The 69203-nt window shown below is 32.3% G+C and overlaps 11 protein-coding genes and 1 pseudogene across 20 annotated transcripts; 7 read left to right on the top strand and 5 right to left on the bottom strand.

Annotated features, from left to right (window-relative positions):
* The first annotated feature begins 903 nt into the window (after nucleotides 1–903).
* LOC109810839 (uncharacterized) lies at nucleotides 904–10050 on the top strand. Of its 2 annotated transcripts, none has more exons than XM_029273877.2 (8): nucleotides 904–1264; nucleotides 1644–1981; nucleotides 2150–2230; nucleotides 3328–3513; nucleotides 3619–3720; nucleotides 3837–3911; nucleotides 6063–6179; nucleotides 8608–10050. In XM_029273877.2, exons 1-8 carry the CDS (start codon nucleotides 1045–1047, stop codon nucleotides 9901–9903), a joined length of 2415 nt encoding a protein of 804 aa, XP_029129710.2. In that variant the 5' UTR covers nucleotides 904–1044; the 3' UTR covers nucleotides 9904–10050. The 2 variants fall into 2 exon arrangements, with proteins under 2 accessions (XP_029129710.2, XP_082922284.1); XM_083066158.1 differs by having other exon boundaries at nucleotides 3837–3908.
* A 456-nt stretch (nucleotides 10051–10506) lies between these two features.
* LOC109810965 (LYR family of Fe/S cluster biogenesis protein) lies at nucleotides 10507–11335 on the bottom strand. Of its 2 annotated transcripts, none has more exons than XM_020374583.3 (2): nucleotides 11189–11335; nucleotides 10507–11038 (listed from the first exon to the last, which is right to left on the bottom strand). In XM_020374583.3, the coding sequence occupies exon 2, from the start codon at nucleotides 10986–10988 to the stop codon at nucleotides 10695–10697; it is 294 nt and encodes a 97-aa protein (XP_020230172.1). In that variant the 5' UTR covers nucleotides 10989–11038; nucleotides 11189–11335; the 3' UTR covers nucleotides 10507–10694. The 2 variants fall into 2 exon arrangements, with proteins under 2 accessions (XP_020230172.1, XP_029129711.1); XM_029273878.2 differs by having other exon boundaries at nucleotides 11185–11264.
* An 828-nt stretch (nucleotides 11336–12163) lies between these two features.
* On the bottom strand, nucleotides 12164–18376 carry EMB1270 (Pentatricopeptide repeat (PPR) superfamily protein). The gene is made up of 4 exons (XM_020374523.3): nucleotides 14618–18376; nucleotides 14299–14499; nucleotides 14090–14180; nucleotides 12164–13092 (listed from the first exon to the last, which is right to left on the bottom strand). The coding sequence occupies exons 1-4, from the start codon at nucleotides 18166–18168 to the stop codon at nucleotides 12505–12507; spliced, it is 4431 nt and encodes a 1476-aa protein (XP_020230112.2). The 5' UTR covers nucleotides 18169–18376; the 3' UTR covers nucleotides 12164–12504.
* A 4153-nt stretch (nucleotides 18377–22529) lies between these two features.
* On the top strand, nucleotides 22530–25907 carry LOC109810905 (Tetratricopeptide repeat (TPR)-like superfamily protein). 3 transcript variants are annotated; one of them, XM_083066160.1, is made up of 6 exons: nucleotides 22530–23158; nucleotides 23258–23959; nucleotides 24391–24543; nucleotides 24640–24711; nucleotides 24870–24967; nucleotides 25476–25907. In XM_083066160.1, exons 1-6 carry the CDS (start codon nucleotides 22733–22735, stop codon nucleotides 25786–25788), a joined length of 1764 nt encoding a protein of 587 aa, XP_082922286.1. In that variant the 5' UTR covers nucleotides 22530–22732; the 3' UTR covers nucleotides 25789–25907. The 3 variants fall into 3 exon arrangements, with proteins under 3 accessions (XP_082922286.1, XP_082922285.1, XP_029129700.1); XM_083066159.1 differs by having other exon boundaries at nucleotides 22531–23959; XM_029273867.2 differs by having other exon boundaries at nucleotides 22531–23959; nucleotides 25471–25651.
* Nucleotides 25908–26039: 132 nt separating this feature from the next.
* Nucleotides 26040–29344, top strand: LOC109810951 (Tetratricopeptide repeat (TPR)-like superfamily protein). Its single transcript, XM_020374566.3, has one exon. It carries the CDS (start codon nucleotides 26494–26496, stop codon nucleotides 28795–28797), a length of 2304 nt encoding a protein of 767 aa, XP_020230155.1. The 5' UTR covers nucleotides 26040–26493; the 3' UTR covers nucleotides 28798–29344.
* A 1089-nt stretch (nucleotides 29345–30433) lies between these two features.
* Nucleotides 30434–37988, bottom strand: LOC109810975 (PLAC8 family protein). 3 transcript variants are annotated; one of them, XM_020374593.3, is made up of 5 exons: nucleotides 37855–37988; nucleotides 33663–33840; nucleotides 33111–33304; nucleotides 31667–31893; nucleotides 30434–30829 (listed from the first exon to the last, which is right to left on the bottom strand). In XM_020374593.3, exons 3-5 carry the CDS (start codon nucleotides 33295–33297, stop codon nucleotides 30674–30676), a joined length of 570 nt encoding a protein of 189 aa, XP_020230182.1. In that variant the 5' UTR covers nucleotides 33298–33304; nucleotides 33663–33840; nucleotides 37855–37988; the 3' UTR covers nucleotides 30434–30673. The 3 variants fall into 3 exon arrangements, with proteins under 3 accessions (XP_020230182.1, XP_082922289.1, XP_029129714.1); XM_029273881.2 differs by having other exon boundaries at nucleotides 30686–31074; XM_083066163.1 differs by lacking the exon at nucleotides 33663–33840 and having other exon boundaries at nucleotides 37855–37987.
* LOC109810935 (zinc finger matrin-type protein) lies at nucleotides 34118–36348 on the top strand. Of its 2 annotated transcripts, none has more exons than XM_083066161.1 (5): nucleotides 34118–34527; nucleotides 34608–34687; nucleotides 35416–35491; nucleotides 35740–35865; nucleotides 35969–36348. In XM_083066161.1, the coding sequence occupies exons 1-5, from the start codon at nucleotides 34222–34224 to the stop codon at nucleotides 36071–36073; spliced, it is 693 nt and encodes a 230-aa protein (XP_082922287.1). In that variant the 5' UTR covers nucleotides 34118–34221; the 3' UTR covers nucleotides 36074–36348. The 2 variants fall into 2 exon arrangements, with proteins under 2 accessions (XP_082922287.1, XP_020230138.1); XM_020374549.3 differs by having other exon boundaries at nucleotides 34122–34527; nucleotides 35964–36348.
* A 45-nt stretch (nucleotides 37989–38033) lies between the features above and the next one.
* LOC109810879 (late embryogenesis abundant protein At5g17165) lies at nucleotides 38034–42057 on the bottom strand. Its single transcript, XM_020374470.3, has 2 exons — nucleotides 41807–42057; nucleotides 38034–38560 (listed from the first exon to the last, which is right to left on the bottom strand). The coding sequence occupies exons 1-2, from the start codon at nucleotides 41905–41907 to the stop codon at nucleotides 38269–38271; spliced, it is 393 nt and encodes a 130-aa protein (XP_020230059.1). The 5' UTR covers nucleotides 41908–42057; the 3' UTR covers nucleotides 38034–38268.
* Nucleotides 42058–50828: 8771 nt separating this feature from the next.
* LOC109810956 (aspartic proteinase CDR1) lies at nucleotides 50829–52253 on the top strand. Its single transcript, XM_020374573.3, has one exon. It carries the CDS (start codon nucleotides 50851–50853, stop codon nucleotides 52084–52086), a length of 1236 nt encoding a protein of 411 aa, XP_020230162.1. The 5' UTR covers nucleotides 50829–50850; the 3' UTR covers nucleotides 52087–52253.
* Nucleotides 52254–55494: 3241 nt separating this feature from the next.
* Nucleotides 55495–56962, top strand: LOC145953141 (aspartic proteinase CDR1 pseudogene; annotated as a pseudogene).
* Nucleotides 56963–58917: 1955 nt separating this feature from the next.
* Nucleotides 58918–61174, top strand: LOC109810962 (aspartic proteinase CDR1). The gene has a single exon (XM_083066697.1). It carries the CDS (start codon nucleotides 59265–59267, stop codon nucleotides 60549–60551), a length of 1287 nt encoding a protein of 428 aa, XP_082922823.1. The 5' UTR covers nucleotides 58918–59264; the 3' UTR covers nucleotides 60552–61174.
* A 183-nt stretch (nucleotides 61175–61357) lies between these two features.
* On the bottom strand, nucleotides 61358–65426 carry LOC109810930 (beta-1,3-n-acetylglucosaminyltransferase radical fringe protein, putative (DUF604)). Of its 3 annotated transcripts, none has more exons than XM_020374540.3 (4): nucleotides 65028–65426; nucleotides 62421–63412; nucleotides 61687–62238; nucleotides 61358–61593 (listed from the first exon to the last, which is right to left on the bottom strand). In XM_020374540.3, the coding sequence occupies exons 2-4, from the start codon at nucleotides 63402–63404 to the stop codon at nucleotides 61513–61515; spliced, it is 1617 nt and encodes a 538-aa protein (XP_020230129.1). In that variant the 5' UTR covers nucleotides 63405–63412; nucleotides 65028–65426; the 3' UTR covers nucleotides 61358–61512. The 3 variants fall into 3 exon arrangements, with proteins under 3 accessions (XP_020230129.1, XP_020230127.1, XP_020230128.1); XM_020374538.3 differs by having other exon boundaries at nucleotides 62421–63503; nucleotides 65028–65425; XM_020374539.3 differs by lacking the exon at nucleotides 65028–65426 and adding an exon at nucleotides 64872–65003 and having other exon boundaries at nucleotides 62421–63503.
* Between the last annotated feature and the right edge of the window lie 3777 nt (nucleotides 65427–69203).

Raw genomic sequence — 69203 nt, forward strand, 5'->3', positions numbered from 1 at the left:
GACAAAATATAATAAAACTATAATATATTTATACTGTATTTAGTAACAACAGAACATAATGAAATTATGTGTTCTATTATACGTTTGATACTTATTGAACAAAACAAAATATCATGTTTATATATATATATATATATAATGCATAGGGAGATGAAGGGGGAAAAGTTACCTTATCATATTGATTCATAACACAAATTTCACATGGCATAAAAAAATACACTAACTTGTTAGAATATAAAAGACAGTCATATATTATTAGCGTAACAAACAACAAATAGAATAATTATTTTATTATGTTATGTTTTGACCATCAAATGAATTCTTAGTGGAAAGAGTTCAACTTATTTAGTTAAGTCCTAATCCCCTAAGATCTTAAGAAAAGAAACTTCGCCTTAAACTTAAGGATCATAAGAATATTATTATAATAAAATTTAATACAAAAGTGCTTAAGAAAGGAACTTGGATTAAACATAAGGATCATAAAAATATTATTTAAATAACACAATAAGAACTTGTCTTAAATTTAAGGATTATAAGAATATTATTAGAACAAAATTTAACACACAATAATTTAAATAGAAACTTGTCTTAAGCTTTGATTATAAAAATATTTATTACTATAAAGAAGCTCAAGAAAGAAACTTGCTTAAACTTAATGATCATAAATATTTGCCAAAATGAAATTTAATACAAAGAAACTCAAGAAAGGAAGTTGCCTTAAACTTAAATACTAAAAAAAAAATATATATATTACTGGAATGATTTTATACATATAAAAAAGAAAAAAGTGCTAAATGCAACCCTGGAATTGTTGCATTTTTGGACACTCCGTTAATGCAAAAAGCCCAATAGCCCACGATACGTTGATAGCACAGTAGATAGACACTACTTAAGCCAATGGTGCGAGAGGCGTGCGTGCGTGCGAGCATAGGTCGTAACCCTAAAAAATCAGAAGCAGTGGCAGTGTCACCAAAATATCTGTTCCTCTCTGATTGAACTCGCGCCTCATTTCCCTCTCATCACTCCCGCGCTTAATTCTCTCTCATGGCGGAGGAACAAATTGTTGCACCCGCTGCCAGCCCCGTTCCCTCTGATCACAAGCGCAAACTCGAAGATCTGCAACCTGAAACCACCCAACCACAGCCACTCGAATCCAGTGTCAACTCCGACGCCGATGCAGTGCTTTCCGACGAGACCGAGACCGAGACCGAGACCGAGACCGAGACCAAACGTCCACGCCTCGACGACCAGCGGGATGAAATCGGTACTGTTATTGACATTTTTGTTTTCCAACTCAATTATTCATGTGTTTTCGCAATGGCTGTAATGATCTATTTCTTTTACTAGTATAATGTTAGTGTATTGGCCTTTGAGGACGATGTATGATTTACGTGGGAAAGATAAAGAATCAGAGGAAATGAGAGAAGTATAGAGGGGGAAAAGGGAAGAAAAAACATAAAGGGCTTGTTTATGTGGGTTGCACTCCCTTTTTAATGAATCTCAATCATAATATGTTTGCGGCTCTTTATGTTGTCTTTTCTTGCAAGGGATTTTGTGTTCTTTTTCTACATTTCGGTCTATAGAAGGTGTGCGAAAGAAATAGGAACTTTGTGTTACTAATGTGTTGGTTTTGTTGTTAACAGCTAATGCAAATGGGCATCAAGATGAGCAGGTTGTTGAGCCAGTGAAAGAAGCAGGAGAAGGATCCACCCTGGAGAATGCCACTCCCGAGCGCGATCAAACTGTATCCGAAGATCGCCCAGAGGCAACTGCTATTGAACAAAATGCTAGTGAGATTAGCGAGCCAGCTGATGCCAAAGAACACCCTGTTGAGGACTCTGCGCAGGAAAATGCAGAGGAGCCAACTGAAGAAACTCAACAACCGTCTAAGGACTCAACTGAGCAAGATGCTTCTTCTGGAGACAAGCAACCCAGTTCTGTTGACACTGCTCCGGAAAATATGGAAGTTCCCCATGATAAGGTGTTGATTATGATGCTGAGTTTTTGCTGATCTAATAATGTGTTATTGTGTGAAGAATATTTTTTTGTATATTCCTAGATATTTGAACAGAATATTTGTTCTTACATATTTGTATTTTGCTCCAATATATTGCCCGTCATTATGTGATTTTCTTTTACTTGCCTTCAGCAAGATGATTCTTCTGGACAAAAGCAGCTTGCATCTGGGGCTGAAGTAACGACAAGGAAAATTGAGGTTCCTAACAACAAGGTATTTCAATTCTCTTAGATGCATATTATTGGTTCAATCATTTTACATGTTCATGTCAATATTAGATTTTGTGGGTACCAGTACTGCTGAACCATTACCTTTGTGTACTAAAAGGCTATTGAGAAAATTTCCTCTTTGTATGGTCTGTAGTTTTACTTCATCTTTTTGTATACAGCTAGTATCGGTTATGTGTTGGAAACATGTTTGTATGTTGTATTGGTTCTAATGTGTTTTTAGAATTGAACTCAGTTTGACAAAGTTTGCCTAAATGTGTGTTGGTGTTTGAGCACTATGGGTTGTTTCTTCTTGAAGTTTAATCAATCATGTTTGTATTAGTTTGAGTGTGTTTTGGCTCATTAATGGCCAATGAGCAAGGTTGGGTTGGGATAGAATAGGAAAGAGGGGAACCCTGGTAAATTGAGTTGTCTCCTGCTTAGTGGCACAGCTTGCAGTTTCGTGCAAAATCTAGAAGTTTAAATGGTTAGGTGCTGTTTTGTAATTTGAGTTGGGAGATTTTGGTTGTTGTTTTGGGTTTGTATTTTGTGTTCTGTGCTATTAATTTGAATGTAAAAAAAACCATGTATGGTCTCTAGTATTTTAGGTGACATGGGTTTGAATTCCTTTATTTAGTTGGTTGGTCCAGTTGGCTAATGCTATGTGGTATCTCACAGAAATTTCCTTTTTTCGCCTTTATTTATGGCATGTTTGAATCACATTTCAATTATGTTGAATGTAAAAGCTTTGTAGCTTTGTTGTCAGAATTCGGGATTCAACTAAAACAAGCACACACTTGGTCTGTCCAGTTGACGATTTGAATAAGGAATTATTGCCATTGATTTAGATGTATTCTTTGTGTGTAGAGGTTTGAATGCAAAATTAGTTCCTTTTTAAAGTCCTCCTCTTCTTTCTAATTTTCATGGGACATAGGTTGTGTTTTTTTGGTCATATCACTAGTCCAATGCTTTATGTGGGATTTCCAACACAGTGATGAAGTCAGTTGCATGCGTATATGTTTCATCCACTCCAGTTTTCTAATCTATAATTTAATTACTAAGCTGGATAGGGAACAGTCTTTTTAACGTATTTCTTATGCTCAGGTTGGAGTACTTATTGGCAAAGCTGGTGATACTATACGATACCTGCAGTATAATTCAGGTGCAAAGATTCAGATCACAAGGGATGCTGATGCTGATCCTCACTGTGCAACAAGGTCTGTTGAATTGATTGGAAGTTTGGAAAGTATTGAGAAGGCAGAAAAATTAATGAATGCTGTAATTGCAGAGGTATGATATCATCACCAATCTTTATCTCACTCCTGCTGATATCCTTTTTGTTTTTTTGCATTTATTCTAACACTTTTTTTGATGGTTTGTTTTGAGATTCTACAGGCTGATGCTGGGGGTTCTCCTTCACTTGTAGCTCGAGGCCTCTCCCCTGCTGAAGTTACTGTGGGCTCCGAACAAATTCAGATTCAAGTTCCAAATGAAAAGGTCATTATTCATGTTTTATGTTAATGAGTATCTCTATCTTGTTTTTATTAAAGGTCATTATTCATGTTTTATGTAAATGTATATAACCTCAAGTCACATGGGTTTCTTTTATGTAGGTTGGGTTAATCATAGGGAGAGGTGGGGAAACTATTAAAGGCCTGCAGACCAAATCTGGGGCACGCATCCAGGTAGTTGTTATCGTTTGTCTTGAACCTTTTTGTCATGTATGGTTCAGATGGGATCTAAACTGGAATTATTCTGCTAATATTGAGCTTTATGTTGACGATTAAAAATTTAACAATAATGACAATAATTTGATTCATAGAGACGGTTAATTTAGAACTAAATAACTAGTGTTTCCTTATTTCCTCTGCATCTCAAATCATTCTTATTTTAGAAATTTAAGGTAGTTGTGACTTTTATTTGAAATACATCACTCACTATAAACTGATGAATAGATCTGGAAAATATGAATTGTTAAGTATTTTATGCAGAAGAGAGCAATGGTGACAATACCGATGGGCATATCAATTTGAGTTAGTTATCTGTTATCAGTTCAGAGAAGAAATTGCTTATCACACTTTTTTAAAGTTAAATTATTCAATGCTATCATATTTTTTTTTAATCTATATAACAGTCCTGTACTTGTAAGCAATTGCGGTTTTTCATGCCGGGAACATTACGTTTCTTGCCTAAACATAGATCAATTAATATCAAGGATTGTGTGAGTTGCTTAAATGTCATCAGAATTAGGCATAATAGCAAGCACATGACTTTATAGATTTAATATAATGTTTTTCTCTAAAAATAAAAGTGAATCTGTGTTAAGATCATACATTGTCTAAGAATAAGATCAAGGTACTCCAAATAAGACTTTGGAAATCCTCCCCCTTTGAATTTAACTTATTGGGTTGAGATAGGCATTAGTCTATTTTCAATCTGGTAGAAAAGCCTATCTAGTTTTTATGCTGGGCCATATGCGGATGTCCAATCTTACAAGCTTCTCTATCCAAATGTCTAAACTTGAGTGTGAAGGGCTTATGCTAAGATCCAACATTGACCAAGAATATAGCCAAGCTACAGAGGTACTCCCAGAGACTTGGGCAATCCTCCCCCTTGTGCTAGCTTTTGGGGTTGAATTAGGCTTTAGTCCATTCCTAACAGAATCAACTTCATATTCAATAGTTTGATTTGGGCTTCTATCTGTTTGTGTTTGTGATTGTATAGGTACAAGATCGTAGCCAAAGGGAACTGGACAAAGCATATTTATTAATAATGCTCAATAGTAATGCTATTGAAGCCTTAAAATTCTGTTGCAGAGTCTTGAGCCTGCCATTGTGACTATTGCAGCCAAGACTGTGAACAGGGGCTAAAAAAATTATCCCTGCCACCTATTTTTTGTAGTGTGGTCTGTTTTTTTGGGGTTTTTTATTTTCCAATTTGTTTATCATAATAAAGGGTTTGAATACCCTTGTTCAAATATTCTTTCATGCAAACATCCACAGCCTTTGTTTTGGTGCAACACCTTTGATCCACTGCTCACTGGCATAGTTTTGGTCAAGCCTGGTGTGTTCTGGCCAAACCATGCAACCAATTGTTCTGTTCTGCATTTCCTCTGTAGCCCATCTCAGTTTTCACACAGGTCTTTCCATCAGTTATTTGTTCTGTCACAATGTTGCTAGCAATTTTTGTCATGTGTATCGAGTTTATTTTCTGCTCAGAGGCTTAAACTTATGTTATTGCATGATGTTTCTTGCTATTGATTTGGGTGTTTAGCTTGACACTGACTTTTGAATAGTAATTATGAATGTCCTTAATGTTAGGTGATTTTCCCTCTATTTTTAACATTAATGTATATGTATAACGGACTATTTAACTTGAGTTAAAATCTGTGCTATATTGACCACCTTGCTATCCTAGGGGTTTTGGGTGTCGCTGCTGTATCAAAATCGTGGATTGATAACCGAGGAACTGGCAGTTCTGCTATTCCGATCAACATCAAATAGTCTTGATTTTGTTGCTATGCATAATGTAATTGTAGTTTTTTGTTGAGAATGATATATCATTTGGTGCTCAAACACCATTAAGAAATTCAGCATCTTAGAGTTTGTTCAATTTATAATTATTTGTTGATAGTTGTCCCCTCTAGTAAGATAGTTTTATAATTTTATAATCTCTTTTCTTTAATGCATAATAATGTAATTGTAGTCTTTACAATAAGGGTTTGACACTTTTGAGAGGGAGAGATTTGATTGATGAGATTCTCGTAAGATTCTCCCTTTTATTTTTCTGTTTTGAATTTAGCTTGTGGATTCTGACCAGCTTCTCTTTTCATGTTTTAGTTGATACCTCAACATCTTCCAGAAGGGGATGATTCTAAAGAAAGAACTGTACAAGTTACTGGTGATAAGAGGCAAATTGAACTTGCTCAAGAATTGATTAAGGAAGTCATGAGTCAGGTTTGTTTGACTTTATGTGGCTTTTGCTGAGAAAGTTTACAATTTTAATGTTCAGATGCTATTTGTGCTTAATTTTTTATTATTATATTATATTAATGTTGATGCTTCTGCATTGTTGATGATTTATTGATATCTTTTTTTATATTGTGATTTTATATTGAGATATATGCATGTGTTGAATTTGGCTGAACCAATTGCAGTAATTTTTTATTTTATATATATATATATATTTTTATGACTTGTGGGTAGTCTTTATTAATTTGTATTACTGCATCCAAAACCATATTTGTGCCAACTTCCATTATCTGTTCTTTTCTTTGAATGGGAATCTGAGGTTTATATGCTGTGGTTTCATTGGGTATTACAACCGTTGCTTGCAAAATTTTGGTTCTGGACTGGTACTTGTGGAGTTCTGGTGTTGGTGAGATAAAGTACTATGTGGGGGGATGCCATGTAATGCTCTTGAAAGTATGTATCGCAAGTTTGTGACTGATGTTGAATTTATTCCTTATAATTATGAGGTTTATTTATCACTTCATTTGAAACTTAATGCAAAAAGTATCCATTTTAAATCGGGATCTAGACATTTTCCATGTAGTTTTGCATGTATAAAATATAGGTCTACACCAAAACTTAATATTTTTATGTTTAGTTCTATTTGGGTTCAGTGCCGCTCCACAATTGTATTTGTGAAAGCAATAGAAATCTTGATTGTGTTCAAGGAAGTGTCCCTTGTATTCAATGCCTGTATGATCCATTTATGGAAGTATTGTATCAATTGCTGCCAATAGAAGTGAGATTGATCACCTGAAAGTGTTCGTGAGTTTGGAAATTGATTGGGTAATACATGCCAAGGTCAATTAAATCTTCTAGGAAGATCGTATATGTAAACCAAGATGTCAGTTGCACTGATTTATTTATCTTGAAGGTGCCAATTTCGAATTGGTTGGCTTTAAAAATGCAGATTTGGCTATTGCCTTTTCCCTGGGGTCAGCATTGCTTTCTTGATGTAGCATAGACAACATATTCACTTTCATCCACTGAAGAGAGGTGGCTGGCATTTAAACCTCACATTGCAGGATGTTTAATGGTTGGTAAGAATGCTTCAAGACTTAAAAATCATGATTCAGTAAGACTATGTTGTGCTGGCCTTGGTGCTCAAATAGAGCTGCTGTGTGATTTGCATGAGACCTTTTGGAAGGAGAGTCATACCTGGTGAAGTAATGGAGTCTGATGAATTTAACTGTGTTGGGGTTGTATTCCTTTATATGCTCATCTAGTTCTATACTGAGAAATATTATAATACGCAATTCATGTTATCGTGTGTATTGAGGTTGGGGAAATTGCAATATGTAGTCATATGATCAGGGGTCAGTGCCAGTATTCATTTTACATGCTCTCTATAACATATTTAGCTTGATGATAGTCATGGTTTAAAGTACTAGCGTGTTAGATGAATGTTACATTGGTTTTGTATAGATAAAAGGACAAGGAAACCTTGTTGATCATGTTAATTAAAACATTAATTTTGAATATCGAAAACTTCAGTGTGCTTTTGTGGATCTTCATAACATAGTGGAACTCCTGTCGTGTTTGATCCTCAGCCTTTAATTAACATGCATTTAAATTTAAATTTTCTTTTTGCTGTTCTTATCATTACCTTTCATGACTGGGTTAATGGTTATAGGCAACATTGACATATTTAATATTGGTCCCTTCTATGTCAACCTGATGTTTCTAAGTATCAAGTTTTCACCTTATTCTGCTTTAAACATTTTTCATAGAACATGTTGATATGTTAAGGAGCAGAAGTTAAACTTCAATTGTAAGATTGGCTAGCCTTGGCTAGTCATTGAATTTATAGATTGAAATATAGCTTGTAGAGCATTTTGAGTTTTGCTTTGTCATTCTCAGGCTCCTTCCTTTACCCTTCCTTGTTTGCTGAGGTGAGATCTTTTTACCTTGTGATAACATCAAACATATGGTTATTGTCTACTTGATTAACCTACTGTGGTCGAGCTACTGATGATGTGCAATATAGATGATAGTCTGCTGCACATGCTACTGTTTCCATCCAGTTTCAGTTACATCTTTATAAAATTCTGATGACTTAGTTTGTGTACCCCGTTGATGACATTTACCTGATTATGCAATTATAGATGTATTTCCGTTGACATTACACCAAACAAATTTTTCATTTCTTTTACTTTATAACTTCTTTTGGTTGGGAACATCCTTTCACTATGATTTTGACTAATCATGGCTATTTTTTTCTTCTCAAAATGTGATTTTGACTAATCATGGCTATTTTATGTTTTCTCCAAATGGGTATGAAAAGTTGTTTGTCTGAGCTCTATGTATACTGATATTATTCTGATTAAGCAAATGTTCCTATTTACTTACTTTATCTTGTGTTTTGCTTAAATAGCCAATCAGACCATCATCTGGTGGCTTTGGCCAGCAGGCCTATCGCCCACCCCGTGGTTCGGGTGGCCCACCCCAATGGGGCCAGCGGGGTTCTCATTTTGGCCACCCAACAGCATATGATTACCAGCATCGCGGGCCATACCCTTCTCACAATCAACCATATGCTCCTCCACCATATGGAAACTATCCTCAACATATGGCTCCAAGAAGCAATTTTGGTACTGGTTGGGAGCAAAGGCCTCACCACAGTTTTCAGGGGCCACCCCCACACAATGGTGGTTATGACTATTATGGAGGACAAGGGGGTCATTTATCCGATGCACCACCATCCACACAGCATCCCAGTTCAGCGCCCCCTCACGGTGCTGGTCCTTCCCCTCTACCTTCTATGGGCCCAACCCCAGCTCAGGTGAGTTACAATTATGGACAGCCCCAAGGCCAGGATTATGGTCATCAGGCACCTTATTCTCAGGCAGGACTTCCTCAACAAGGTTATGGACAGGGATATGACGAGTCTTCCAAGTATGAAAATCGTGCTCCCACTCAACATTCCTATGGAGGACATGTAAATACTCAACCGACCTACCCTCAGGCTGGTGCTCAACCTAATTACCCTGCACAACAGCAGTATGGCAAGCCACCATTATATGGCATGCCATCACAGGGACAGCCTCCACAATCTTATGGTCACCCTAGAGCTGCTCAACCAGTGGATATGCCGTATCAAGGTTCCACTCCTGCCCAACAGTATGGCACCAATATCCCAACACAACAACCATACCCATATGCATCACAAACAGCATATACAAGTTATGGGTCTGCACCAGCACCAACTGCAGATGGCTACAGTCACCCACCGCCTGCATCTGTCCCATCTTATACCCAGCCCGGTGTGCAAACTGGTTATGGACAGCCAGCTGCCCAGCCTGCAGCCAGTTATGCTCAGGTTGGTCATACTGGTTATGGATCATACCCAACATCACAACCAACTTACCCTGAACAACCAGCTCCCAACAATGCTGTGTATGGCTACCAAGCGCCCCAAGACCCTGCTAGTTATAGCAGTGGTGGTGCACCAGCAGCATATAGTGCAGCCCAACCAAGTGGGCAACCAGGGTACGTTCAACCGGCACCGACTCAAACTGGTTATGAGCAGGCTAACGCACAATCAGCAGCAGCAGCAGCTTATGCGGCTGTACCAGCAAGTGCTCCTGCTGCATATGGCAAGACATTGTCGCCCCAGCCCGCTGCTTATCCCCAATACGATGCCACCCAAGTTTATGGTGCTCCTCGATGATGTTTTTCATGTTAACCAAATCCCTAGTATTAGCATATGTTATAATTCGATGGCTCCTTTCCGTGTAACTTGCTTTTCATTCTCGTGTAATCTGTACCGCTTTAAATTATGAACACGAAAATATAATTTTTCTCCATTGTTCTCCGATGTTATGATTTCTTGAAAATAGTTAACACGGGCTGTTGTTTAAGTTAATCGAGATTACGATTTACGAGGCATTACATAATATGCTTTGCTTTGCGTCAAGCGGTGATTTTCACTAAATGAGTTCGGATCTGCTTTTATTTTCAGTGGTTCCAGTCAAATATTTGCCAGTTATTTTCAACACTTGTACTAGCCTATTGTATACCATATATTAGCATGCAAGTGTCTTTAAAATTTGGCATAAATTCAGGTAAAATGATTATAAAATTCATTATCTTGCACTCCATTAAATATCCAGTTGATAAAACGGATATTGCTATAGACGTAGAGGATATTCTTGAAAAATTGGAATTGGAAATCGTAGATACTCTAGATAGTTAGACATCAGAAACGGATCCGTTGTAATGAGTTGGATGTGAGCCTGTGTCTACTTAGGCGATGATAAAGCAGTATGTAGGATTAACAAGCAAGAAATTTAAATAAATCGCGTAACATGTATTTGATCATGTATCAACAAAATTTTATTCATACATAAACACTCATTTTATATGCAGTCAAGTTCATAATGAATCGTAAGGTAATAAGTATCTGAACTATGAATTACAATATTTTGAATAAATAAATTGAGAGAATCTGGCGCATGATAACTAACCAGCCTGATCAGTTTTGGAGAAATGAAGTTGCAAGGAAGATATGGCAGTGGTACCAGGGTTGCGAAGCTGATCAAGCTGTTTGTTGCCGCGGCGAAGCAAGTACTCAATGTAGAGAAAATTTTTGCGATCCACATCTTTCGCATTACGCCGAAACTCTTGCGACACTACTGACTCTATGTTGCGCCGTTCTTCCTGCGATTTGGAACGTGCTGCACGCAGAAACCCTCTGTAGAGGCTAAGTACTTGTTTCTGCATTCCAGAAAGCCTTTGACCTCTCGAGCTTCCCATTGCACCGTGTTCGTCTTGTGTCCACCAATATCTACGTTTTCAGGTAAACTCTGTCCATAACAGATACTAATTAGTTCATTTACATTAGATTACAAACACTCTGAACAATCGCACTCCTTTGAGAATCGGATTCAAATCCTTATTAGGCATTTCATCAAATAATTTATGGACTCTATTAGATAACATCATCACTTACTTACCTCAAACTCCAAGGCGATGAACGAACCAAAGAATCGGTGCGGTGCGGTGGCCTGATTCTTGGAAAGGGCAAGTTTGGTAAATGGAGCTCTCAAATGGGCTCCACAGAAATAAAAGAATTTGGGCTTCTTGGGTTTGGTTTTGGGCCCCCAACCAGAAGCCTTAATTTTTTTTTTTTTAATTTAAACAACCTTCTTCGCCCCGAAATTAAAATTATATTAAATTTTAATCCCTGCAAATATGTAGGGTAAATTTTTCTACATAGAATTATTTAATTATGCAAATTAAACGATTTATTATATTTTCTATTGAACATAACATTTTATTTGATTTAGATTTCAAAATAATGATGTAATTACAATACATAATGTTTTAAAGATAACAGAATTTACAACAATTTAAAATAAAATAAGATTTAATTTAAAAGTAGTAACATACTCATAATAATAATAATTTAAGTTAAAAACATTAGAAAATCTAAATTAATCCACTTTCTCAAGCTGTATATGAATATCGATATGTAACAAGAAACATTTTTTCTTACCAAACAAAAAATCGATATGTAATAAGAGAAGAAAGAACATAAAAAGTAAATTAGTATGCGAAATGAATAGGATACAATTTTATTTTATATAATATAAAATTAAAATAAATATTTTTTTGAATATAAAAATCATATTATAATTAAAATTTGTAATAAAAAAATATTTATAATCATATAGATTATATTTTAATTATGATAAATAATTTATATTGTAATACAAAATTATTTTTAACTATTTAAAATTTCTTTAAAATATAAAAAATTGAGAATTTAAAAGTCTAGAAAATTTAAAAAAATGCTTTCATTAAAGAATAAAAATAACACCACAAAATACGATATTCATTATTTCAAAATAAGTTAGCATGACATTTGAGAATCATTCCCTTCACATGATCCCCTTTTCACATTGAGTGATTCATCACATCTTAATAAGTTCCATTTATACGGCTTGCATCCTGATCTTAAAATCAAATTGATAACACCTTAAATCTAAATAACAAGAATAATATCTTTATCTTTATCTAAACAACACCCTAATCTGGTAACAAATCTAATCCTTACCCTAAACATTTAATTATTCTCCCAACATAAATATAGGGAAATCCCCAATCTGGTAACACTCATCTTATCATGAAAATCTTGTCTAATCTGGGTAATGCAATGAACATCTGGGTATTGGATCAGAAATGGCAGGTCACAACAATTTTCTGTTTACAGTTCATCTTTTTGTCACTGCTATCTGTACAATGTAAGATTGTAGAGTTTGTCATTACATCACGTTCCTCGTTCAGTGCCAATTGGTTTGAAAGTTCTTTGTTTCCCAATTGCATTTGGAATGGACGCTTCTCGAAAATGTTTCCTTCTCTTGAGCTTCTTGTTCCTCCTGATCTTCTTCAGAAGTTTGGGGTCAACAATTTTCTTGCGTTTTTCCAATTTCTCTTTCCTTCCCTCAGTATAAGCTTGAATGGTTTTATTTCTATGATCATCACGTAATAAAGCCAATCTGGAAAATTTCTTGGGACTCACGATTTCCAGTTTTTCAGTAATTTCCTTGAATGCTGGAACAAGGCCACGCCTTATAAAGCATCCTTCAATAAGCTGCATTGAATTTGATTCAGGGAGATTTGGAGCATTTTTTAACTCCAGATCCAAGCAAAATGGGGAGTCTTTTAACCACATCCTGAGGGAGTGAGCCTTGGCTACAAGGACACCGTGACGTGTCTTACAAGGAAGGAAAGGCGATCCCATTTCCCAAAGGCATGCCTTCAACGTGCTATCAAGGGATACCATGTTATACTCTGCTGTTCCTGTTATAAGTACAACTGATTTTGGTGACTCTGGATTGCCTTGCAAGGAGGCATCCTGCCACGAAACCACAAAGTCCCAATGTTAAGCCAAATAGAGAGAAGTGGAACTAATTAAATGATGAACATTATATTTGTCATCCATGATGACAATGTTTACAATTAAAGCTCATAATGCAATGCCTTTTAATATATAAAAACTATAACAAAATTAAACACATGGGAAGAAGTACGCAACAAGATTAGGTCAGTAACGGGTCAAAATTGCATACCTTAGTCTAGCGGTAGTATAATAATGCTTTTGATTTCATATAGCATGCAATTTTAATGACAACTACCAGGAAAGACATCCTAAACAACAAAGCAAATGAAGCCTAATTACAGTGGTATGTTCTAATTATTTTAAACCCAAATACTCGTGTGTGATAAAGTGCGACAGTCAAAGGAGGACTGGTAATAAGATCAACCCGAGCTGCAAATAGTAAATATGACATGGGACGCCCAATAAAGTATTTGAATAGAGTTATGGTGGCAAAAAGAAAAAATTCTAAAACCTCTTATATTTGTCTGTATCTTTCAAAGCACTAAGAAAACAGTAGGATTATTGGATCAGCTTCACTCAAGTTATGGATTACTTCCTTAAACCTTAATATTGAATACCTTTAATCTTAAAACACTAAAACCTAGTCCATTTACTAGTTGACAGACTTTCTGTGGGAACATGAAAAAATTGTATAAAAGCAAACACTTGTGTGGCATAGTGTAGCACATTTCAACTCTAAAAGGTTTTGCGCTAACATCCAGGCTTAAGGCTTAACAATAAATCAATAATCATAGAAGGTGTAGTTATGGTCAGAAGAAGTTGGCTTTGCAGATCTTTATCACAATAATTATAGGAAACCTAGCTGAAATCTGCACACTACCTCAAAATTTAGCTAGTATTATCACTGTGGAAATAACTCATGCACGAGCATGTAGTAATAAAAACCTTGAACCTTAGAAGTGAATGACCATAGACAATTTGAAAGCAACTTAAAAGGGAGAAGAAAAGTCACCTGCATGTGGTCAAGCCATAACGTAAGACCAACAAGAGCTGATCCAGCAGATAGTTTTCTAAAATCAGCACCCCAGTCCTTATCAGCAACTCTGCAATTGATTGAATAAGCAACATAAAAGATCAAGTAACGCTGTGTCTCAGCAGTTTACTACTTCCTCCAATGTATATCTCAGATAAGAATTATGCAAAAGTACGCACAATACCTACCTAAAAATATCATGGCGATAAATGCTTCTCTTGATTGCTAATTGGAAAACCCATGATGCAGTGGCCCGGAGTTCAAATGCCCACAAGAGATCCAACAACGCATTCACAAGGTTGAAGGCTGCATTATCTTCCAGAGGTTCTAGTCTCTCCAGACATTGGTCAACTTCTGCAACTAGCGACTCAGATTTTTCTTTTAGAAGCCTACACAAAACAATTAATATACACTATTAACATGACAAATGTGTTTCTTCCTCCTAATGATTATAAAACTGACCTTTTAGCATAAAAAAAAATAATAATTAAAAAAACTAATCAGTACCTGATTGGTAGATCAAATCCAACACCTTGAAGTGCATTTAAAAGGATAATGGCTTCATTTGCTCTCTCAGACAAGCTTGCAGCTCTCATAAAGCACGTCCATATTCGATGGTCTGGTTCTATGCCTTCTTCCTTCATCTCTGCAAGCTTTTCAATTCCAGCTTTAAAATCTCCTTTTTTGAGATAAGCATCAATAACAGAACTATAAGGAAGAGTATCCAGAGCCACTCCGCTTGTGCTCAAGTTTTTAAGGACATTCTCAGCTTCCTCTGGCTGCCCAGATTTACTATAAGAAACCATAAGCAAGTGCATAGTGGAAATAGTTGGCTCTATCCCTGATTCTTTCATCATGGCCAGTAGATTTTCGGCTTTCAGATGATCCCCAGAGGTTCTATACATTTTCATCATTAAATGATAAAAAGCACGGTCCAATTTATAACCATTTGATCTAAGCTCTTCAAAAAGTTCCTCAGCCTGTTCATACATGCGCTGCTTACTAAATGCTGTTATCAAGCTTCTGTATGTGTCAAGCTTAGGCTCCAGACCGAGGCTTCTCATTTTATTCATCAATGAAAAACCTTCTTCCGGTCTACGGTCTCTGCAGTACATTATAATTAATGTATTATAAGTTTCTTCATCTGGTTTAAGACCAGCATCTTGAATCTTCTGGTAAATGATACCCATGTTTTTAAAATCTTCAATACCTAAATATAATTTGAGTATAGAATTGCAAATTTGAAGATCAGGCTTGAATCCTGCCTCTTCCATCTCACATAACATGGCTTCCACATCGCGAACTCTTTTGCATTTGCACAGCAGTCTAAGCATAACTCTATAAAGATGCATGGTAGGGAAATAACCAGCAGCTTTCATCCCGTTGTATATTTTCTGTACCTCAAATAAATTTCCTGCCTGAGCAAATGCTTCAAGTGTCAAAAGAATAGAACTTTTACTAATCTTGAACCCCATGTCTTGCAATTCCTGAATTACCACATAAAGTTCATTCAGTCTTCTATCAACAATTAAAGCCTGTAATAGACCATTTATGGAATCTACAGTTGGGGAAGGACCATCTCTCATCATTGTGTTAAAGATAGCTCTAGCTCGCTCGTAACAGCCACTGAATGCATAAGCATGTATTAGAGCATTCCACACCTTTCTATCCATTTTAAAACTTCTTTGCCTGAGACTCCCCACTAAGCTTTCTGCCTTTTGCCATGTCTTTAACTTCCCATATGTTTCAACAATATCAACGTAAACAGATACATTATCAAGTATAATACCATTTTTCTCTGCATGAAGCAACAAATGGTGGGCTGTCTCAGGTAAGTCCATTCTACAGTAGACAGACACCATAGCTTGGTACAGACATTCAGTCGGTTCAACACCATTGAATCTCATGTCAGAGAAAATCTGAGAAGCAATGTCCAATAGTTCATTCTGTATACATTCCTGAATAAGAGATTCATACATAGTACAACTCGTAAATGAACCAAGTCCTCCTTTACTTCTGTACTCCTCCAAGGCTGCATCTAACTTTTTAGCCTTGCAAAGTATAATGATGAGTGCTTCTGTGATCATTTGAATATTATCTGGAGCATGTTCTCTCAAGAATTCAAGAAGTTCACATGCTTCCGAATATCTAGCAGATGAGCTATATGAACTCATGATAGATAAAAAGATTTCATGATCCAAATCAAAGCCATTGCTGATGGCAACTTTCAGCATTTTAGCAGCATGGTCATAACATCCCCCCTTAACAAGAACCGATGAAATAACTTGTGGATTCATACCACTTAGTTCTTCCATTTCTCCAATAATTCTGTCAATGACATCCCACATGTTTTCCCTCACAAGTGCGCGCATCATGACCTCATAGAGACCATTGTCCGGTGTGAAACCTTCGCGAATCATTTCATGATACAACCCCATAGCCTTTCTCATCTCATTGTATCTCAGAAAGAAATCCAACATAACTGAGTACGCTAGACGATCAGCTTTGATCCCTGACCTACGCATGCAATTAAATGTCTCTTCAGCCTCTACTTGCTTTCCAGCCTTTGCATAAGCACAGATCAAAGCACTATACGTGTGCAAAGTGGGCTTAACCCCCGCATCCAACATTTCTGACATCACATTTGCGGCTTCCACAACCTTACCAGCTTTCCCAAGTGAATCTATCAAAACAGTATACGTAACTGCATCAGGATTCCTACCAGAAGACTGCATGTCTCTGTAGAGCTGCAATGCCTGGTCATGCCGGCCTTGCTTTCCATACATGTGTATGATCGTGTTATACGTCATCTCATCCTTTCCAAATCCCCTCTTCACCATCTCCTCACAAATATCCCTCACCTTTTCTGTGTTTCCTTCTCTCGAAAAAGCATACAACAAAGAATTAAGAGTCACAGCATCAGGGTGAAACCCTTTAGACTCCAATTCCTTAAACAGCTCCTCAGCCTTCCTAGCACGCCCGCACCTTCCATACAACGAAATCATAGCATTGTAAGTCCACAGGTCAGGTTGGCAGCGGTGAGACTCCATATCACTGAAAACCGCAACCGCTTCCTCCAAATTGGATTCCCTTGAACAAGCACTTATAAGGGTATTGTAAGTTATTATATCCGGCCTAATCCCGGACCTCCTCACTTCATGCAAAAGCTGAAGAGCCAAATTAGGCTCCATTGCACCACTCTTCATCCGAGCATTGATCAAAGTATTGAAACTCACAAGATCAGGCACACACCCTCTCTCACGCATTAAATCAAGCAGCTCCTTTACCTTGTTGAAGCGACCACTACGCGCATACACACCCATCATGGCATTGTACACTTGAACAGTGTCCCCAACACTTGACTCAGCCCTGGTGAAGATTTCAACAGCAAGAGCTTCTTGATTGGCCTTTCCCAACACACCCAAGATTGTTGCAACCATTCTGGCGTTGGGTGCAAACCAGTGCCGCAAATTCAAGCACTCGTAGAGTTCAAGGGCACGTTGCCAATTCTCTTGACCCACCCATTTGACCACGAAGCAGAAATCCGTTGGTGTCATCTGAACTTTGCGTTCTTCCAACACACCCGCCACGAACTCCTCTGATTTCAAGGCCAGAATCGTGTCCGTTAAGTACTTCACTCTTTCCCTCCAATTCTTGTCTCTTTTCAGCGCCAATTTGTTCATCTTTTTCACCCTCGTCTTGCTGCGTCTCCCCAGAGCCTCATTGGCTTCGTCGTCGTGACCCGGTTTTGGGGGTTCTTCGGGGGGCTCGGAAGGTGGCGTTTTGGCGGGGAAAATGTCGTTTTGGGGCAAGTGGGTGTGCGGGGAAGGGTATGTTTCGGGGAGTTTGAGGTGGGGCCATCGGATTGAAGGTGATGCTCTGGTGTAGATAAACTTAACGGTCTTAACGGTGTTTGTTTCTGAAGATGAATCAGTGTCGTTGTCGTGGGAAGTGGAGGAGGGTGAAGAGGAAGGTAGTGCGGCGTGTTTGGGATGTGGTCGCTGAATTGAGGGAAGAGTGAACAATTGTGAACCTGAAACGGAAACAGAGACAGACATGTTTGTTCACTTAAGGAGGTGTCTCTGTTGCAAATGCAAGTTCTGTAAAGTGCAGCATTTATGAAGAAAGTAGTTTGGATTGAATTGGATTTGATACTACGCCGAACTGAATGACAGTTTGAGAAACACTTCTGGCTTTTATTTTGTTATCCTGGAATCGGATTGTAGATATTTTTCTTGGCGCCGCGGGGTGAGCTTATAAAAGAGGAGTGATATAGTAATATCACCTTGAAAGGATATAGTGGCTATAATTTGCACTTTGAAAAATGAAAATTAAAAAAATAATCCTTGAAAATAAATTTAGTTCAGTAAATTAGTTTCAACGCAGTTGTGTCAAGTATTCATAGGAATTTATCCAAAAAATTTATCCGATTCGAACAGAATTCTTTTTAAGGGAGCTTCTTGTGATTTATATATATATATATATATAATCATCAAATTAGTTTTTAACTAAATTGAAATATTTTGTTTCAAGGGTAATTTATTTTCTATCTTTGTTAAACATCAATTTAGTCTCTGGAAATATATATGATAGGAACAAGTTGATTTTTGGAAGACGAAAAACTTGAAAAAAAATTCCACCAGTGACATGCAAAAGGAGATTTCAAACAAAAACAAGGGAGACACTTCCCCTTAATCAAGCAAAAGGTCTCTAGAAAAGCCTGTCCATGAAAATTTTTCACTATTTCAGCAGGTACAAATTTTCAATATTTCACCCTTAGTCCCTGAAAAAATACGATTTGATTTTCGGAAGCTGAAAAACTTGGAAAAAAAAATTCCACGGGTGACATGCAAAAGGAGATTTCAAACAAAAACAAGGGAAACACTCCCCCCTTAATCAAGCAAAAGGTCTCTAGGAAAGCTTTGTCCATGAAAATTCTTCACTATTTCGGCAGGTACAATTTTTCATTATTTCACCCTTAGTCCCTGTAAATATATATGATAGGTACAATTTGATTTTGGGAAGATAAAAAACTTGAAAAAAATTCCACCAGTGACATGCAAAAGGAGATTTCAAACAAAAACAAGGGAAACACTCCCCTCAATCACGCAAAAGATCTCTAGGAAAGCTTGTCCATGAAAAATTTTCACCATTTCACCTTTAGTCCCTAGAAATATATATATGATAGGTACAATTTGATTTTTGGAAGATGAAAAACTTTAAAAGAAATTTCAAGAGTGACATGCAAAAGGAGATTTCAAACATAAACAAGGGAAACACTCCACCATCATCAAGCAAAAGGCCTCTCTAGGAATGCTTGTCCATGAAAATTTTTCACTATTTCAGCAGGTACAATTTTTCATTATTTCACCCTTAGTTCATGGAAATATATACGATAGGCACAATTTGATTTTTGGAAGATGAAAAACTTGAAAAAATTTCCACCAGTGACACACAAAAGGAGATTTCAACCATAAACAAGAGAAACACTTCCCCTTAATCAAGTAAAATGTCTCTTGGAAAGCTTGTCCATGAAAATATTTCACTATTTCAGGCTTTCAGCAGCAACGTTAGAGTTCCTATGCTTCTGTTCTCCTCTCACCCATCCTCCATTTCATGTGCTGAACAAACAGTTTGATTTTATTGAGGATTTGATGAACATGCTTACTTACCTCCACTTGTTAAGTTGGTGGATGAATTTTTTATACTATAGTTAACAAAAAAAGATGACAACATATGCTATATTAGCATAAAATCATATTATATTAGCGCAAAATCATACTAGATTCCTAGTCTGAACCATAATTGCAAGAGACAAATACCATATCAGACCAGATAGAAATTAGAAGCCTCCCACACAATCATCCATTTTTAAAAGTATCTAGGACAATTTAAACTAAGTGAGGAGTTTGATCCTTTACACTAGCATATACAAAAAACAGGAAGATGTTCACCTATTTGATGCTTTTCAAGTACAGAAAAGAGATTAGTCATCATATTCTAAGGATGATACTCCTTTACAATGGACCAAAAGTTTCATGAGCAAAATATACTATTCAGATGACCCTTCAAAACCATCTTCCATCCACGACAAAAAACACATTTTCTTTCAGTTTCTTGACACTATTCAAATAGTTTGAAGTCCTCCGGCCACCACCTTGGACGAGGAAAACTAAGACCACAAGACTCTGCAGATTTCATCGTCTTAAGAATATCACCAACTTCAGAACACTCCTCCAAGATAACTTTCAACACATCATACAAAGAGAACTTGTTTTTCTCCCCGCTGCTTCCACATTTCGATCCATACGCGGCATCCTCCAGACCACGGCGCTTTGAGGGTGGCACCTTACCTTCTTCTTCTTTCCCTTTCTGCAGTTGCACTCCTGAAGCATCATTACCCAAACCCTCCTTCGAAAGTTTCGATTTTTTCATCGGCGACTCACCCAAATCAGACGGTGCCCTTTCACCATCACGAATCTTGCCCAACACATCTCCTCGGGCCTCCACATCGACGGGGGTGGTGGTGGTCCGTCGCTGGCCGTCGCCGGAGGGTGGCAAGGACTCCTCCGGCGTGGTGAGGTGGCGGTTGTAAGAGAAAAAAGGAGCATCACGCAAGAGTTGTTCCTGGGAAGAGGATAGCTGAGAGAGATCGAAGAGAAAAGCGTAGGGATCGTGGTTATCACTCACACTGTGCCTCTCCGCCATCGAAACCTAATCACTCTTCTTCCTACCAAAACTGTTCACTCCAAAACCATTTTCGAATTTATATAAACAGCTCTAAAACAATTTCTTTTAATGATTAATTTTATTTCTTTTAAGTCCTTACTCCTTACCGTTGCCGTTTCATCTTCTCTAATTTTGAATCTTTTATATAGTAAAATAAATATTTTCAATCTTTATATTTATTTTTATTAATTATTTTAATCTTTCATAATTTTTTAAGATATATTTCGAATTTTTATAATTATTTTTTAATCTTTTTAATTTATGCTGTTATTTTTTTTTATTGATGTCTCTTTTGTATTAATGGGATAGAAATATTTAATTTTATAATAATAAAAAATAATGTTTTAATAATGAACATTATAAATACGAGAAAAAAAATTTAAAAATATTGAAGAACCTAATTTAGAATAACTTTATTAAAATAATTTTGATATAAAAAATATATAATTAAATACCTTTACTATGTAATTACAAAAAAATCTTGTAAGCTAAAAAAAAAAACAAAAATAATTGAAAAAACTATAAATATAAGATTAAATTTTTTTAAAATTAAATTATAAAGAATTAAAAATAATAAGTATAGAGACTAAAAAAATATATTTAAAATTATAAGGATTAAAATATAAAGTAATTAAAATTAAAAAATTAAAAATATTTTAATCTTTTATAATTTTATCAAAATTTATGGATTTGGCTAAATAAATAATAATTTTGAATTTAATGATTAAATCATTAAAATCAAATCTTATATATTAAAGACAAATTCTTATATAATTTAATTCTTATTTATCATATTTTTATATTTTTAAAATAAATTCAACGAGAAGATTTTAAGAATTTTTTTAAAATTCTTATTTATCATGTTCTTATTAATTTAATTTATATAACAGACCCGAAATTCTCATGTCTAGGAAATATTGAGATTTGGTGATTTAGCAAAGGAATTGAGGAACAAGGTTTAACAAGAAAACAAAAACATATATATTAAAGTAAGTTCTAATTTAAATAAATCTCCCAAAAAAAATAATTTATTAATTTTTAAAATTTTATATGTTTTTGAATATATTAAATGTCATTTATTATTCACAAAAATAATATATTACCATATAAGCAGTTAAAAAAATAACATGAAATAAAAAAAACGTTAATCTGCGATCAATGTGTAAATCAATACATTCAAAGATAATAAAGGAAATTGTTATAATATATAACATACATTAAACCGTAAAAATACGTTTATCTATAATAATAAATTAATTAGTTTAATAGATGAATTATTTTTTTAAAAATAAAATTATATAGTAATAATAAAGTAAAAAAGATTAAAATTAAAATTTTTATTCTCAAACAATACTTAAAAAAATCCAATTTTTTCAAAATTCTATCCAATATTCTTTCATTATTTGGATCTAAAGGGAAATTTTATAACAAATAAATAATAAAAAATAATTAGACAATAAAAATATCTAAAAATATTAATTTTAAATTTTAAAAAGTAAAAAATTAAAAACAAAAACTTATTATTTTTCAAAGACTTAAAAACATATATTTATGACATTTTATAAATATAATAAATGAATGTATAATAATTAATGAACGAAAGTAAGAATTCAAATTTCAAATACTTAGTAGTTACAAATTTTTTATTTTTTTTTCATTTTTTAAGAAAAAGCGCTACCTGTCGTAAAACAGATAATGCCAAACCGAACTTGGCCGGTTTCAGATATTGTAGCTCAGACACTCAAATACCTTGGAAGATAATGTCAAAGTTCCAACCTTCACGCCACCTTAATTCGTTTTTTCTGTCATTGGTTCTATTCTTTGAAAATATGATTGTATTTGAAGTATGTGATACTTGTTTGTAACAGAAACATCTCAGGGCAATATAGTAGCATGGATATGCAATCCCTTTTCTGTTCAATGCAAATTTCACCATCATACAATCTCGGTAACCCTCTTCCACGCTTCTCTCAAGTAAGTGCTACCCAATGTACTAAAAAACCCAACTTTCTCAATTCCCCAAATCGCTGGGTTCGAAACAAGGGTTCTAAAGAAGTGGGTTCAGAATTTGATAGCAAAAAAATGCCTTTTAAGAGTCCGGATCCTGATATTGGGGAAAATGAAGAAGTTTCCGGCAATTTGTGCAGCCAATTAATCTGTGAATGTTGCAAAGAAGGAGACTTGGATAGAGCTATGTCTCTTCTTGCTCAAATGGAAGCTAAGGGGTTTCACCTCAGTTCAGCATCTTATACTAGTCTCATTGAAGCCCTTGGAAATGTTGGAAGGACTTCAGAGGCTGATATGTTGTTTAAGGAAATGGTTTGTTATGGCTATAAACCGAAATTGAACTTGTACAATAGTTTGCTTAGAGGGTTTTTGAAGAAAGGTCTCTTAGAACTTGCAAATGGGCTCTTGCAGGAAATGGATGACTCGGGCATTTGGAGGAGTCAAGAGACATATAAGATCTTTCTGGATTACTATGTTGGTGCTGGAAGGTTGGAAGATACTTGGTCAACAATCAATGAGATGAAACAAAAAGGGTTTCCACTTAACTCATTTGTGTACAGCAAGGTTGTTGGGATTTATAGGGACAATGGGATGTGGAAGAAAGCAATAGAGATTTTGGAAGAGATTAGAGAGAGGGGGATTTCTTTAGACATTCATATTTGTAACAGCATTATTGATACCTTTGGCAGATATGGCGAATTAGATGAGGCGTTGAAGTTGTTTAAGAAAATGAAAAATGAAGGTATAAGGCCCAACATAGTGACATGGAATTCACTGATTAAGTGGCACTGCAGAGAGGGTGATTTCATGAAAGCCTTTTATTTGTTCACTGATATGCAAGAGCAAGGATTGTATCCAGATCCTAAGATCTTTGTCACCATCATTAGCTGCTTGGGGGAGCAGGGAAAGTGGGACATAATAAAGAAATATTTTGAAAGCATGAAAATTTGGGGAAATAAAGAACATGGGGCTGTTTATGCTGTTTTGGTTGATATTTATGGACAATATGGGAAATTTCAGAATGCTGGTGAGTGTGTGCAAGCACTAAAGTCGGAAGGCGTGCTCGTTTCACCGAGCATTTTTTGTGTGTTAGCAAATGCCTATGCTCAGCAGGTATGCTACGTCTTTTTATTGTTCCCTTTGTTCCAATCTTCTCTTTGGACATAACTATTTATATAAGAAGCACATAGACTTCAAAATAGTTGATGTTCCTTATCATATTTATTTCTGGTACCATACATGTACCCTGAAATGTAAAATTATTTTTGGTATGTTGTATACGGTGTTAATTTTGAAGAGTTAAATCATTTTTGAGCAATTTAGTCAAAGTAATTTTGTAACTTTTGGAATGCAGAGAATGATATTTCTTCTTCTTTATTTTTCCCAATCTTTTTTCTTGCCACTGATTTAGTAATCTTACCTGTAAAAAATGAATCTTAAATTTGTAGCTTAATAAAAAAAGGGAAAAAGAAAGTAAGATGCTTAATTGCTTTGCCTCTTTTAGATTGCAAGTATTAGGTATGACCGATTTGTTTTCTTGTCAGGGCTTGTGTGAACAGGCCATTAAGGTGTTGCAGATTATGGAAGCAGAGGGAATTGAACCAAATATTGTCATGCTCAATATGTTAATCAATGCATTTGGTAATGCTGGGAGATATATGGAAGCGATGTCTGTTTATCATCATATAAAACAAAGTGTAAGCCTTACTAGTTAGCAATGGTATCGTCAGTATGTTTTATTAATGCGACATTTCTTTTTCAATCCCTGATGATATTGCTATAACTTCATGAAGGGTGTTAGCCCTGATGTGGTCACGTACACTACACTTATGAAGGCATTTATAAGGGCCAAAAAGTTTGATGAGGTACTGTCAATTCTGCCACTATTATGTTGTCTTTTTCTTCTGCGTGACAAAGTTGTTTTTATTGTTTTCCAATAATATGCAATTTGCTATGTAGTAGAAGGAAGAAACTGAGGTTGTAAAATCTAGTTGTCAATTCTTGCTGATAATTTTATGGTCAGGTTCCCATTATTTACAAGGAAATGGAGAATGATGGATGCACTCCAGATAGAAAAGCTAGACAGATGTTGCAAGTTGCATTAACGGTGCTTGAACAAAGGTACTCGTCACAAATATATTTAACTTAATGGGGACTTGGTAGCCGATCATTGGTTCATATGAAAATTGATCAAGTATTTCTAAATCCATGGTGAGCGTTCTACTATTTTTGTTATTGGATTTGATGGTATGCACTGGATTAGCTGGAGCGCTGTTTGAACTTTGAAGAAAGAAAATTGAGGTTTTCTACAATGTCCTCCCTTGACTGTCTCCATCATGGGTGGGATAGTCTCCTTGAAGATTGAAAGGGAATGGCGTAAGAACTGAGAAAGACATTTTCCCAAAATCGGTGCTTATTTCATCTATTGATGGATCATATTTCAGCTGATTGATCATGATAAAGACAAAATTTACATGCAGTACCATAAATAATATACAAGTATTTTCTATTTAAAATTAGAGTTTTGCCTCGAGATAAAACTCAAAACTCTAATTTCAATTAGAGAAAAGTATCAACAATACTTATAATATTATATCTAACTTTTTTCCATTATGATAATAAAGAGCAGAATGTTATTGGCTACAAAAGATGCAATGACAAGTCATCTTTGTATGGAAATATGGGACCCTCAGACAAATTGGTTTGAAAATTTGAAGAGCAAGGAAAGCCAAGTTAGCCAAGGAAACACAGGAGATTTTGATCGTGTGTTGATCAAGGAATCCGCTGTGCTATTGTTGTATCCTAGGAATCTGTTGGCCTATATAATCGTGTATAATTGTTTCCTATTATATATTGTAAAAATTAGGAACGGTGAGAAATCAGGAATCTGCCTTTTAGAGTTGTTGATATTTAGGATTAGGATTCCTAATTTACGAGTGTAGAAATTAGGAATTAGAATAATTCTATCATTATTAATATTAATTGTAAATGGGAAATCTTCCCATAAAGAATTTTGTACTGTTTATTGAGATGAGTAAAATCCTAAAGGTATTCAGTCAAATATTCTAATATAGGCATCAGGGAGCCTCCTAAGGGATTGCCGGAATTTGAATTCAGCCTGATTTATATTTTCTCAATGTTCGCATTACTTTATTTTACGAAATTTCTTCTTATCCAGAAGTTGCTGCCCTCATTCAAACCAATGCTTTTGTAAATGCAAATCATATTTATGTATGATTTGATCATGCAAAATAATACTAAAGAAAATACATATTTATTTTCTCTACAGTATTTTAAGTGGTATTCCAAGATCCAAGAGTCCTACATTACCTAACTCATTGTTTTCAAAGTAGCTAGCAAAAGCAATGAGGTTTGCACGTAAAATCAAGAGAGTTTAGTTGAATTGAGCGTGTGAATTTTTATAAATTTCTTGGTAAAAAAGTTTGCATGCAAAATGTTGCGTCATTCTTTTAAGATTGTGTTGAATTACTATTTATGGTAAATTAAAGAAATTAAATTTAAAAAAAGAGTAAAATTTAAATTTGATTAAGGAAATAAGTTTAGAGCGCATAGAAATAACAAACTAAGCTTGGTGGAGGTGAGCGAAGAGTAACCGATGAAATAACAAAGTAAGCAAAACAGAGACGATGGTACTGGGTGGTGCAGGCAACCTCTCTGCATTGATGCTATGTTCCACAAAGCTCGTGCGTTCTGTGTTTCTCAAACGTTGTTTGTTGCGGAATCTGTGTACTACAAGTGCAGCACCAGATACCATAGCCAGACACATTGATGCACAGATACGTGCTCTTTCCTCACAAGGCAACATTGAAGAAGCTCTTTCACTTCTTCACACCCACGCTTCTCTCTCCCTTCAAACCTATGCCTCTCTGTTCCATGCTTGTGCTCACAAAAAGTGCCTCCAACATGGCATGGCTCTGCACCATTACATGCTCCACAAAGACCCCACATTTCAAAACGACCTCTTTCTCACCAATCACATCATAAACATGTACTGCAAGTGTGGCCACTTAGCCTATGCCCGCCACGTGTTTGATCAAATGTCGCATAGAAATGTTGTTTCTTGGACTGCTCTCATTTCTGGGTATGCCCAATCTGGCCTAATCAGAGAGTGTTTCTCTCTATTCTCTGGCTTGCTGGCTCACATTCGCCCCAATGAATTCGCTTTTGCAAGTTTGCTTAGCGCGTGTGAGGAGCATGACATTGAGTGTGGCATGCAGGTACATGCAGTTGCTTTGAAAATTTCTTTGGATGCCAATGTATATGTTGCAAATGCTCTTATTACGATGTATAGCAAGCGCTCTGGTTCCTGGGGAAGTTATGATCAGACGCCAGATGATGCGTGGACCGTGTTCAAGTCAATGGAGTTCCGAAATCTTATATCTTGGAATTCAATGATTGCAGGTTTTCAACTTCGTGGACTCGGGGACAAAGCCATTCGCCTGTTTGCACATATGTTCTGCAAAGGAATTGGGTTTGACCGTGCCACACTGCTCAGTGTCTTCTCTTCATTGAATGAATGCGGTGCTTTTGATGACATTGACATACATCTCAGGAAATGTTTTCAATTGCACTGTCTCACTATTAAAAGTGGTCTTATTTCAGAAATTGAAGTGGTAACTGCATTGATAAAATCCTATGCAAATCTTGGAGGACACATTTCTGATTGTTATAGAATCTTCCTTGATACAAGCAGCCAATTGGATATTGTGTCATGGACTGCTCTTATTTCGGTGGTTGCAGAACGGGATCCTGAACAGGCTTTTCTCCTTTTCTGTCAACTTCATCGTCAAAATTATTTGCCAGACTGGTATACATTCTCAATTGCCTTAAAAGCTTGTGCATACTTTGTGACTGAGCAACATGCCATGGCCATTCACTCACAAGTAATTAGAAAAGGGTTTCAGGAAGATACCGTACTTTCTAATGCCTTGATACATGCTTATGCAAGGTGTGGCTCCTTAGCTTTGTCTGAACAAGTATTCCATGAAATGGGCAGCCGTGATTTGGTCTCTTGGAATTCAATGTTCAAGTCTTATGCCATACATGGGCAAGCTAAAGGTGCACTGGAGCTCTTCCAGCAAATGCATGTTTGTCCAGATTCTGCAACCTTTGTTGCGCTTCTCTCAGCTTGCAGTCATGTAGGACTTGTTGATGAAGGAGTGAAATTGTTTAACTCTATGTCTGGTGATCATGGTATTGTTCCTCAACTAGATCACTATTCCTGCATGATTGACCTTTATGGACGAGCTGGGAAGTTATCTGAGGCTGAGAATTTGATACGTAAAATGCCGATGGAACCTGATTCTGTGATTTGGAGTTCATTACTTGGATCTTGCCGGAAGCATGGTGAAGCTCGCTTGGCCAAATTAGCAGCTGATAAATTTAAAGAGTTAGAACCTAACAAATCATTGGGATATGTACAAATGTCAAACATATATTCCTCTGGAGGTAGTTTTACAGAAGCTGGCCTGACTAGGAAGGAAATGAGAGACTACAAAGTGAGAAAACAACCTGGATTAAGCTGGATTGAGATTGGGAAGCAGGTTCATGAGTTTGGTTCTGGTGGTCAACATCATCCGCACAGAGGGGCCATATTAAGCCGGCTTGAGATATTGATTGGACAATTGAAAGAGATGGGTTATGTGCCAGAGCTTAGTCTAGCCTTGTATGACACGGAAGTGGAGCACAAAGAAGACCAATTGCTTCATCACAGTGAGAAGATGGCATTGGTATTTGCCATAATGAACGAAGGAAGCTTGCCTTGTAGTGGGAATGTCATTAAAATAATGAAGAATATTCGTATTTGTGTGGATTGCCACAACTTCATGAAATTAGCATCATATCTATTTCAGAAGGAGATTGTTGTGAGAGATTCAAACCGTTTTCACCACTTCAAATATGCAACTTGCTCTTGTAATGACTATTGGTAACATATACTACCTGCATTCTCCCAATGGCTGATATAACTATCGGTACAGTAGCACACTACACACATTGCTCTACTAGATCAAACTGTGCCTGCCACGGTGGATTTTTTGGGTCTAACTGCTTTAGTTGAGGAAGCACACAACTTACTGGAGAGCAGTGCATTGGAATTGTATGGAGGACACTTATATCTGCTTGATGAGTTCGTGGAAGTGTTGACCTTACGGATAAGGTAGGAAAGCATCTAACAGTATTTCTTCATTCATTATATTTATAGGGATGGAATAATTACAGAGTGGTTATTCGATGAGTTTTAAATTGAATAACCTCATAAATACCTTAACAGAGTGATGTTTTGCTATGTATTTCTTAAAACATTATAGATCTCAACAGCTCATCCAGATGGCATACATATTTGCTTCTTTCTATTGTTCAAAGGTAAATGTTGTAATAGATTAAAGAAAAAAATGTAAATGTTGTAAAATGCTAACACTTTTTTATGTGTATTGTACATATATAATCGTCTACTTAACGGTATCGATGGCTGTTGAATGATTGTGTCTTGAATCTTATGTAAAATCTAATGACAATAGTATGAGTACTTCAATGAAAATACCACAAAAACCTGCGCAAGTTATTTGCTTAATTCTTACATGAACGCCAAAATGCCTCAAGTCAACCTACTAGTTTTTATTCTACAAGTATATTTTTTAATCTTAAGCCTATAATTGCGTACAGTATGTTTTACAACCTGATAAAATAGGTTCAATTTCCCCCTTACAAAATAGCTCACGCAACAGTTCTCTGCCAGCCCTATTAATATTTATTTGATTATGATTTTTAAAACCTTGTAATATGCAGAATCAGGATTAACGATTTGAAATTAAAATATAATTAACTTCATTTTCTTCTTTGATGTTAAAAAGAAAAGTTGACAAATTAAACAAGTTAGAATATTGAGTCCGTAGAAACTAATGAATTAATTTAAATGAGCTTGATTTCCATGTTATGCCCCATTTGACAATTATTTTACTTCCTAAATACACACATACACATTAAAATAACATTAATTAAATGCATACATAACTTCAATACAACGATCTAAAATTCATGTGCATAAAAAATAATTATCAAAATATAATTTTATGTGGCCAAGTGAGTGAGGAAAAAACTATGCAAATGAACAAAAATAAAAGGTGGAAAAAATCATGAAAATAAGCAGGAAAAATTAGAAGAAAATAAATCATTCAAATGAGTAACAAAAAATAATGCAAATGGATAATGAGTATAAAAAAAATCATGTTAACATATGCAAGATACTATCAAAATCAATTAAATGAGCAAAAAACAAGCATGCAAATGAATGAGAATATGGAAACTTGGGGGGTTTCTTGAATCTCAATTAGGACAAAGTTATGTAGCGGCAACCTTCACTAACATAACCACCGAAAGGCTTAGCAATCATCAATAACGTAAATCTCAACCATAAACCGAGCTCCGGGAGTGGCAAATCACTGAAGTGAAATTGCAAATTAGAAAGATCGCGAGACTAACAAATTAGGTAATGCTATGGCATAAGTTGTTTCACTTGTCTTTTTTTTTTTTTAAGGGGAGAAAGAACTAAAGATGACACCGAAAAAGTAATGTAACAAAACATTAAACGCACTAAATTTTCATGTACAACTGGGAATTTAATATTCTTCTAGTTTTCTTGAAGAGAATTAAAGAAAGTAAAACTGAGAAAACACGATCATCAGCATTATAGTATAACTACTACATTAACTTAGCGTGTAGAATTCTAAATGAAGCACAGGCCTCAGTTAAGTTTGCAACCCTTTAGATCATACATGATCATGGTGGAGGGGGCGAACGAAAGTGGTATTACTGCATTGTCTGGACTGGCGGAGCTGTAACTTCAGCCAGCTTCAAATCTGTGGCTTCAGAATCCACAGATCTTTCACGTATCTCACGGTACTCTTGACAAATGGCACAAGGATGACAGCAAAAATGGGTAACAAAGTCCCCACAGGGTGCTTCCTACACAAACCAAGAACATCAATATAGCATAGCATTTGTTTTATACGAGACATCCAAAATTTTAGACCGGGTAATTCACATAAAATACCCAAATTTCTATACTATAGATTATTATGACAGAAGGAACTGCTATGCAACTGGGAAAATACTTCAGGTGAAGACCCCTTTAGTAGTGTTTCACAGTACCAGAAGCTTTTTAAGAGAAACCAGCCTTCCTCAAAATCAAGAAACTGCCATTTCACTATCTGCAAGTACTCTGAAATATGAATAAATTGCAAGTCGAAAAAGTACATTTGATTTCTATCTTAAATAGCTGATTCCATAATCAGGAAATGGGACAAATGGATTTGAGGCATAACATCCTTCAATCTCCCTTATAGATTTACCACAAGAAAAAAAATCTTTTCGTAGTGTAAATAAACAACTGTTTCCTTTCATTTTTATCTCATTTAAATATTAGATGCATTTTGAATAGACTGGTCTTGAACTATATTTTGGGATTGCTATTTTTGTTTCAAGGAACAGAACAAAACAGGGGATCTCTAGTTTTTTCCCTATTAGCACATCTAAAAAGTTCTTTTATCCATTAGAAAATCCAAGTGCCCAAAGTTTTGTGCTTCAAGTTTAACACAGACCAATTAACCTGCACTTAACAACCATTTTTAATATCTCATTAACCAGTCTCTTGAAAAGCAACAATGCAATATATAAATACAAAATTTGTATTCCGGGCCCTCCGGCTGTACAGAATTGTCAAAATTTTGAAACATTACAAGAAGAATGGAAGGAAATTAATGTTAGAACAGTTTATGTAAAGCATGGTTGTAATGGCATTACCGGTAAATTATACTTTGACCTTAAGGCCTTGCGGTAGCCACAAGCATAACATGAAACAAGGCATCCCGGTACTCCCCAACACAAGCCATCAGTTAAAAAGCAGCAGGCTGTATTAACCGCACTCCATAATATTAAATGAGTAACACATGATCCCAGAAAAGTTCCAGAACCCAGAAATTCTGCATTCTTCCCAAAGAGAAAGCAAGGACAAAGACAACCTATACAACCTGCACAGATGATAACAGTTTGCAGTCAATCATTTTAGATGATAAATAACATTATCATATTAAGAATAAAACAAGAGTTTTTTTGTAGCACTCAAATTTAAATGTTGGTGCATTAATTATTGTGTGTACATCAAGTAACATCCAGTGAAATATAAGAGAATTCATTAAATATTTTTCTAGTCACTAATCATAAAAAAGTTCAATGAGTTAAGAGTACACATAATTAATAATTTTTAACATAATCCTCATTGTTTCCCATGCTGTTGTTCTTAATTTCTAAGTTTGTTGCTTTCTGTGATATAATCCCTCAAACTCAGAAGCAAAGCAAAGCAAAATAGTCTTAACCTTTTATCTTTTGCAATCCACCAACAAAAAATAAGATCATGAGTTGTCAATTAGGTGTAACCGATCTCATTATTATTGTATTAAAATACATGCCTTCACCCTCTTTAGAATTCCTTTTGCCTGTTTTCTACAATTTAAGCTGAATATTGATAGTAATTCAACTGACATACCTCAAGAAATAGCAAAAAATCATCCAACATTGATAGAAATAAAAGAATAATAATGCAGGGTTCTAAAGAAAGTATTTCATATGCTTTTACATAAAATAATTTATCATTAAATAAAGGGAGTTTTGCACATTCAAAACACTGATAACAGAAGTTGGACAAAGGGTGAACCCTTGTACACAAGCTTTTCATCACGTGGAATCTGTGGAGGATAGACGTACATAGCCCCCACAAGCAGAAAATTTGTTTTTGGGATTTGAGCCCATGACTTCTAAGTCATAAGGCAACAACCTTTAGCATTGGGCAAAGGCTCACCCTCAATAGTTGAAACAAAGGATTTTAACAAAAATGAATATGACAAAATGTTAAAACTAATTTTGAAACTCAAACTATGTTACAGTTCAGCTGCGATCCTTTTGTTTTGTTACAGAAAAAAAGCTGCGATCCTGCTATGTGCAAGTTACAGGGAAGCAGCCTTGTGTTGCATTTACAAGAGGCTGATCATTACACAGCTACAACATATGACCTCTGGATTTTGATTTTATATAACAGGTTCCACAGAACAAACACACTAAATCTAAAATACAAGATACTTAACATAATTAGGATCAAGGACAAGGAACAAGGACACAACCAAATTTCCTTAAACATAGTCAAGAGGCACCTTTGTACTAAATGAGGTCACAGGGTAAGGAAGTAGCATACAACTCTGCGTATCATCGCAACATGCACAGATTCCAGAAGACCACTGAGTCTGAGCCTGAATTTGGTTCGATCCATTGCTGTTGGAACGTTCTTCACTGTGCTCAACCAGAGCGACATCCAGTGCCTCTGAATCTGACTGCCCCAAAGGGATGTAAGCAGGTGGCACATAACCATGTTGGTTCTTCATATTGCTTCTACAAGAAACAATCAATCAAATTTCTCCCTCTAAAAGCAGTTTTATCAAACATGAATTGGACAAGACAGCATGAAACCGATAAATCCAGCTTGTTCCCATTCAATCTTATGAAGAAATGCTCCAAATTTTGATTGAAACCGAAATTTACCATCAACCCAGCTGAAACTCAAAATTTTAATTATGTTTGCTAAAAGATAAAGAGCGCCCTATCAAACATTCGAAGCAGAGTTCTCATTGTAATTTCAAATCAAAAGCGTAAAATCATAGGAAATCAGATCTAACCCAAAATTTGAATCTTACAGAATACAGACATTGGTAATTAGAGAAAAGATGATCATAAAAAAAATTAGGTTTACCTTGGTAGGTTGAAACAAGCAACGCTAAAAAGTTCGTTTTGGAACGAGAAAACCCCAACGTTGTTCCTTTGTGGGTTGAGAGTTGAGAAGAGACAGATTTGTCTACTCCAGCGTGTCACTCACTTCAACCTTTGTGTTTCTTAGCTCAATTACACTTTTCTCCTTTCTAATTCTTATTCTGCAAATTTTCCCTTTAAGTTTTAATTATCTAATTCTAAAAATTCAATATTTTTGTTCAAATCACCTACATCAAATCAAACAATATAATAACTCGTGTTTTGTATGATTTTAAATTTACAGTGTTTAATTTTTATATTATTTTTCTCAAGAAAATTCACATTATTATGAAATACTAGTATTAAGTTCTTATTTATTGTAAAAATATTTTAAAAAATATACAAATTTAATTTTTATTTAATTTTGTTACAATTTTTTTCTTTTTGAGTTTTAGCACAAAGGCTCCACCACCGGTTGAGGCTTTGACCAAAGAGTTTGGCTTTGTTTGATTTCATAGTTCATAAACAGAGCTCAAGCTTCACCTTTTGCTTTGGGAATCACTATGATTTCTTCCACTCTCCTTCCCAATTTCAAATTCACCCCTTTTCTCAAACATCATCATCATCCAATTCCACTCAAACCCTTCCCAACAAATCCCAATTTCAGGAACAACCGCTTCCCATGCAGGGCACTCTTCTCCGACGACGCCCCATTCGCCGCCGCAATCGGCGCTTGCATGTTCACTTCTTTGCTTTTTCCGGTCCCCGCTTCCAGCGATGACGACGACGCCGACTCCGCCGTGACCACCACCGACGCCAGGCTCGCCGTGATGGGGATTCTGAGTTTCATCCCTTATTTCAATTGGCTCGTAACTCGGCTCTTCCCTTCTCAGCTCTTTCATATTCTTACATTTTCCTTTTCCTTTGCTTTATCCCAATTCTTCTGCAGAGTTGGGTTTTTGCGTGGCTCGATACCGGCAAATCACGCTATGCTGTCTACTCTCTTGTCTATTTGGCTCCTTATCTCAGGTTCACAACACCCTCGCTTTTCTTTTCCTTTATAAAAATACTCATTTTCATTACTCATTACCCATTTTATCTCTGCTTTCTGTTCTTCCCAATTGCATTCTCAAACTCGATGCTTAGGTTAGGTTATGTTTAGATCAATTTCTAAAGTCACAGGAAAAAAAAAGGAATAAACTTCCTCATAACCTAATTTTAATTTTTTGAAACCTATTTTTTTGGTTTAATTCATCCTTTTAACTTCTGTATTTCTTAAACTTCACCTTTTGCCTTTAGTTAGAAATGTTTTATTTTAATACCTATTCATATCATTATTTTAAAAAAAATCCCGTTTAGTCCTTCCTGTCTCTTTCTATCAGTATCTAAAGATAATGTTTATCTGTTTATGCAAATATAAGAGACTAAAAAGAAAGAAAAAAAATAGTATTTATGTAGACTAAAATCAAATATTTTAAACTAGAACCTAAAATGTAAAGTTTATGAAAGACTAAAATGATAAAAAAATTTCTTCATTAACTATATTGAGACATATGTGGTCATTCTTTAACTGTTTTCTTATCAGAAGAACATTGTATATGCGTATAACCCTCTACTAATCCATGTATCATTAGTTAGAGGCATGGCCCATGAATAATTAGTACCCCAGAAAAAGAGCATTTGAATTTTAATGTGCTATTACTCCTTTGCAAAGTTTGACTTGTATTTGAGAATGATATGATGTTGTGATTCACCAGGACAAATCTATCGCTCTCGCCTGAAGAAAGTTGGCTGCCTATTGCTAGCATTTTGTTCTGCATCGTTCACATTCAGGTTCAAGCCAATGCTGATCACGTTTTTCTTTTAGTTAGATTTCCCATGCCATGCCCGATTACGAGTCTGGGAGTTTACTTGTATTTTTGAAACTATATTAAGCAAAAGTATTGCCAATCAACAAAAAAGCTATAACTTTCCAAGAGCTTAATGACTAATCCTGAACATACATGCCTGGCTTAGACCAACCATTTTGAAGGCTTGTTGTAGATCTTGTTTTCGGATTGACAGAACATTTCACATTGCAGCTAGAAGCAAGCATTAGAAATGGAGATATTCAGGGGTTTCAACTATTCAGGAATGTCGCAGATCAACTATCATCAAATAATAGGAAGAAAGACCATTTGAATCAGCATCAACATATGTCAGACGAGGTGCTCTTTGTTGTGTTAACATATATTAGTGGCATATTGTAAATAAGTTGTGGATTCTTCTCTAACGTGGATTGCAATTGTTGTGAATTGTCATTAAGGGAAGCAAGAAAGAGAAGAAGAACCTGCCACGTGCCCAAGAACAATCAAGGGATATTGGAGGTTGGGAAGATTCTCAGAGTCCTTTACCATACCGTCAGCGTTTGAATGAAGACTTGGATGATGATGGCGAAGAAAGAAGCAAGCACTAAACTTGGAAGATTCACTCAAGTTTCATGCCTGATGATGGTATCACCCCAGCTGCTAGATTAGTTTTGAGACGTTTTAATGAAACTATAGCGTTGTCTTAATGTTGCTCAGTTGCCTTGTTAACATATGGATTCTTTTCACGGCTGGTGTTTGGTTCATATATTAGTAGATGATATTGAAGGTGCCGAAGTGTTGTTTAAAAAAAAAAAAAAAAAAAAAAAAAAAAAAAAAAACAAAGTAATGCCAGCACACTCTTTTTAATACTTTATTATTGGTAAAAAATTATTAGAAATTACATGTTTTGTGAGTCTCATCTTATGTATCAAAATTTTATGATTTTCTACCAATAGTAGAAAAAGTATTATCCACAAAGTGTTAGAAAAAATGTTACTACCATGTCTATAATAATAATAATAATAAATAAATAAAAACTATGATATTCATACACTTACGCAATGCTTTACTCCGCTCCAATTTTATTTTATTTTGTATCTCTTCAGCACATATCATATTTTTATTTTTCATCTCTGTTTTTGTATCATTCGTCGGGTCACTCGGGTGTATACATACATCTAGTGAATTAATGAATATCATTTTTCTGGTATAAAAGGATGGCACCAGGGCTGATAAACAGTTCCATTTAATGGGGTGAATACTGAATATTGCCTCACATATACTTTACACGTTATAAGATTTTGAAAAGCCATGTCACCCGTGTGCCTAGGAACTACTTCAATTATATATTAGGCTGTTATAATTTCTGGTGTCCATTGGTCTGAAGTCTGAACCAACCTGTTAGAAATTGAAAAAAGGAATAAAATTAAGTTGATTTAGGTTGGTTTATATGATCATATCCAAACTAAATTAATAAATTGAGTTTCAATTCCGTGATCTAAAATTCAATGACCAATTATTCGAACCAATCAACCGAATGTTCCGTCAATCATTTATACTTTTTACTAGTATGTACAGTATGAAATTATTCCAAAGTAAATAGATGGTTATTCAAATTATATTAATATGGTGAAGTATGACAGATAGATAATACTTTTTTTTTTTCAAAATGTGGCCATAAGTTTGATTTTCTGAAAAAAATACTTGTTTGAAGTCAGTTCTTTCAATAAAAATGAATACTTTGAAGGATTAATTTTTGACTATCAACTAGAGAATATCTCGGATTCACTCAAAACGTTTGAACTTTTTATATGATTTTATTTAACTTTTATGAGTTTAATTTTGACATATTGTGAATGACAAAAATATTTTTTTATTTAATTAAAATTATTTAAGTATTGTATTAAAGCAATCAGTATAAAAGCTAACAATTTGTAATAATGTAATAATCTATATATTAAATGATAATGTAAATTTTTGTATACTTCCGTGTGTTTTGATTAAATTCTTTTTTGTTTAACATTTAACATAGCGTCTTTTGCTTAAAAAGTTTGCTATTAAACTTTTTATATACTAAAATAGGTTATTAAACATGATGAATTGAATTAAATTATTAGTTTTAGACTACCAACTTGTGGACATCCTTAACTTAAACATTAAGGAACAGATAAGCCAGAAAACCCAACCTAGGAAATGGATTATAGTCTGTCTGGATATTGCTGTATATAAGGTAGAGCTTGAAAGTTTTTCTAAAAGAAATTAAAGAATATTACAATTTTTCTAAAAGAATCAAGAATAATTTTAGTAGATGAACTCTCAAAATATCAGAACATGCTTTCAGCTACCTACCTTACATACTTGCCGGCCGCCACCTATCCATGAACAAAAAAGAAAGCGAACCACTGACAACCATGCCAGAGTTGATGGTGGATATTGCTTTGGGTTAAGGTCATGAGTTTAAACAATCTCTAACGATACTGCATGAAAACAGAAAGGACATAAAGAAGGGAGTGGGGACACAACGTACATAAGCATAATATTGTGTCTGATATTAAAGTTGCATGAAAAGAGATACAAGAAACATACATGCATAAGGTAGTTCATGTTCATGTTCATGTTCATGACTAGCTAGCTAGCTATGTCCAAGGGACACTTAGAAGCTGGATGAGCACCAAGTACAGTACAGAGAAGCACAACTCTTGCACTCTGACTAGTGTCTTTATTTAGATAATATACACGCATAGATATGAGCTAAAAGTAAAACTATGGAAGGGAGTGAGGCTTCTCCAAGTCCTCGAGACTGGTGGGGCGAAACCAGGCCTTCTCCTCGAGCACAGAGCCAGTAGTAGCATCAGAGTGAAAGCTGGCGGAAGTGGAAGGAGCAGAGCCCACTTGGTCACCAGGAGGCCCAAATACCCCAGTCTGTGGGTGTGGGGCCCAGTATTTGCCGGATTGGGTTGCGTGGATCACATCGTCTGGAACCGGTCCAGAGTGGATCTGTTCATCAGGGTTCTTGTCGTACACCCCCGAGCTGCTGTATCCTGCTGCTCCCCCCCTGCATTCCAACAAATATTCATTCAGTTAAATCATTTTATATTCTAAAATACTAGGGATTTCACATTAAAACTCTACCTTATAGTTCATTCTCAATGGAAACCAAATAATCAATTTAATTAATTTAATTAAGAAATTTATTTTTCTATAGAAAATTAAAAACAAACTAGTACAAAATATTAATTCTATTAAAAATTTTAAACACAATTTATATGCTTAAGTTTTCTCATCAATATTCAAGTATTATGTGAAGATTAAAGTTAAAAAAAAATCCTGATAATATTACTATTTAAATGTATTTGATAATTTAAATTATAATCTAAAGAAAAAAGTATTTGATAATAATAACAAACTGATAATTATACTTAAAATTAACAATTTATTGTTTGGTAAATTATTTTCCTGTCATCATCAACAATTGTTTTAAATACAAGATCAACTCCTAATGTCTTTTTTCAATAATTGTAATATAAAACAGATTTTTTTTTAAACAACCTAAATTATCTTAAAATGACTTTTTGCTTGAGATAACCAATTTATTTGTTATTAAAAAAAATTGAACTAACACTTACTATATAGTGGTACTTCTTGGTTCTTGGTATGCATATAGTGGTTAGGTGTCAAAAAAAAAAGTTAACCATCACGTGACGGGTATATATGAGCTTACTACGATTTGGACCACCAACCGACCAAACTACTTATCGCAATAAAGTATTCGGTCACATTTTCCACGCCCTCTTCAGGGCCCATTGATGGATGAAAACAAAACGTTAAAGTTTTAAAATTACAAATTAAATTATTTACTATAATTTTAAATTAAACAAACAATTTTAATATTAAATAAATCTTTTGATAAAAGAATCAGTGAATGCATGGATATTGATAAGGAAAACAAATCCCATAAATTTTACGAGTATATAGAGAAAGAAAAAATAAAAATAGAATACAATTTAAAAACACGTTTCCCATTGACGAGATGTGGGTTTTGTAAGTTGTAACACACTGCCGTGACCATCTCATCCCCATTTCCCACCCCAGGCATTTTGATTGAAATAAAAAATCATAACAGTATTAAAAAATACTGCATCACAAAAGCACGTACTGTTATTTAAATAAATCGATTATTCAACTCTAAGGTTAGAACCTGGACAGGTTCACACAAACACCACTGAAAGACAATAATGACACTAAAAAAATAGTTTTTAGCATCGAGTCCCAGGGCATCTTAACAGGATCAGATAAATATAAATTTATTGAAAGCATGGAACTCGCGGCTGTTCTGTATGCTAAAAAGTAAGTACATCTAACAGATAATGTTATTTCTTCGATACTATATTTTATACACGGAAAGTGTCACTTCATATTAGCAAATACTCCTAACTATTAGCACTATGGAGGGACACTAAGCCTCTATTAGAGCTAATAATTAGTTAATTACACGTATATTTGTTTAAACTAGGTTCTAAAAGAAAGAAAAGGAAAGAATCTCAATGTACTTTTATTTGGATTCGTAATAGCCAGTAGTTGCATATAAGAATCACTTTTATATGACAAACATTAGCCATTCAATCAATATTATAATTAAAAAAATTTGCCCGCGTGTCAATATAAGAAAAAGGCCCAATATAAGAAAGAAATAAAAAGTCACATGGAATATAGAACCATGCAAGACGACAAACGAATTCAGAGAGTTCAATTTTTTAAGTCCAAGAATTATAATACAGAAACATCAAACCGTATAGAACACTAGGGTTTTAATCTTAGGAAGGCCCCTTTCAAAAAAAAACTTAGGAAGGCAATAAAAACATTAATACGTAGTACGGAGATAAAAGTTTGTAAACAAAAAATTCCTTGCCACCGTCGCCAGAAAGAAGCAAAGCAACCCAGGATCCTTTCTAATTTTCCATCATCGATTAATTTAATTTTTAAAAAAAACTTGGGGCCCACCTACCAAAGTTTGGTCTTATCTCATCGTTATATATTTTCCACGTCAACATAACTTCATCACTTTAAATTAAAGCAAAATATCTATCTAGAAAAATAATTCTTTCAAAAATGAAAGTATTCATTCATTAACCAAAAGTTGAACGCGACCTTCACCCTTACAAGCAGAAAAAAGCACTCGTTGATGAAAAACAAAAAAGCAGTCAAATTTATATTTATAACAGTAATTATTAAAATTGGCATAATGTTGAAAAGAAGCAAAGTTGATAGTTTTCCAGGTACAAACACACACGGAAAGGGACGTGGTGGGTTTAGTTGAGGAGGGTGAGTTGGAAAACAATTATCCCCATCCACTTTTCTTTAGTTTGTCTTTTGATTCCGACCAAGGACTTTGATATTTTCCGTTGTCAAATCATACGTTTCGTACACAGCCAGAAAGATAAAAGATAATAGCGACCCAAGAAGCAGATGACTTTATTTTTATTCGTTTCAAAATATACCCAATGCCCCTGAAGGGGAAACTTGAAAATATTTTTTTTCAGAGAAAAAAAAAAAGAAAAGAAAAGAAAAGAAACTAATACAGACGAAACTTGATACAGGTATGAAGGCGCCAACACAAACAAGGATGATCTTCTCAGTACAGGACAGTCCAAGATGGAAGGAGATATGGACATTCCACTACAATTAATATATAATATAATAATAATATATAAATTTGGCAGCGCACAAACCCAGAAGCCTAGGCCACAATACTTTTATGATGTCATCCAAAAAAGGTTAAAGGCTAAAGAGGAATCAGATAAGGTCTGGGAAAGATTGTAGCAAATTAACATACAAAGAAAAAGGGGGGGAAAATTAAAAAGGAAACCCATGGAATAGCGATATAAGAAAATAAACAGTTTCCAAACGGTTTCTTTTTCCAAATAATAACCCTAAATACCTATTTCCGCTGAGACAAATTTAGTAAGTTATCCCTTCTTAACCATTCCTTGAGGGTTTCGGTATCCATGGTTAACGGATTGTTGTTAATTGAAAGATTTCAAGAAAGAAAGAAGAAAAAAAATTCAGCATAAACAAAAAGGGAATATTAGAAAACGACATAGTGATCTCCGCAAGATCACGAAGTGGTAGTTGCTATAAAGAGGCGTACGAAGTGGCTGATTATAACTGAGATCACACAATATGTTGAGAGTAAATTAACAGTTGAATTAACGAGCTAGCTAGCTAGAGAGAGTAATTGTAATTAAGTAAGTGAGTGTTGAAATAAAAAGAGGGAAATTAGAAAACCTAATTGAGTACGTACCTGAGAGTGAGAGGAGAAGAGGGAGAGTTGGAGGTCCAGATCCGTTTGGCGACGCACTTCCCCAAGGCGGTGATCCCTCGGCTACTCGAATTGGCGGCCATACAAAGCGAGGAGAGAGAAAGGGAAAAACGCAGAGCGTGTGTAGTGTGTTGGAGAGAGAGAGAATGGAGTGTGGTTTGGAAGGAGAATTGACAGGGGGTATTTATAATGGGAATTGGGAAGAGAAGGGAGGGTAGACACGAGACAGAGAGTGCACAATGCCGCTTCCTCTTCGTACCTAACACGTACGCAACATAACACTGCTAACACTTTAACACTTTTTCTCTTAACGCCGTTACTCCCTTTTTAAGACACAAAAAAACACCTTGTCATCTTCATCGCCAGTTTTAGGATAAGATATAGACTTTACCATTATCTTATCTTCTTTTTTTTCATTTATTCTCTTATTTTAAATTAATAAATTGTCATTTCTTATTTTTAAATTTTACTGTTATTTTTAATTATTATTTATTTTTGTTTTATTTATATGTGTAATTGTTTTTATTAATATTCAAGTTTTTTCAGATAAAAACACTTTGAAAAATCTTATAACAATAAATTTTATAATTATATCGTTCGCTGATGGTGTGATAATTCTTTGTGGTATAAATATTTTTTATCGTGTTAAAATGATGTTTTTATGTAATAATTACTTGTTCTTTTTTATTTATTAAAGAATTCAAATTCTGTAATTTTATGTATAAGTGAAAACATGCAAAGATATTTTTCGTGTTTTTTTTTGTTACAGGAGAAAACAGATATTTTTCGTATGTACGAACAATGAAGTCCTTTTTGAGTATAAAGGTAAATAAATAAAGAAGAGCTAATAGGCAGACAAATAGCCATGTCTTAGCTAACAAAACGACAAAATGGGGGGCATTAAAAATAATTTGCGACGTGATTTTTGAGAATTATAAATGGAAAAATGTGTTTAAAAAGAAAGTTTCAATAAAAATAATTAGTTAAATTTTTTTGATAAGGATTAATAATTAGTTAAATTTTTGGATAAATTAAGATTAATCAGTGATGCAAAAAATATTTCATATCAATAACACACAAGAAAAGGAAAAAACTCAATTAATTAACTTTTATTTAATAAATTTACAAATATGTTTTTATCACTTAATTAGTTAATGAGGAATTGTGTCATTGATTTCATTAATATATAATTTTTTTACCAATAATGTAAATAAAAATTAACTCATGACATGAGACTATCGTGTCCACGAGTTCAATACTCTCTCGAAATAGATGTGTCTTGGACATATTTTAACACTTCAATAGACTGTGTTCTCACATGTAGACATTCTTCATCACGAGTACTTACAAAATTGACATGTTACTATTACAAATACCTGTTAATAAATATGTCTCTATCTCGATACATTATTTGATATGTGGATTCAAAATTTTTAAAAATAAATAAATCTCGATAAAAATAGAAATAAAGAAGGGAGAATTTGAGATTTTTTTAAAGAATAAATCTTAAGAAGAATAAAACAAAAAGAGAATGAGAATTTGAGATTTTTTTACAAAAAAAAAAATATCGATAAAAATAAAAACAAAGAAGGAAATATTTGAAAATTTTAAAAAAAGAAAAATATTTTTTTTATAAAAATAGAAAAAGGAAGGGAGGATTTGAGATTAAAAAAAATGTTGTGGAATATCATGTCTCTTAATAATTTTTTTTAGACTTAGGAAGTTATTCTCATATTAATATATAATTTTTTTTGTCATGTTATTTGTATTATATATATATCATGTCCAGGGGCAGACCTTCTTGGTGACAGGCTCCCCCAAATTTATCTAAACAGAATTATATATATATATATATATATATATATATATATATATATTATATTATATTTGTATGATTATTTTACGAAATGACTAGTGAATGATAATATTTTTTTAGATTTCATTATCATGTATGTTCATTTTGAGTAGAAAAAATGAGAAATTCTGTTATTTTTTTAATTAGTAAAACATTTAATTTATATATAAAAAGATTAATTTGACACTCTTTATTTTTTTATCCAAGTTCGCCACTTATCATGTCCAAGTGTCCTATGTTTTTTTTGTTTTGTCGCATCCCCGTGTTTGTGTTGTGTCATGTTCCTATGTCATTTTCGTGCTACATAGATTCTAACTCTACAGTTATTTTAAAACAAATCAAATTTTTACATTGAATTAACTCAATTAACAATATTAATACTAGTATCAATTAGAGATGTAAATAGATTGGGTTGAGTTTTGACTATTTTAGTATTCAATCCAATTAAACTTGGTTTGAAGAAGGTTGAGTTTGTGAAATTTTTTTAAAGTGATCTAACCTGAATCAATCAAACTACAATCAAATTAGGTCTAATTGAGCCATCAGGCTAAGTAATTAAAAAAAAATGAAACAACTAAATAAAACAAAAAAAAGGAAGATACCTTATTTAAATTTTAATACATGATTCAAAGTACAAATATTATTATAACTTGGGAGAAAAAAAAATACTAAAAGGGAGTTAAACAGTGTCAATTCAAAAATTGCCATTTTTTAAACAATGAAGTAGTATCCAAACCTTAAGAGTTTAGGTACAAATAATGTTAAAGAATATCATATATAAAAAAATGATTTAGCTATCAAACATCATAAATGGTATATTTAATACATTCATATTAACATAAACAAAATATTTCATTTGAAATACTATATGTCATCATAATCAATAATCTTTCAAAATTATCTTTTTATACGAACTAAAAAGCATTTATTTATAAAAAAAAATATAAGTTTATTAACAATAAAACTTATGTCCTTGAGGAATTCAAAATCATCATTTAATCTAAAACCAACAATCATACATAAAAAATTATAAATATCCCAAAAAACTAAACATTATGTTACTAAATAACATTTTTTTTAATTGCATAATAAGTAATATTAAATTATTTTTCTTACTTTGTATCTTTTTTCATTTTGGTCAATCAACTTATTACTTATTTGATAAAATAACTTGAATTTAAAATATGCAAAAAAAAATATTATATTTGTGTCTTATGTAATATTTTTAATTTACTTTAACATTTTATTATATGTTATATATTAGGTTAGATTTGTTTGGATAACAAACTTCTTGATTTGTTATCCAATTCAATTATAATATAATGATATAAAATTATTCAACTAAGTCGATAATTTAACTCAACTTGCAAAAAAAATAAATAATAAAGTTGAATAATATTTTGAATTTATTTTAATAATTCATTATATGTTAAATTAAAATCAAATTGATTCGAATAACAAGCTCTTTAATCTGATATCTAACTCAATTATAATTCCAGTCACTTCAGTGTTACTACTAATAACGGAAAGGATTTAGCATTTTTGATAACGGAATAACGCGTCTGATACGCGGAATGCGGAAAGGAATAATGGAATATTCTGGTCTCAATATTTCAACTAATGTACCTTTTTTTTTTCAAATGATTTTTCTGTACTTGTTAATTAGCATTCCTATTACGGGCATGTAAATGTAATTTAGAATAAATCGTCATTTTAAAATTAAATGTAGACTCAAGACGTGTTCGATTTGTGCTGTATCACGTGTAAGGTGAAATGGTGTGAGACTGAGAGATAAATTCCAACTGAACATTCATTGGAAAGTGTGATCGAAAGAAAACCAATCTCATATCGCCAACTTCAAATGCTTAGCCTTAGCCCTAAGCAATGTAATGACATACGTCAAATGCTACCTCAGTTGCCGTTTACGGCCACCAAACATATTTCTTCACACATTTCAAAATTCCAACGGAGAATTAATTATATCAATATGTTGAGAAAGATAAATGTGAGCCACATTTAATTTTTTTTAGAATAATGGGGATAAAGTTAAATGTAGGAGAAACTTCTATAAAGGACCATCAATAAAATTATATCAAATCTCGGTGGAAAATCTTTTTTTTTTTTTTTTTTGGTCTCGGTGGAAAATCTTAAAACGTTAGATTTATGAATATTTTTTTATTTATGTTACTTAGTATTTTTAGTTTTGTTTAATATAAAATTTTCATTTATATTTATATATTGATACAACTTATACCACTAGAATTAATCTAGTAGTTGGGTGAGGAGATGTTGGGATAGTTAGAAACATAAGGACTTAGACTCAATTCTCATTGCGACTATCTTTGTAATATTTTCAATCTTTATAAAAAAAAAAATATATTGATACAACTTAACATTTCTTAAACGTACATTTAGTAGTTGTTTCTCACGTTTTAAATTTTAATTCATAATTTATTCAATAATATTTTAAAATTAATTTAATAGCTTTTATATTCTCTCTATTTTCTTTATCATCGTTTAATAAAAGTGACTTATTCTAATTTAACGGCTGTCCTGTAATAATATTAAGGGATAATTAGATATTTTTCTAATTATACCTTAAAAAATAATTAATATGTGATTTTTTAACCGTATGTTTAATCGTACCATTGCACGAAGATAAGAAAGAGAGATAAGATGTAATAATGATAATTTTGTATAATTAAATTACTTATCAAAGTATTTGATGTCCTTTTTTTATTTATAAGAATTATAAAATGATGGTGAAATTTAAACCTAAAATTTCATGTATATTATTTTAACTCTGTCAGCATTTGGTCAACTTTAATATCTCATATTCTCATATCTAATGTGTTTTTTAATCTTTATATCATAATTTTAAGCAACAATAATTACAGAATAAAAAAGGATTTGATTATATTTGGTCATTTTTAAAAAGTTAAAGATAAAAATTATTTATTAAAATAAAGTAGAAGTTGTTTGTTAATTTTCATGTTACTTTAAAATTGTTTTTAAAATAAGAATGAATTGATAAAAATAGATAAATAATTATATTTTATTAAGAAAATTTTAGATAGAAATATAAAAGAGGGATAAAAAAGAGTTATTTATTATTTCCATCTTTTTTTTTTAATATAATGCTCAAAGATGAATTATTCTTTAGAAACGTTGAATTTAAAAAATAAAATAAAATAAAAGTGTGAGAATAAAAAATATTCCTTATTTGAGTAATTTGATTTATTTCTCTCTCACTCACGCATGTATATTTTTTTTGTGACGTTTGTATTCCTTTTGCAACAATTCTTTTTGAAGAGTAGTAAAAATTTAAATGATTGTTTCTCTTAGTGGAAGTTCAAATATTCATTCGGCATGTTATGTGAATTGATATTTTCACTACCTAACTCTAGTTGGTGTTCTTATAGTTTAAATACAAATAAGTGTTATAGTTTATTTTTCTATATAAAAATACATGTTTATTTTTAACGATGAGGGTAAGCAAAATTAAGGAAACCCAATTTTGCATCCAATTCTATATCTTTAGACAAAAGCCAAAATGCAAAACTCATCGGTGACTCACTCTGAGTTCAACAAATCAAATGCTAAAAATAAAATTTTAAAGAAATTAATTATTAAAAATTAACGAGTTAATTTTAACTTATAAAAAAATATTATTTTATCTACATTTTTTTTCTTCTCATTATAGTGTTTTTAATAAGTTTAACCAAAGGCATTAATTTTAAATGATTCAAGAGGAATTAATTAACGGTCGTACCCTTTGTGAATTAAATATATGTTGAGTAGAAATTCAAACAATATTTGCGTTTATTCAGTCAATTAATATATTAAAAACGAAAAATAATATGGAATGATGTACCACATCCATGATGAGTAAACATTCAACTCCCAACCACCAACCATGTAGGTATGGTCTAAAATCAGAATAAAAATTATCCTATCATAAATTTCAAACCGACCTAAGGCCCACAGGATTTGGACACGGGCCTCGAGCCTGAACTAGAAGGGTTGGGTCGTTTATTGGGCTAGTTTAGTAGCTTTCGTAAGTTTATTGGGCCGTAAGTTTTCGTAAATTTGGCTAACTACAATCCTAATAAAAAATTAGGTCCTGACTTTCACTGGATTATCAATATACAGTTTTTTTTTATTATAAATAAGATGATTAAATAAATGACTTTATTTTAAAGTATAAAATTAAAATTATAGTTTAACAAAATTAGAGAGTTTAAAATTATAATTTAGTTTTAATTATTTTTAATTTCAAAATTATTTTTTAAATACCAATTAATTTTTAAAATCATTTTAAAGCTTTTGCTTTTTTTTTTCCTGACAAATCTTTTATATATATACATATTGCATTGAACTAACAAGAAATCTAAAAAAAAAAAAAATAATAATAACAAGGAATGAATTAATATTTGGCATTTAACCGCTTACAATTAAAAAATACAATAATTATCTTGGATGTATTTTTTTTTGTTGGTGTGCATTATCTTGAATGTATTGTTACAAACTTACAATTTACATTACATATTTACGGTAAGAACATCGAGATAATAAAATAAAGAAGTTATCATAATTATAATTGGAAAAAGAAAATCTTTTAAAAACAGATTATAAAAGGAAAATATTACATAAAATTTAATAAATGAATTACCATTTTAGGTAAAATAAAAATTCATTCAAGATTTACTATTTTTATTAAATAATCTAATTAAATATATATTTGTTATAATGAATTTAATTATTATAATTAAATATAATAATACGTTTTTATTAATTAAAACATGAAAATAAAATTGATAAATTTTTGGTGAAAAAATAATAAATATATTAATATCATATTGCATTTGTTTACATGGCAAAACTTTCGTTTATAATATATAACAGATTTATAAAATTTAATATATATTAAAATTCATAAATACATTTAATAAATTGATTGCAATATTGTATCAAATCAAAATAAGATTTACTAATTTAATCAAAATACATATTTATTGTAATTCTTAATTACTATAATTATATATATTTTATAAACTAAATAAAAAAATAAAGAAAATAAATATAAAACATGAACATAGTTATAATTACTATTATTACCATTATTATTATTATATTTATACTTAAAATAACATAATAATTTTTTTGCCATTATATTATACATTTACATAATGTTTGATTGGAGGAAAATAGAACAAAAGAAGAGATAAATTTTTACAAAAAATTCTTATTTGGTTTTATTTTTTGGAAGAATATGAAAGTAAAATCTCTTATAATTCAATTTTAACTCCCTTTCAATATTGAGAGATTTGAAAAGAGAAGAAAGATTTTAAAATATTTTTAATATAATATCTATAAAATTTTTATTTATGTTATCAAATTTAAAATTATAAAAATACAAAAATAAATTAACTTTTAAAATTATTCTCCTCTTATAAATTATATAAGAAAAGAATTACATGCTTTTTCTTGCCTTTGCTTTCCCGTTAAAATTCTTCTACTTTCCTCTCCTCCTTTCAACCATTTATGATTACTTTCCCCAAAATTGTCAATTATTGAAAATCATTAGCATTAAATAATTTAATGAAAGAACTATCGTAATGAAGACTTTTGAGCAATTCACTAAACACTTCAAAAAAAAAAAACCCATCAAACAATAAAATGTGAATTAAAATTATAAATAGTTAAGATTAATACAATACAAGATTAAAAAAATAATTTAACACTACTTATAAATAGTGTTAGTCAAACCTCGTTTAATATATATTTTTTTATATATCCCTCATTTAATATTTATTATAAGAGCAATTATAAAGTTGAATCATGAATGTAATTATTAAATAAGAATATATATGGAGAGAAATCTATAAATTGTTATTATAAAGTTGTAATAATAAAAAAATCACTTTAATTAAAAAAAATTATTTCATAATGTTTAATAATTCTATTAGCATATTATGTAAAATAAAAATTTATTTAAGATTTAATAATTAAATTAATAATTTAATCTGAATACATATTGTTATGATGACAAATGTTCTTTTATGAATTTTAAAATAAGAAAAACATAAAGAGTTTTAGTAGAAAAATGTTGATATTTGTCTCTGACAAAGGAATTTATGGCTTATGGGTGAATTTTGTGCAACAAATGAGTTTTATGTGACAGATTCGAAAAAAAAAATTGAAATATTATTTTAAAAAATCATAGAAATTAAAAATATTTTAAAAATTTAGCGACTAAAAATAAGTTTATCCAATATAAATGACGACAAAGGGATTGAAATAGGATTTCAATTGATTTTATTTTCATGTTCTTTTTGATAACATTTCTCTAATTATAATTCTTAATGAATTGATATATATATTTTTATTAATGTTATTAAATTTGAATAATATATTTAAATTTTTTATATTCAATAACAGGTTAAGCTGTCAAAAATTGACAAGCATGATAAACTATCTTATTAGTTTTTTTTAAGTCAATTTAGATTGAACTCTTTATTTTTAGGCCAAAAAAAGATCATTCCAATTGAACCAATAAAAATTTGGCCAGAGAGGTATTAAGTCTATTTGGTTCAACGATTTTTTTTCTTTTAAATTACATGTAAAATTATTAAAAATAAATAATTATTTTCAAGTTACATGTACATATATTAATTTAATCATATTCAAGTTAATATTGCATATAACTTAAATAGTTAAATTTTCACTCTCATAATCACACACTCAAAGTTTTATTTTCATCTTTTTTGAAGATGTATTTCACACACTAATTTTATAAATAACTTAAATACTTAATACATAAAAATTTATATTACAAAATCTCAATTATAAAAATCTTTAAAAAAAAAAATCTTAAAGTTATTACATTCTTCCAAACTTTTTAATTTCTTTTGAATATTTCATTCCTTTAAAAATCTTTTAAAATTAATAATCCAATAATCTTACGCGATCTCAATCTAATAAAATAATTAAAAAAAACTTAAATTGAGTCACCGAATATGAACCTTTTGTTAGGCCATCAAACATTGTGATGCAAAGCACGCAACAATAGAGGAAAATGATCTCACGAGTCACGAACATATATAAAAAGCATCAACCATGACATAAACTCTGTATCTAGCTAGGAAACCTCTTGTTCCCTCACATATATATGACAATGGTTTATCCCCCATCATTTCCTCCATGCTTTGTAACAATCATTTGTCTCATGCTTCTTCCTTCACACCTCTCAGCCAACATTGATAGAGGGTTCAGTGTTAACCTCATTCGAAAAAACTCTCCCCATGTCCTCCCTCTAGACACTCCACAAGCCTCAATAAATGCTTACCTTGGTCATTATCTCATGGAGCTCTCCATTGGAACTCCACCATTTCCCATTTATGCCATTGCAGACACAGGCAGTGACCTCACGTGGACCCAATGCGTCCCATGCAACAACTGCTATAAACAACGTAACCCCTTGTTCAATCCTCACAAGTCTTCCTCGTACACAAATATATCATGTCAATCAGATCTATGTCACAAAATTGACACGGGCGTGTGTTCTCCTCAGAACCTTTGCAATTACACATATGCATACGCGTCTGCTGCTATTACACAAGGTGTTTTGGCGCAGGAAACAATCACCTTAACCTCAACCACGGGAAAACCTGTGTCTCTTAAAGGCATTGTGTTTGGTTGTGGACATAACGACACGGGGGGTTTTAATGATCATGAGATGGGTATCATAGGACTAGGAGGAGGGTCAGTGTCTTTCATTTCTCAAATAGGTTCTTCCCTTGGAGGGAAGAGATTTTCCCAATGCTTGGTTCCATTCCACACTGACCCTAGTGTTTCTAGCAAAATGAGTTTTGGAAAAGGGAGTGAAGTGTTAGGGGAAGGAGTGGTTTCTACACCTTTGGTTGCTAAGCAAGATAAGACCCCCTATTTTGTTACCTTACTAGGCATTAGTGTGGGAAATAACTATTTGCATTTTAATGGTTCTTCAAACATTGTTGCAAAGGGTAACATGTTTCTTGATTCAGGGACTCCCCCAACTATTTTACCTACCCAATTGTATGATCAAGTTGTGGCTCAAGTGAAAAGTCAGGTTGCGTTGAAACCTGTTACCGATGACCCTAGTTTGGGCCCCCAACTTTGCTATCGGACCAAGACTAATCTTGATGGGCCTTTGCTAACGGCCCATTTTGAAGGTGCAAATGTGACATTGAAGCCTATTCAAACCTTCATTTCGCCTAAAGATGGAGTTTTCTGCTTGGGGTTCACCAACACTAGTAGTGATGGAGGGGTTTATGGTAACTTTGCGCAATCAAATTACTTGATTGGATTTGATCTAGAAAGACAAGTGGTCTCTTTCCAACCAACAGATTGCACCAAACACAAATAGAGTTACGCGTAAGCCCTACTATAAAAGTATCTATGTAGTGCGGTTCTTGATTCACATATGAATCATGGATTTTGCTTAAAGAGAAGATTTCCAAAAGTTTCAATTTATTCACAAGATATCCATTCCATCTTATTTGTGATTCCTTAACAAATAACATAAAGAAAGAAGTTGTCTTCATTTCTTTCTTTAGGAAATCAAATCGGGTACAAGGAGAAAACAAGCGGTAGTGTGTTTGGTTTGGTTATATGAAATTATGGTGGATAGATAATCAATGATGAATTTATCATAAAAAAAATTATTTGATGTTTCTAAAAATAATGGCCCGTTAAATTAATTTTAATGTTTCTTTTGTTTTATGCAAATATGCAATCTATGTGCTCCCTTTTCTTCCTTTAAAAAAATAAAAACATGAAATTTATTGTTTAATTAATGAATGATAATTTCTCATCATTGACTTAAAACTTGGTCTACTTTTTAGTGGTAAAAAGAAATTATCAGGAACGTGTACAATTCCTTTTTATATCTCCATAAATTTTTCTGCTCTTAAGGTGTATTCTGAACATTTCATTTCTTTTAAATGCATATCTTAATTGTTGTTGCTTTTCCATTTACTACTTTATTTTAAACATTATGTTTTTTTTTTAAAATTATAATTTAGTTGAACAATTATAATTTGTTTTTAATATTTTACTTTCATTGGAGACAAAATTACTACTTTTAATATATATATATATATAATTATATTACTACAATCAAGTTATATTAAATTAAAAATAAGAATAAAATTAAACATGAAAAATTAATTAATTGAAAAATAAGAACAGTATTAAAAGCAATAAAATATTGTTCCTAATATATTAAAAATTAAAAATAAATTACAAATTTTTTATATAATTAATATGTATGTATAAAATAATAAATACACTAGTTAATTAAATTATGTACCTAAAATAATCTATTAATATTCATTTAAAATATTTTTTTACCTTAATTATCTTATTATTTTTCATGTTATTAACCATATAAGCACTACTAAACTAATTGAAATTAATAATAAGGTCTAAGAAAATATTAAGAAGATGTCAATACCTATAAGACTGACAATTTTTTTTCCAAAGAGTACAAAAGACAAAAGCATATTATAAAGATTAGAATCTATATATCTTATACAACTTTAAAGTAATTATTATAAAAAGGAATAAATTTATCATGCATTACAATGTATGAATCGATACAATGTAAAAAATATATATTTATATTATCATTATATTTCATTTAAATTCATATTTTTTTTATTGCACTTGATTTTCATTTAAAACAAGTAAATATATCATTCTTTTACATGTTTTAGTTTTTTTACTTATTTATTAAATTTTTATTTTAAAGATATATTTTAAAATCTCAAATATTTATAATTTTAAAATTTATAATTAAATTTTACGTTTTGTAATAAATCTCAATTGCTGTGCTTTTCTGTATTAAACTAAGAAAATAATGATCCATTTTCGTCGTTATTCTCTTTCTATATAAATAAAAATAATTATGTTAAATGATAAAGTATGTAATATTTTTTAAAATCTTTTTCTTTTCAATGAAAATATTCTTAAAGATTTTTTTGAATTTTTTTTCTTTATGAATATGGCCCATACAATTTATCAAATTTGACAATCAAATAATATGTACTTGACATGATGTGGTAGTGGCTAATCCTGTCCCAAAGCATTATTTTTAAGCTGTAATCTCAACTCAAATAATTTCCTTTCTTTTCTATTTAAAAATTGAATTTTAATATTTTTAAAAAATATTAATAATAAAAATAATCTTATATCACAATATAAATAATTTATTATTAATTTAAAATATAATTTATATTAATTTTTTTTAATAAATTTTAATATAAGATAATTTATATATTTAAAATTATTTTTCTATTATAATTTTTAATCATGTAAAGTAATATTTATTATTTAATATTTAATATTTATTTGAATAAGTTTTTCCAAAATTATTTCTAAAAGAAAAAAAAAACTAGAATAGGAATTTGCAATAAATTTCTCTATAAGATAAAGGTAACTTATCCATGAATAAAAAATTAGATTTTGAAGAAATTAATAGAATAAAATTTTTATAAATTAGCTCATGTATAAATTAATTTTAATTTATGAATTACTTTATTTTATTTTTCTCCATTTTTTCTTTCCTAAAAATATTTATGAAGAAGTTTATTCAAATAAACTTCTTTTTTTTTTTTTACAGTGAGTGAAGAAAATTAAAAAGAATACGAATGACGAGAATTAAATTTAAATTTTCTTATTTCTAACTATCTAAACCTTTAGACTAACCTAATGATTTCTAAACAAACTGATATTACACATTCTATAATACTAATTTATCAACAAATTATTCCTTCAAGTAAAATTAGATTTGACTCCCTTAAGTAAAAAACTAAAAATTTTAAACAACTATATTTTACCCGATTTATGATGAACCATGATGTAATTTGTTGAATAGGATTTTTTTTAGTTTATTATTCTTTTGGTCATTTATAGACATTTTTGTTTCACTGTTTAGAGCTAATTAAATATTGTCACTTACTTTTTATAAAATGCAAATAAAAAGTCAATGAGGAATATACCAAAAAAATAATATTAAATGAGGATTGGACTAAATATACTATTTATAAGTAGTGTTAAATATTTTTTTTATTTTGTATTATATTAACATTAAATATTAATAGTTTTGATTCACATTTTATAGTTTAATTCATTTTTTTAAAAAAATGTTTAATGAATTGTTGAAAATTCTTTATTATTGTAATTAATTCATTAAATTATTTAACACTAATCATTTTCAATAATTGAGAAATCTGGAGAAAGTTGATTAATCATTAAAAATAAACTGTGATTCTGAAATATATGTGATCTTGACTATTGTAATATTTAAAAATGTGTTATATTTTAAATATTGTAATATTTAATAAAAGTAAAGGAGAAATCAAGTTACTTTAAAATATTAAAATATTTTTAATGTGTTATATTTTCAATGTAATGTAATTGATAAATAATCTTGTATCTTAACCTTATAATCAATGGTTTAATCATTAGTGATATATATGAATAAACATTTGTCAGAAAAAATCAACCCATTAAATAAATTTTAATATTTTAAATTTTCTTTTGTCACATAGCTTGAATAATTAAGTTTTAATTAATGAATATCTTTAGTTTTTTTTAAGAAAAAGAATTACTCATCATTGTAATAATTTTTTTCTTTTAGTATAATGATTAAAATAAAGACGAGTTATTCATTCATATTGAATGAAAATAAAAAGGAAGGATTTCTTACGAAAATATTTACACTTGTATTTTAAAATTGTTTATATATATATATATATATATATATATGTGTATTAATGTATGTATGTATGAAAAAAAAATCCTCTACTTTGCGCATAACTTCATGGCCAACCTTCTCTCCTTGCATGTGTGCCTTATTGTACTGTGTACGTTCTTATTATGTCAAACATCAATGGGAGCTTACAACTCCGGATTCCGTGTTCAACTAATTCGCAAGAACTCACCCAATTCTCCCTTCCACAAATCACAAGAACTTCCTATACATAAACATGCCTCATTTTACCAAGTTCCCAAGAAACCATATGCCACAAATGGTGCCTTAGCAAGTGTGACATCCAACAATGGTGACTATCTCATGAAGCTCACATTGGGAACACCACCATTTGATGTGTATGGTTTGGTTGACACAGGCAGTGATCTTGTGTGGGCACAATGTGCACCTTGCCAAGGCTGTTATAAGCAGAAAAATCCATTGTTTGAACCTCTAAGGTCCAAAACATACACTCCTATTCCATGTGATTCAAAGGAGTGTAATTCACTATTTGCCCATTCATGTTCTAAGAAAACGTGTGCTTATACATATTCTTATGCTGATTCTTCAGTAACACAAGGGCAGCTTGCAGGGGAAACAGTCACATTTGGTTCCACCAATGGAAAACCTGTTGTTGTTCGAAACATTATATTTGGGTGTGGACACAACAACACAGGAGCTTTCAATGAAAATGACATGGGAATCATTGGACTTGGTGGGGGGCCACTTTCTCTTGTTTCACAAATTGGTAAGCTTTTTGGGAGCAAAAGGTTCTCTCAATGCTTGGTTCCTTTTCATACAGATCCTCACATTTCAGGTGCTATTGGTTTTGGTAGTGCTAGTGATGTTTCAGGTCAGGGAGTAACCACAACTCCTTTGGTCTCTCAGGAGGGTCAGACACCTTATTTGGTCACACTAGAAGGCATAAGTGTTGGAGAAAAATTTGTGCCTTTTAATTCTTCAAAAATGGTTTCCAAGGGGAATATAATGATTGATTCAGGTACACCAGCAACATATTTACCACAAGAATTTTATGACCATTTGGTGGAGGAATTGAAGGTGCAAATTAGCCTACCACCCATTCATGATGACCCAGATTTGGGCACACAACTTTGTTACAAAAGTGAGAAAAATTTGCAAGGGCCAATTTTGACTGCACATTTTGAGGGGGCAGACGTGAAATTGATGCCAATACAAACCTTCATTCCACCAAAAGATGGGGTGTTTTGCTTTGCAATGGCTGGCACTAATGATGGATTATATATATTTGGCAATTTTGCTCAATCAAACGTTTTGATTGGGTTTGATTTAGATAAAAGGACGGTTTCTTTTAAGTCAACTGATTGCACTAAACAATAGAGGCTATTTTAATGTATTTTTAGAGCATGTGACAATGGTGACATCCTTGGGTTAAGAGAAAGATTAGTAATGTAATAATATCTCCATACAACATTTTAAAATCAAGAGTATGATTCACAGAACAAAATAAGATGTAATGTTCTTGAATTGACAATTTTATGTTACAAATGAGCTTGCCTTAATTTAATTTAAGAAACTAATCCTTTTTCCTTGTAAAAAATACAACTTCTTAACGAGTAAACTCAACGGATTGTCTCCAGAAGAAGATTTGTATCTGTTTATATTTTGCTGGGATAGTCTTATGAAGAATCACCAAATAATATATAACTGGAATGGGAGAGTATCATTTGCCAGTGTTGGTCGGGGAACAAATTTAACAAGGAAAAAAGTTTTAGATAAATTCCCTATAAATACTTAAAAAAAATTCTTTATAAATTAAAATTAATTTACGTATAAATTAAAAAAAGTCATTAGAAAAGTTAATATGCGAGACTATAAAAATTAACTTTATGTATATTAATTTTAGTTTATGAAAAATTCTTTTTTTTTTCTAGAAGTGTATGAAAAAAATTTATACAAACAGAGCCAAAATAACCGGATGCTCTATTTATGGTGATAGGAAATTGAGATTAAAAGAGTATAATGATGTAGTGTTCGTGCTGTCGAACTACCATAGAATCCATGCAATTCATTTTGTTGGGTATCCTATATGAAACTTTTGTTGATGGTAGCACGAAACTCACTACATCACCTACATGAATTGTCAATGGAGGGATTTACATGTTTGGTTTTCATGCAAGAATGATCAAACAAAACTCCATCTGCTTTTAGATATGAATTTTGTGATTTAAATTTTGATAACTCATGATCAAACCTAGAGCCTGTTTAGGAACTGATTGCGGACTTCTTGGCAAAGAAAGGAGTGCCTCATGACACTTCCTTGCAGCTGAGTATCTTTCACCCTCATTTCTGATCTAACAAAAATGTTTTATTCATTTAATACTCAATAACATTTTCAATAATTAATTGACGCTTAAAAAAATGCTAAGTTGATCTCATTAGCTCACCTCTATTTAGATAAATTTTACTAGAAACACTTTTAAAAGAGAAAAAAAAAATTAAAATGTTTTTTTTTATGAACTAATATTAGATTATATATGAGCTAGAATTAAGATTTAAATAAACTAATAGGATAAAGTTTTTACAAATTAGCTTATCCAAAAATTTATTTCATTTTTCTCTTCTAAAAGTATTTATAAAAAAAAAATTCCAAAAGAATCATTGTGTGGTAATGTCACGCAGCTTTTAGTAACTCACGGACTTCGGTGGCTCGAAAATCATGTATAATGTTTATGATTTGTTGTGTCGTAAAACGTCAAAACATCTTGTCTCATACATTTATTTGGTGTGCGGAACTTATCACTTTTCAAGACTCCAAATTTTCTAATCCTAATAATACATAAGAAACCATATAGTTTCTTACTTCTATCGTATCATTTGAATCTTTATAGATTTAAATAAAGAATCGAAGAGTAAAAAGTGTGAGAATCATATAGTCTAACAGCTAAATGTGGAGTTGATATACAGAGTTTTTTACGAAAAAATCAGAGAAGATATGACATCTTCAGTTAGATGACAAAAGAAAAAAGCATCTTGTTACAACAATAAAACCTAAATTCATGTGTATCAAGTTTGATTTATTGGAATGAACTGCATTCATATTCTATAGTTCTTACTTGCCCTTCACGTAGTTGCGTTCTTAGTCATAAACTCAGAATGGAAGGTATAACTTGCAAGAAATATCAAAAGAATTAAAAAACATAGAAAGAAAAAAGGAAAAAGGGAAGAGTAATCGTGCCATGATGGGCGCATTTTTTGTTGGTGGTTGGTTGGGTTTGGTTGGTTGGTTAACTTGGTTGTACTGTATTTTAGTTTGACTTTATATCTTAATGTTTCTTAGTAGTCTGTGTGGCATTTTATCAGTTTTTTCAACTGAATATAAGTTATTTCAAGTCCAAAATCTTTTAATGCAAATGTGCAGAATCAAAGGTATCACCAATTCAGCTTATATTAAGGAACTATAAACTTATTCAACGGCGCCAATTCCTTTTGGCCCACTTCAGGTGTAATTACGATCTCCCTGTTGTAGCTTTCTCCAGGTTCTCTGGGTAGTGTTGGGTCTTGAACCCTTTGCTTATCTTGAAAAAAGGAAACAATGAGATAGAAAAATAAGATGGTATCACATAGTAGGCAGCAAATAGTATTTTCTAGATCACTTGTCACACAAATCACTCACATGCAGCTACTGTCTACTTCTGTCTTGTGACTAACCCCTACCAACTTCCCCACTCACATGTTGGATGTTGCACTTATATATATATATGAAATAAACTCCTATACTTTTCACATGACTTTGTCCCTTGCTAAACTTCATGGCCAACATTCTCTGCTTCCATTTGTGCCTTTTTGTACTGTATACTTTCTTATGTCACACGCCGATAGGAGCTTACAACTCCGGGTTCCGTGTTCAACTTATCCGCAAGAACTCACCCAATTCTCCCTTCTACAAATCACATGAACTTCCTATGCGTAAACATGCACCATTTTACCAAGTTCCCAAGAAATCATATGCCACAAATGGTCCCTTCACTAGAGTAACATCCAATAATGGTGACTATCTCATGAAGCTCACATTGGGAACACCACCGGTGGATGTATATGGTTTGGTTGACACAGGTAGTGATCTTGTGTGGGCACAATGTGCACCTTGCCAAGGCTGTTACAAGCAGAAAAGTCCAATGTTCGAGCCTCTAAGGTCCAAAACATACACTCCTATTCCATGTGATTCAGAGCAGTGTAATACATTCTTTGGTCATTCCTGCTCTCCTCAAAATCTGTGCGCTTATAGTTATTCTTATGCTGATTCTTCAGTAACAAATGGGGTGCTTGCAAGGGAAGCAGTCACATTTAGTTCCACCAGTGGTGAACCTGTTGTTGTTGGAGACATCTTATTTGGATGTGGACACAGCAACTCAGGAAATTTCAATGAAAATGATATGGGAATCATTGGATTGGGTGGAGGACCTCTCTCGCTTGTTTCACAAATTGGTGATCTTTATGGGAGTAAAAGGTTCTCTCAGTGTCTGATTCCTTTTCATGCAGACCCTCATACTTCAGGTACCATTAGTTTTGGTGATGACAGTGATGTTTCAGGTGAAGGAGTAGCCACAACTCCTTTGGTCTCTGAGGAGGGTCAGACACCTTATTTGGTCACCCTGGAAGGCATAAGTGTTGGAGACACATTTGTGCCTTTTAATTCTTCAGAAATGCTTTCCAAGGGGAATATAATGATTGATTCAGGTACACCAGCAACATATTTACCACAAGAATTTTATGACCGTCTGGTAGAGGAATTGAAGGTGCAGAGTAGTCTCTTACCCATTGATGATGACCCAGACTTGGGCACACAACTTTGTTACAGAAGCGAGACAAATTTGGAAGGGCCAATTCTGACTGCTCATTTTGAGGGGGCAGATGTGCAGTTGATGCCAATACAAACCTTTATACCACCAAAAGATGGGGTATTTTGCTTTGCAATGGCTGGCACCACTGATGGAGACTATATATTTGGCAATTTTGCTCAATCAAATGTTTTGATTGGGTTTGATTTAGATAGAAGGACAGTTTCTTTTAAGCCAACTGATTGCACTAATCAGTAGAGATTATTTTAATGTAATTTTAGAGTAAGTAATGGTGACATGTATAATAAGAAGTTGAGGTCAAGAGAAAGACTAGGGATATAACATCTTTATACTTACTACATTCAAAATGAAATATGGTTTACAAAAACAAAATAAGATGTACTATGCAATGTTGTGTTATAATTTATAAATGAGTTAGTCTTAATTTTAAGATTCTGATCTTTTTTCCCTGGTAAATTTAAAAACATTCAGTAAATTTTTCTGTCTCTCTAAGAGAATCTTTTTATTTGTTCATTTTTTTTGGGATGGTCTCCTGAAAAATTGCCAAATAATACATGAGAATTGCTAATAGCATATTTTTTTAACATACCCTTTTTATTATTAGTTAAAATTTATTAAAAATCACAAAATTGTACGAATCTCACTTCTTATTTAATGAATTTCATACATGGTTTTGTGATTTCCAACAAATTTCAACTAATAAATGAATGTGTTGAGTACAGAATGTTTGTAAACTATTTAGATAAATATGAGATGCTTAAGATTAAAAATTAGTTAATAATCATGATCATCTAAAAAAGTCGTTAATATTTTACTTTTAACCTTATCTATTTAAATATGATCTAACATCAATATTCATAACTCTCGTTTCTTACGATAAAAGTTCTCATTTTATATGTTCTCTTTCTACATATATATGGATTTGCGAACGTATACCCTCCTATATTTTAGGGAAAAAACTGCATGCTATAGCTTTTGGCGTAGGGAACCTTTTTGCTACCATCTGCAAGTTCAAGTGTCTTCTGAGTATAACACATAGAAAATGGTGCTCAAGAAAAGCTCAATTCATGGTAAAAAATGCCGCATGGAATTAGCTCTTCACTCAAAGGTCAAATCATGTACAAACCATAAGAGGGCAATCCTAATGTGCCAGCTCACTAATCAACCAACATAATAATCAGTAGACAGAGCTAAAAGCTCACTTCCCACACTCTCCAACTGAGATATGGAGGACTTCTTTGTCAGCTTGACATTGCCTGCAACAGAGACGACGGGGAACCTAGGACAACCAAACAGTGGAATCAAGTAATGTCATTAATATTGAAAAGTGGTAATATCATCATATAAAATGCTCAAGTGCTATAAAACATACCAGATGCCAATTCTTGCTCAAAGGTTGCACTGCTACCTGAATCTCTTCCACATTGCGCAGAGGGGGAAAGTGAGGAAAGCATAAAATTCTCTTTTTGAAATCACTTTTATCTCTACCCCGAACATATGAACCCCAAGAAGCATTACCCTCTCTTCTAGTATCGTTCAAGAAGAATAGAGTGGGCCCTTTACAAACAGAATTGTATGGTTCCCTAGCATCAAAATCAAATTCATTCCTTTGATTAATACCATTCCAAGCAGAGTAGGTTCTTTCAGAGCGCTCCAATTCACGGGGAAAAACAATGTTAGGCAGGACTTGAACAACATAACCAAGCGACACTGAAAATGTTAGATGCTGAGCATTGTCGTAACATATTGAACGCTGCAAAAAGCTTTTGGGATCTGCTTTCATGGCCTTTGTAAAAAGTTTAAGGCTGTCCAAAGAGCTCAGGCCAGGATAAAAGGGATTTACTGCTTCAACATGATGAATCGACACAAATGGTGCTATTGGGTGAGAGGATAGAAGGCCATGGGCGTCACCTCTTATATCCCACTGAAAAATAAACGAAAAATTAATCTTGATCATTTACAAATTCTGAATGATAAAATGGCTTGATGATAATCATATTATGCATGTGACAAAGTTTTCCTTTCTCTTAGATGGAAAGAAAAAAAATGGAAAGAATAAAAGATGTCATCAAAACAAAAATGAGTAAAATGGATCAAAAAAAGTACCTGGTGAAAACCATGCTCCCATGTCAGTGGAATGCCAAGTTCAGTAATGCAGGCATGCAGTCGATCATCACTACCATAAAGCTTGGGATACCTCTCAATGCATTCATCAAGAATCTCAGAGAGAGCCTTTGCAAGTGGATAACTTACTGCAATACCACCACCACCAAAGGCCATTGAGTGACTAAAATAAGTATTTGCCGAATGGCTCTCCGAGGGGCTACCAATGTATATCATTTCAGAAGAATTATACTTGCTGAGAACATCAACTAGGTTATTCACATTGAAGATGGTATCATCATCACAGAGGACAAACCAGCGCACATCAGAGAGGCCAAGGCGAAAGCTCTCTCTGACAATGCGAGAAATCCGGAGGCCAGAAGGGTGACCAATGGGATTAGTGTAGCGGAAATATGAGATGTCTTCAGAAATCATGATAGGGGGCAATAAATCATCTCTATCTCCTTCAAGCACTTGTTCGTCTAACCACACATGACCACGCATGTCATTGGGACGCCACCACAATCTGACATACTCCTTCCTCTGTTTCCAAAGCTGAGATGATCCTGCTATGCCAAAAACAATATGTTTAAGTGTCAAGCCTCCCTGTTGAACAATACTGCTACCATTTTGAAGATGATCTTTCATGGTCCCAAGCTGGAGAACTGGCAGGGGTGTTACTTCCGCACAGCGATGAGAAATGCACTTCTTCCAAGTAAAAAATTCGGGGCTACTTTCCCAATCTTTTAAGCGGTGAAAGCAACAGGTAGTTGCATCAGAGAAGACAAGGGAAAGCCAAGCAGTGGTAGATATGAGAAGTGCTGCTATGGCCACGGCCAAGGTTCTAATGCGGCTTTGGTGCCTCTGACGGCTTCTGGGTGGACCGGTAGGCAAAGGACAGAGACGGGAATTCTTGTCATAGTCATGATAGGATGACACAATTGTTTTCAATGTTTGAGTCACCATCACCATCATTCTAATGTGCATCTCTGCCCCTGAGCCAAAGGATAAAAGTCATAAAACTATGCAGAGGAGTTTCAGCTCAACAGCAACAACAGCACACACCTGAACCAAACTTGTTACACCCTACAAAAATAAAAAATAAACAGAAAAATGTTACAATTAAGTGCATTATTTAGGATGATTTGTTTGGGTAGAAAATGATAATTTTTTAGAAGTTTTTCCAGAAAAAGAAATTATACCCCCACCACCCTAAAACAGATAAAATAAAAGGTTCTATTAGATATGTGTTTTTTGCTTGTTTCCTCAGAAGTTAGAAGTACTTTCGTTGTTATAAAATAAAACAGAAAACAAAATGGGACAACTGAATGGGAACGCTCATTTCAAAATAAGACATTGGTTGCAAATACATTAATCAAATTGAGAATGTTGCAAATACATAATTTTTTAATTGTTGCCAGAAAAATTCAAATTTCAAACATTTGATGCAGTCATTTCATCTATTAGACTTGGATCACAGAGCATTATCATTTCTAATTTTTTGTGTCGTCATCCACTCTCTTCGATGCATATGATATGGTAGTTTGTTTCCACTCCCGTAACAAAATTATCAATTATACAGTGTGCAACTATATCTACTATATTCACTTTAGTGTTAAATGGAAAAAGTCGTTAAGCATCACGAAATGGAAGTCGCTTCTTTGACCAAGGATGTGGCCGTTATCAAACAGTTAATGTGATAGGTTAACCAAATAAGGCACTTAGTTATAAGTTGACCTTGCCATAAATTAGATCCAAATTAATGACCAAAACAGTCCTCCCTTCCCCCCAAAAAAACACTAACAATATGTATAAATCAAATTTGCTTCCGATTACACAATAATCCACATCCACGTCAAGCAACAAGTCTGCAACCCTCAAATAACTACTCTAGGCCATTAAGAAAGTGTTGAGATGGAATTAGATAAAGCATAAAGTTCAATTGTCATAAAGCATGTCCATTAAGAAAAATTATTACAGAACATTACTCTACTTTAAAACAAACTAAAAATATGGAAAGCATGTCTTAAAACAGCTTTTGCAAGCAGATCCAAAAGAAGAACATAATAACATCACCACCTAATTATGTAGTCACTAATAATTTCCACATTCAGAAAAACTTCAGTTTGAAATTGAATATCCAGAAGCAATACAACCTAGTTAACCCACTTTAAGTATAGCTTCTCATTTCTCAATCAAAAGGGAAGGAAAACGGTTGAGGAGCGAAAGGAGACAATCTATTTAGTTTTCATGATTATGGTATTAACGTAGCTGTTTATTTTATACTAATCCATAAACACTTTCTACCTTAATGACTATAAAATGCCAGCAATCTTTTCCTAAGCAGAAAGATAAAGCCACATAATGAAGGTGCAGCAAGAAATCATATTTAAAGGAGTATGGAGTTGCATCAGTGAATTCCATAACCAAAACCCCAAGGATCACATCACAAACCTCAAGGCAAGATGGGTTTTTTTACATTGGGGCATTTCTTCGAACAGGCAAGGAGCAGCAAAGCAGAGGCACACAGAAAAGGGGTGGTGAAAAACAGCCAAATAGTGTGTAACTCAGCAAAACTCATTTCAAGAAATTGCTAAAGCAAACCATTACCTGATTGAGAAACTGTGCAGTGTGGGGGTTCCTGTTCCTGGTACGTTTCTAAAATGGTGAAAGTGCAGTGTTGGTTTTGGGTACTTTGAATCAGTTAAGTAACCATTTGGTTTGTTACATTCGCATGCTTCATCTCATCGTCATCATCTTATTGTTTTGGAACGCAGAGATCAGATGCAACCACCAAATCATGCCAAAATCAATAATTACACTCTACCGCTCGCAAGTTTTTGAATTTTAATGAAATGTCAGGCGTAATAATCACAAATACTTACTATTCATTCACTTTAATTTGAAAATTTTCTCTAATACCTTGCTTTATTATTTAACTTGTCTACTTTTTTATTCATGTGCATTAATTGGTTGATAATCCCTCCACGCCATTCGTGTTATTCATTAAAAATATGATTCACGATATATTTCAAATTGCCAGTTTTTTTTTTTTCTTATAATATAGAATTTATTGCACTTTTACATGTGATTTCAGTTGACCAATTTTATCTCTTAATTTTCGATTGCACACTTTTCATTAAATTTTCAAAATTGCATACATTTTATTATTTTATTAATTGAAGACTCACGACATAATGATCTTTGACATAACACAACACGATGACATTCATATGAAATGTTATATCATATTAGTGAGTAATTAACAATATTAAACAATCAATTAATAAATAATAAAAAAGTTAAATTTTGAAAATTTAGTACCAAAATGTATAATTTTAAAAAATAGGTAATAATATTTACAAAATTATGAAAAGGTGTAACTAAATTTATAATTTATTTATAATTTTTAACTCTTATATTTTTATTGAGTAAAAAAATATACTATTTATTATTGTGTTATATTTTTTAATAGAGTGCTCATTTGTTTGAATAACTCAATGAAGTTTAAGATTTAAGCTAAACTAATGAAATTTGTTTGGATTATAATTTTTTTAATGTAAATTTAATATGAATTAAACCAATTAAAATTAATTGATTTTGATTTTATTTTATCAATATTTTGAATTGAATTGATCCATTAACACTTCTAATATTTTTCACATGTTTATTTAAGTTTGACATTTTATAATATGTTTGTTAAAAGTAAATAGTTATTTTCAATTAAAAATTTAAAAATTTAAAATAAATTAATTAGAAAAAAAAGCTTGAATAAATAAAAAAAATATTATTAATTTCTATATATTAAACTTCGCTCTTGAAAATGGTTAAAAGTACACGATCATAAGTTTTCTTGTCATTTCTACACTTGGACTAAACAATCTTTTATCTATTTAAATTTATTGTAATCTAATATTTGTTGGTGTTATTAGTTCTTGGTGTTCTTCGCTCTTGGTTAGGAGGTTTCTTTTTTGATTGATGGACTCTGTCTCTTGATAAGGTTTGTAGGGTGACGGTTTTATTTCTTACAGTGGAAGGTGTTTTCTTTTTTGAAGTGGTTTATTTTGGTGTCACATGGTGCTATTATGCATGCTTTTGAAATTTAATTGACTCTTTATAATGTAGTAGGAGTATACTGGTTGTGTTTGGCTCTTGTTATTTTGGATTGGTGAGGTTGTTTTTGTTAGGTTGACTTTTGTAGATTTTTGATTGTTGTATTTCCTTTTAATGAGTTTGAATACTCGTTGTACTCTCTTTAATTAATTTTTTTACCTATAAAAAATTAATATTTTAAAATAAATTATTAATAAATAAAAAATAATTTATTTACAATACAAATTATTTATCATAAATCTAAAATATAATCTATATGTTTAAATATAATTTATATATTTAAATATAGTATTTTTAAAATATAATTTATTATAAAATTATTTATATTATATATAATAAACATACCTAAATAGTTATGATATATGTCAATACCTCGTGGTGGTGAAAATGCAATGCTGAACAATGAAGAACGAAGGAGGCTTCTATGGGATAGGAATTTTAGTGTGGATACACAAATTCTTAGTACGAGAAAGATGCACTCACAAAAAAAATTGAATGTGGCAAATTTTAAGAGGGCAACGTAGAACGACACATATTCTTACTTCGACCCAAGTCACCCAACTAATACTCGATATAGTTATACAAGTAAGTGGGCCCAACAATAATAATAATCTATATATTAGACACATTAATGACATTTAATATTATTGATGTAATATTGATAGAAAAATGGACCATTTGTAATATTTATAAAAATATATAAATAAATAGATTTTTATATTATACTTTAAAAAATGAAACGTAACTTCTCATAAAATAATAATTATTTCTTAATGAAAAAAAAAGAAAATATAATAATAAGCATTCATTTATACTTTTTTATTTTATTTTTAAGTAGAGATTTCAACTGCCTTTTTTCTTATTAGTTAATATAATAATTATACTAATATATAAATGAATAAAGAAAATTTCTTATATAAGCATGACACAATTTTGTTAGTTTTTATAACATCTTAAAAAAGAAAAATTTTAACATATATTAATGCAATAGTATAATATATGCAAATGGATAAATATATATAATAATAATTATTTTTCAGCTTTTAATTTATTTTTGGAAACCCATATTTTAAAGTAACTAAACTAATATATATATATATATATATATATATATATATATATATATATATTTGGTCCGTTAAAAATTGATTCTATTTGATTTTAGTTCCTTTAAATTTATTTTTTGATTTTAGTCCCTATTTTTAATCTATTTTTAAACATCGTTAATTTTTTTTTGCCAAAATAAGTCACTCAACATTTAAATCACTATAAGAATTTTGTTAAATTTTTACACTTAAAAGTTTTTACTACTCACTCTTGGACGCAGCTACGTAGATTCTACTAATTCCTTTTTTACTTGAACAAAGAGTCTTCCACTAAATTCTAATAAAATTTTCTCACAAACTAAAAAAAAAAATATTCTCTACCTCCATCATCATGTATTATAAATATTCAGTTTCATGTTTTAGTGGATAACCCTCTAAGCTCTAAATTTCTAATTTCATACTACACCCTTTCACCCTTAGTGACTCTTAAAATCTTCATGCAAATTACTTTTAAAAATGCTCATTTTTCTTCCTTCTTGAGTTTTAAGGTGTTTTCTTTAAAAAATAGGAGGCTTTGACTTGCTTCACTGAGGGTGAAAACAAAATAGAGAGACAAAAAGTAAAATAGAGCATTTTGAAACATTCATAAGTGATAATGAATAATAAAAGTTTTAAGTGTAAAAGTTTTTAACCTAAAACTTAACTTAATCCTAAAATACTTGATATTTTAAATTTAAAAAGTTTTATGTAAAACTAATGGTGATTTAGTTGTTAAGATTACCTATTTTAATGACAATTTTTTTTTTGATAAACAAAAAATATAATATTAAAAAAAGGGAGTACAAAGGGTACTCTAACCTATATATAAAGTTAAGCCAACTGCTAAATACATATCAATGACTCATTTAACCAATTTATGTATACTAGTTGTCCCTCATTTAAACCCGCTTTCAACCATTTCCATGATCTATATTTGATAGCATCTATAATCTCCCCAACATTTACTAAACTATTGTTAAAGACAATGTTATTTCTATGTAACCAAATACTCCGTACCGCAGCTACCCAAATAGTTACTACATACCTCCACTTCTTTTTCCCACCCACAAAATCACACATATCCAATAAGAGATCCTCTAAACACTTTGACATACATGAAAAGAAGTCCAACCAATACTAAATCGAATATCATATACTGCTCAAAATAGAACAATGACAAAAGTTAACTTTGTTTAAAAAAGGATTAAAAACGGATATTGTATAGTTTTGGAGGAGTAAAATCAATTTTTTAAATGACTAAAATTAAATAGTCAATTTTTTTTAGGACAAAAACATGTTTAACCTAATATTTAATATTTCAAATAAATTAAATTTCATTATTTTATAAAAAAGTAAAATTAAAATACACTTTTGCTTTTATTTCTAGATAGGTCTCATTGGTTTAAAAAAATCCCCACTGATAACACCACGTAGTTAAGAGTGTCTCCAGAAAAATCAGTGTTGGTTTGTTGTAATTCTTCCGAGGTCCGTGGAAGGCAAAAGTTTGCAACGGATGATGCGATCTGATGGGAGTACGCCCAACTTAGCATGTGTTTGAAAGGAAGGGTATTCATACACCGCTATAGTT

Source organism: Cajanus cajan, chromosome 11, assembly GCF_000230855.2.
Source record: "Cajanus cajan strain Asha chromosome 11, NIPB_CcT2T_4, whole genome shotgun sequence".
Lineage (NCBI taxonomy): Eukaryota > Viridiplantae > Streptophyta > Magnoliopsida > Fabales > Fabaceae > Cajanus > Cajanus cajan.

Coding starts and splice junctions, on each gene's coding strand:
- LOC109810935 (XM_020374549.3), top strand. CDS start 34,222: ATGATTTCTTCCACTCTCCTTCCCAATTTCAAATTCACCCCTTTTCTC. Junction 34,528..34,607: donor TCCCTTATTTCAATTGGCTC/GTAACTCGGCTC, acceptor ATTCTTCTGCAG/AGTTGGGTTTTTGCGTGGCT. Junction 35,492..35,739: donor TCTGCATCGTTCACATTCAG/GTTCAAGCCAAT, acceptor TTCACATTGCAG/CTAGAAGCAAGCATTAGAAA.
- LOC109810879 (XM_020374470.3), bottom strand. CDS start 41,907: ATGGCCGCCAATTCGAGTAGCCGAGGGATCACCGCCTTGGGGAAGTGC. Junction 38,561..41,806: donor TCTTCTCCTCTCACTCTCAG/GTACGTACTCAA, acceptor GTTGGAATGCAG/GGGGGGAGCAGCAGGATACA.
- LOC109810930 (XM_020374540.3), bottom strand. CDS start 63,404: ATGCACATTAGAATGATGGTGATGGTGACTCAAACATTGAAAACAATT. Junction 62,239..62,420: donor GGGAGCATGGTTTTCACCAG/GTACTTTTTTTG, acceptor TTTATTTTTCAG/TGGGATATAAGAGGTGACGC. Junction 61,594..61,686: donor TGAGCAAGAATTGGCATCTG/GTATGTTTTATA, acceptor TGGTTGTCCTAG/GTTCCCCGTCGTCTCTGTTG.
- LOC109810965 (XM_020374583.3), bottom strand. CDS start 10,988: ATGGGAAGCTCGAGAGGTCAAAGGCTTTCTGGAATGCAGAAACAAGTA.
- LOC109810962 (XM_083066697.1), top strand. CDS start 59,265: ATGGCCAACATTCTCTGCTTCCATTTGTGCCTTTTTGTACTGTATACT.
- LOC109810975 (XM_020374593.3), bottom strand. CDS start 33,297: ATGAAGAACCAACATGGTTATGTGCCACCTGCTTACATCCCTTTGGGG. Junction 31,894..33,110: donor TTGCGATGATACGCAGAGTT/GTATGCTACTTC, acceptor TCATCTGTGCAG/GTTGTATAGGTTGTCTTTGT. Junction 30,830..31,666: donor GGTCAAAGTATAATTTACCG/GTAATGCCATTA, acceptor TGGTTTGTGTAG/GAAGCACCCTGTGGGGACTT.
- LOC109810951 (XM_020374566.3), top strand. CDS start 26,494: ATGGTACTGGGTGGTGCAGGCAACCTCTCTGCATTGATGCTATGTTCC.
- LOC109810905 (XM_083066159.1), top strand. CDS start 22,733: ATGGATATGCAATCCCTTTTCTGTTCAATGCAAATTTCACCATCATAC. Junction 24,544..24,639: donor ATCATCATATAAAACAAAGT/GTAAGCCTTACT, acceptor AACTTCATGAAG/GGTGTTAGCCCTGATGTGGT. Junction 24,712..24,869: donor GGGCCAAAAAGTTTGATGAG/GTACTGTCAATT, acceptor TTTTATGGTCAG/GTTCCCATTATTTACAAGGA.
- LOC109810839 (XM_029273877.2), top strand. CDS start 1,045: ATGGCGGAGGAACAAATTGTTGCACCCGCTGCCAGCCCCGTTCCCTCT. Junction 1,265..1,643: donor CGACCAGCGGGATGAAATCG/GTACTGTTATTG, acceptor TGTTGTTAACAG/CTAATGCAAATGGGCATCAA. Junction 3,912..6,062: donor CTGGGGCACGCATCCAGGTA/GTTGTTATCGTT, acceptor TTCATGTTTTAG/TTGATACCTCAACATCTTCC.
- LOC109810956 (XM_020374573.3), top strand. CDS start 50,851: ATGACAATGGTTTATCCCCCATCATTTCCTCCATGCTTTGTAACAATC.
- EMB1270 (XM_020374523.3), bottom strand. CDS start 18,168: ATGTCTGTCTCTGTTTCCGTTTCAGGTTCACAATTGTTCACTCTTCCC. Junction 14,500..14,617: donor GGATTTGATCTACCAATCAG/GTACTGATTAGT, acceptor TGTTTTGTGTAG/GCTTCTAAAAGAAAAATCTG. Junction 13,093..14,089: donor TATGGCTTGACCACATGCAG/GTGACTTTTCTT, acceptor GTTTCGTGGCAG/GATGCCTCCTTGCAAGGCAA.